Source organism: Phyllobates terribilis, unplaced genomic scaffold, assembly GCF_046119375.1.
Source record: "Phyllobates terribilis strain yellow unplaced genomic scaffold, ASM4611937v1 Scaffold_2__4_contigs__length_985480577, whole genome shotgun sequence".
Taxonomy (NCBI): domain Eukaryota; kingdom Metazoa; phylum Chordata; class Amphibia; order Anura; family Dendrobatidae; genus Phyllobates; species Phyllobates terribilis.
In genome coordinates this window covers 292,683,395-292,755,483 of record NW_027362762.1, presented here as the reverse complement: position 1 = coordinate 292,755,483, position 72,089 = coordinate 292,683,395, and the positions used below count along the sequence as shown (strand labels likewise).

General features: G+C 44.7%; 1 protein-coding gene across 1 annotated transcript; it reads right to left on the bottom strand.

Moving 5' to 3' along the window:
* Positions 1-33,717: 33,717 nt before the first annotated feature.
* Positions 33,718-54,550, bottom strand: RAP2A (RAP2A, member of RAS oncogene family). Its single transcript, XM_073664170.1, has 2 exons — positions 53,902-54,550; positions 33,718-35,681 (listed from the first exon to the last, which is right to left on the bottom strand). The coding sequence occupies exons 1-2, from the start codon at positions 54,213-54,215 to the stop codon at positions 35,444-35,446; spliced, it is 552 nt and encodes a 183-aa protein (XP_073520271.1). The 5' UTR covers positions 54,216-54,550; the 3' UTR covers positions 33,718-35,443.
* Between the last annotated feature and the right edge of the window lie 17,539 nt (positions 54,551-72,089).

Here is a 72,089-nt window from a genome sequence, read left to right as displayed (position 1 = left end):
CATTTGTCTTAAAAAATAAAAAGCAATAGGATCTTTCTTTAGTATAAGAAACAGCTTCACCAATTTAACCTCAATGTAATCACATTGTTCTGCTCCTGCACCTCCTCCTCCATCTCCGAAGTGACCACATCAGTCACAAGCTGACAGCACTGCAGCCAAGCGGCAACAGGCTATGCTGAAGATAACATGCTTAATGCTTAGCTGAAAAACCGCCCAGCGCTGCAGAGTTGTTGAAAGCTATAACACAGCAGCCTGATCTGTGGCTCTCACCGCTGAACATACAGCTAGGCATGGTCATGTGTGACAATGGGTGGAACCTGGTGACGGAGAAATGACAGCCGGAGTAGATACAGTTTCCCTCTATGTCAGTCCTTTCACCGAGCTAAAGAATATGGCTGTCGTGAAATACAACTCCCACTGAGAAGCTGTTTCAGATTGAAAAACATTGTGCCCACCAGAGGATTTGATTCTGAGGACTCACCTTTCTCCCCCGCTCAAGAGCCCCATAGCAGCTGCAAAGTTAGCGCTATCATGAACTCTCCTAAGGTAGAAGCCAGTGCACACCAGAGGATTCTCTGGTGGGACAGTCCAACCCTGCCAAGAAGCAGCCCTGGCTAAGAAAAGTGTGGGGGAACGTTCCCGGACTCCCTATGGCTGCTTTTTTAATGTGGATCGGACATGCTTATGCATGTTATTTCTCAAACCGCATTGCAGATCAGGCCATTGTCCAACTCTGTATTCATGAAATTAAATGCGCAAAGAAAGATGTTTGTGTGTCAAAGCACCACCAACAAGTGCGAGTTGATGTTGGACGGGCTGCCATTGCTTCTGCAACAAGCTGCATTAGAGGATTTCCTGGGAGAAATGACACCCAGGGTAGATACGGTTTCCTTCTATGCCAGTCATTTCAGCGAGCTAAATACAACTCTCAGCAAAAAAGGTTGTGGACTGGCTCCATATCGTCCCTGGCCACATTCACCTGTCCACGTGTTTGCTGTTAGGCGGCCCTTCCCAGTGAGTGCACTGGGGAGGGCATGGGTAATGTTGCGGGACCTGTGCTTGTGGAAGGCGGAGACGATACCGGGAGAAATAGTGGCGGCTGGGGCCCAAGTATGGACACCCGGCAGCCGCCGGCATGAGGTTGTGAAAAGCTTCTGCCTCCACGAGCCTAAAAGGCCATATTTCAAGTGCAATCAGCTGCCCAGAAATCTGGTAGTTTAGTATTGCGGCCAGTGGGTGGGTGGCTGGCTGGCTGCATACTTGCGCTTGCATTCCAAGTAACAGAAAGCTAAGCAGATGGTAGCCTCTATCATCATCATGGCCTCACCTCGGCACTTTGAACTCTCCTGAAGGAGAAGCCAAGGCCCACCGAAGGAGTCTCCGGTTCTCTGGTGGGCCCGTCCAACCCTGCCGAGAAGCAGCCCTGGCTAAGAAAAGTGTGGGGGAAGGTTCCCGGTCAGTCTATGGCTGCTTTTTTAATGTGGATCAGACATGCTTATGCATGTTATTTCTCAAACCGCATTGCAGATCAGGCCATTGTCCAACTCTGTATCCATGAAATTAAATACACAAAGAAAGATGTTTGTGTGTTAAAGCACCACCGACAAGTGCGAGTTGATGTTGGACGGGCTGCCATTGCTTCTGCAACAAGCTGCATTAGAGGACTTCCTGGGAGAAATGACACCCAGGGTAGATACGGTTTCCCTCTATGCCAGTCCTTTCACCGAGCTAAATACACCTCTCAGCAAAAAAAGCTGTGGACTGGCTCCGTACCTTCCCTGGCCACATTCACCTGTCAACGTGTTTGTGGTGAGGCGGTCCTTCCCAGTAAGTTCACTGGGGAGGGCACGGGTAATGTTGTAGGACCCGTGCTTGTGGAAGGCGGAGACGATACCGGGAGAAATAGTGGCGACTGGGGACAGAGTATGGATACCCGGTCGCCGCCGCCATAAGATTGTGGACAGCTTCTGTCTCCACGAGCCTAAAAGGCCACATTTCAAGTGCAAGCAGCTGTCAAAAATTTGGCAGTATAGTATTGCAGCCTGTGGGAGGGTGGGTGACTGGCAGCATACTTGCGCTTGCATGCCAAGAAATGGGGTAGGGACAACTGAACGCTGCACTGGGACAAGGATGTGGACGGTGATTGTTGCATGGCGGGAGGTGCATGGCGGGAGGCATCTTTGTATGCGCCAAGGATCACTTATGATGGGCACACTTTTAGGCAGTGATCTGGGAGTCAGAAATGCTTCCAGAGGTCTTCCCCATGCTGTTCCCATGTCTTTTCAGCACTGTATGCACGTGTCTGATGATGTGTCACACACCACATGGCCAGATAAGGTTGTAAAATGTTAAAATGACATTTCACAGTGAATGCATTTGTCTTTGTTGAAAGCAATGCAAAAGTGCGAAAACACATCAAAAACGCTACAAGTGAACATAGCCCAAGATGTGAAGGAGTATTTTTGTTTTTGGTTATTTATTTTGCCTTATATACAAGTCATTACCCTGGAAAGGATGTTCCTTGACATATTTCCCAGGAAAATCCATTTTGGTTTCATTTTTGTATGTTGTATTGTGAGTCCGTAAAAGTGGCGTAATACTCTGACAGCGTTGTTGACAGCAATGACCTGGGAGTCAGAAATGCTTCCAGGGGTCTTCCCCATGCTGTTCCCATGCCATTTGAGCACTGTTCCCATTGATTTGGGCAATTTTTAGGCCCTCTGCAGACCGCCGGGGGGAACCGCCTAAAAAATGCTTGAGTTTCCCATAGACTTACATTGGGCTCGTTACTCGAGTTGAGCACCCGAGTATTCCAATTTGCTCGACCCGAGCAACGAGTACCCAAGCATTTTAGTGCTCGCTCATCACTATTTGTAAACTTCTTGATTATGTTGCGCACCTTGGACAAATGAACATCAAGATCTCTGGAGATGGACTTGTAACCTTGAGATTTTCAACAATTTTGGTTCTTAAGACCTCAGACAGTTCTCTTCTCCTTTCTCTGTCCTTCATGCTTAGCATGGCACACACAGACACACACGCAAAGATTGAGCCAACTTCTCCCCTTTTTATCTGGTTTCAGATATGATTTTCATATTGCCCACACCTGTTACTTGCTACAATTGAGTTTGAATGAACAACATGTTTGAAACAAAGTTGTTTACCCACAATTTTGCCTGGTCCATTTTTGGGGTTTTGTCCAATTTGCCTTTTTTTCTGTTTTTCTTTGTGTTGTTCCAATACACACAAATGAAATAAACGTGTATAACAAACCATATGTAATTGCAATAATTTTCTGAAAGAAACACTTCATTTTCTGGAACAATTTCAAGGGTTCCAACACTTTCTGCCATGACTGTATATACTTGTGGCAATGGGTCAGAATGAAAAAACTAAATTCAATGATTATGAAGCTTGTCCCAACACTTTTGACCATATATTGTATATCAAATCTGTAAGTGGTATAGAATATTCTCAATCAAAGATCTCCAACATAGATTTGGATTGAAACTAGAGGCATAGCTAGGGGTTCAGCTCAGGGGGGGGCAAAACATCTGAGTGGGCCCCTAACCAGGTAACCGTGGGTTCAACTATGGTGGTGAACCATGATCGTGGGTATTGAGGATCCTCAGGAGATGAGCGCTCTGAAAATGAATCTCTACACAAAGACCAACACTGATATTACCGCCATATGGTGACCATATAGTTGTAGATACCAATGCTGTAGAACATACAAGTAATCACAGTAAAGTTATATATAGTAACTTACAGCTGATGTTCTTTCTGGTGGAGTCATTCATTTTCCCGTCTTTTCCATCTGGCCCAGACCAACATGACAACTTCTCCAGCCAGGACTCGCTGCAGAGATTACAACAAAAACACATTTGACTTCTCACATTTCCAACCCTGTCCCCATCTATTCCCAACATGCACAAACTCCTCATCATGATACCCCAAAACTGAGCCTTTGCTGTTGAATGTGTCACTATTACTGAAACTGCTGTGTGGTACAAAAACAGAGCTCATCTTAGTGCCCCACATAGTAATGCCACCACTGTGCCCATTGGAAAGTAATAATGCCTCCTTTGTGCCCTCTAGATGGTAAAATTGCTGCCTTGAAAAGATTAATGCACTGTGCAAATGCCCTAGAAAAATGTCCACATTTAGTCCCTTTGATGGTTACAATACTGAGTGCCCCTATAACAATAACTCTCCATACTGTCCCCCCACGCTCCCATCTCTGCTTACTGTTCCACTACTTCACCATACAATCCCCTCACACTCCCACTTCTGCATATGGACCCATACACTTCCAATTCTCCATTCTTTACCCCCATTTCTTCATATTGTCCACTACACTCCCATGTTTCTATACTGTCCCCCCACTTGTTCATATTGTACACCCACTTCTCCATACGGTCCACCCACGCTCCCATTTCTCCATACGGTCCCCCCACATCTCCATATGCCCCCCCCCACTCCTCCATACAATCCCACCACACTCCCTCTTCTCCATGGTGCTCTTAGATAGTATTGAGCCACCCCCGTAGTGTTCGAGTTCGGTTCGGTTCGTCGAACACCCGTATGTTCGCCGAACTGTTCGTCGAACACCGTTAAAACCAATGGCAGGCAAACAAAACCACATAGAAAACACCTTCAAAGGTGTCCAAAAGCTGACAAACTGCTCAGAAGACACAACTAACACATGGAAAAGTGACAAGTACATATAGTCATGCGAAAAGAAAAGAGGTGGAGGAGTAAAAGGAGGGGGAGACACAGATATAGGCATGTCATGCCCTTCTAAAACCAAAAAAGTGCGAAGCCGGTGCGACCGCCGTGTCGCCGGGTTTGTGGCAGAGCCGCGGTGGACCCTGACGGCCAGCCCCCCTCTCCCAATACTGGTGCCTGTCCGCTGGTGGGTTGAGCGAGCCCCCCTGCGGTGGAGGCAGGTCTAATCTTTTTAATTTAAATTGTCTCTCTAACTTGAATGAGTATACTTTAATTCCTTTTACAAGGATCTATTGAAGGGCAAGTCTCATGCCAGCAGCCGCGGTAATTCCAGCTCCAGTAGCGTCCACTAAAGCTGCTGCAGTTAAAAAGCTTTTATAAGGATCGAGCTTGGCGGTCCACCGCAAGGCGTCCTACCGCCAGTCCCAGCCCCTGTGCCTTGGGGTGCCTCCCCGATGCTCTTCACTGAGTGTCCCGGGGGCCCGAACCATTGCCTTTGAAAAAATTAAGTGTCCAAACTACAGGTGGTGTAGCTAGCTTAACAGCTGGGATAATCCGCTGACTAGCAGACACTGCTACTAGGCACAAAGTATTTCCTGGGCTAGATGCAGTTACAAATTTGTAATTAGATACTCTCATTGGATGCTGAGAAAGCATTCCATAGAGTCTCCTGGCACGCCATATATGATTCTCTTAAAAAGCTTGGGGTAGGGGTCTAGGGGACCCTTTTATAGGCAAAATCACGGCCCTGTATCGCAATACGTCACCTAGGCTGAAGATAAATGGAACATTTTCATCACCTTTCATAATCACCAATGGGACAAGGCAGGGATGTCCTCTGTCCCCTCTCTTATACATCCTAGTGACGGAGCACCTGCTCTCATCAATTCGCCATAACCCCAATATTAGGTGGATTGAGGTGAGAGGCACCGAGTACAAGTGCTCTGCATTTGCTGATGATGTCCTAGTATATATCACTCAATCACATATATCCATCCCTGCTGTTATGGCTGAAATAGATCACTTTGTTACATGGTCAAATTTTAAAATCAATGCAGCGAAGTCTGAGGCCCTCGATGTCTCCCTCCCCAAATCCATACAGGATTCCATCCAGTCCAACTTTCCCTTTGCCTAGCCCTCACAGGGTATCAAATACTTAGGAATTCATATTCATAGAGACCTCTCCCGTCTATGTTATCTTAATTTTGGGCCCTTTATTGAACAACTCCATACAGACCACGGTTGGCAAGTTAGAACTGTAAGATTCACTACGTGAACCACTGGTGTTTTGTGAAAAAGCACATGTACACTGTGTTCCAAATTATTATACAAAAAGTGTTTAGGAGTGATAAGGTAAGAATTTTTTTGTTTGTCAGTTAAACTCATTGATGCTGATGTGTGTCAGGGCTCTTTATATCACTGTAAGCAATTGCAGACACCTGTGCTAATTAGTTTGGCAGGTGTGTCCAATGAAAGGCAAGACTACTTAAGAAGACTGTCCCACATTATTAAGCAGCCTACATTTTCTGCAAAATGGGAAAGAAAAAGGATGTGTCGGCTGCTGAGAAGCAACAAATTGTGGAGTGTTTAGGTCAAGGCATGACTACAATCAACATTGCCAAGACACTTCATCCTGATCATCGCACAATCAAGAAGTATGTAGCTGAATCACAGTACACATGTGTGCGTGCTGATAAGGGAAAATTGAGGACTCTTTCCTACAGGCAATTACGTCAGGTTAAAAGAGCAGCGGCAAAAAAGTCTTGTCATAGCAGCAGACAAGTTTTTGCAGCTGCTGGTGCCTCCAACGTCCCCTGAACAACAAGATGCAGGGTCCTTCAGAGGTTTGCAGCTGTGCGTAAGCCATCCTGTCGACCTCCTCTATCCACTGTACACAAGCAGAAACGGCTCCAGTGGGCTAAACAATACATGAAGACTGACTTCAAAACTGTTTTGTTCACCGATGAGTGCCGTGCAACGCTCGATGGTCCAGATGGATGGAGTGGAGGAAGGCTGGTTGATGGACACCCCATGCAAACACGGCTACGGCGCCAACAAGGAGGAGGTGGAGTAATGTTTTGGGCTGGAATCATGGGGAGAGAGATTGTCGGCCCCTTTAGGATCCCTGAAGGGGTAAAGATGAACTCCATAATGTATGTGGAGTTTCTCAAACAGCACTTCCTGCCATGGTTCAAGAAGAAGAACCGTGTATTCCGCAGCAAGATCATTTTCATGATGATAATGCACCGTCTCATGCTGCACATAACACATCTGCATCTCTGGCTGATATGGGCATAAAAGGGGACAAACTTATGGTGTGACCCCCATGTTCCCCTGACCTCAACCCCATTGAGAACCTCTGGAGCATCATCAAAAGGAGTGTCTATGATGGCAGGAGGCAGTTCACATCTAAGCAACAGCTCTGGGAGGGTATTCTGTCCTCATGCAAAACAATTGAAGCAGAAACCATCCAAAACCTGACAAATTCAATGGACGAGAGAGTTCAGAAGCTCATTTCGAACAAGGGGTCCTATGTGCAAATGTAACATCACCTAGAATAAAGTTTTGAGTTGAAAACTGTTTGATTTCAGTTTCTAATAGCCTGCTAATGCTTATAATTTCAAAAATGACCATTTTTTGGTTCTTTATTAAAATGAAAAGGTTGATCGAAGAGTGTGGGGGATCTAAGAGTGTGGCAACCCAGTAGTCAGGATTATTTTGAATTCTGACAATTTGAGGGTCATGTTGCAGGTAGTGCAGCAAGAAGGCACTCATGTGTCTTGCGCATCTAGGAGCCCCAAAATTATTTTCCGGGCTAGATGCAGCTAAAAATTATTATTAATTTGAAAGCTGGTGGAGCTTAGTATAGATGGCCTAATAGAATCAGTACTGCAAACTGCTACAAGGCCCAAATTATTTTCCAGCCAAGATACAGATAAACATGATTAGTAATTTTAAATCTGGTGGAGTTTAGTATAGATGGCCTAATAGAATCAGTACTGCACACTGCTACAAGGCCCAAATTATTTTCCAGCCAAGATACAGATAAACATGATTAGTAATTTGAAAGCTTAAAATGGTTGGTGAGGTGATTTTAACAAATCATCAAGCTTTTACTCTCCCCAGGATGACACAGGGGTAGAAAAGTCGTTTTGGATCCATGATTTCTTCATCTTTATGAATGTGAGTCTGTCTACATTATCAGTGGAGAGCCACGTGCGCTTATCTGTCAGCACACCACCAGCAGTGCTGAACACATGTTCAGACAGAACACTGGCTGAGGGGCATGACAAGATCTCCAAGGCGTAAGTGGCGAGCCCCGGCCATTTATCCAGATTGGAAGCCCAAAAAGAGCAAGGATCCAGTGACACAGTCATGGCTTCAATGTTTACTTGGAGATACTCCTGTACCATCGTCTCTAGGCGTTGACTATGTGTCAGACTTCTTGTCTCCTGTGGCATTGCAAAGGATGGGCTAACAAAACTGGTGAAATGATTCCGCAAAATTGATGTTACCAGCAGATACTGTGTTTCTGTTACGTTTTGAGTGCTGAACACTTGACGGTCCCACGGTTGGCAAGTTGGAACTGTGAGATTCACTACGTGCACCACTAGTGTTTTGTGGAAAAGCACATGTAAGATTCTGCAACAGTCTCTGCTGATACGCCTGCATGCGTGCATCTCTTTCTATGGCAGGAATAATTTCTGCAAATTTTCTTTTGTACCGGGGAGCTAACAGTGTGGCAACCCAGTAGTCAGGATTATTTCTAATTCTCACAATTCGAGGGTCATGTTGCAGGTAGTGCAGCAAGAAGGCACTCATGTGTCTTGCGCATCCAGGAGCACCAAGTCCCTGTTGTGTTGGTGGCGAGGTAACAATCATGCTTCCTTCCTCTGCCCTCTCCCCCCAACCTCGCACAACAGAAATGTGATCAAGGTCTCCCTCATCTGATGAGTCTTCCATCAGTTCGTCCTCTACTTCTTCCTGGGCTCCTGCACCTTCCTCACTAGTTTGGCTGCTACCATGCGCCCTGATAAAACCATCTCCCCCACCCTCACATGCCTGCCGCCTTGGTGCTGCCGACTGTCTGGACCTTGCAAATGTTAGCCCTTCCGCATACAACTCCTCCTCCTCTACTTCCTCCACCTTCTATTGTGCCACCACCTGACTCCGAATTCTGTTTAACATGTGCTCTAGCATGTAAATCACCGGAATAGTCATGCTGATAATGGCATCGACAGCACTAAACATCTTCGTCGCCATTTCAAAACTGTGCAGAAGGGTGCATAGGTCCCTGATCTGAGACCACTCCTCCAGCGTGATTTGCCACACCTCTGGATCTCGTTGGCCCAGGCTATACGTCAGAACGTATTGTACCAGGGCTTGTCAGTGCTGCCAAAGTCGCTGCAACATGTGCAGAGTTGAATTCCACCGGGTAGGCACATCGCATTTTAGCCGGTGAAGTGGCAGGCCCAACGACTTCTGTAGAGATGTAAGTCGCTGAGCTGCGGGATGCGAATGGCGGAAGTGAGCACACAGCGACCGTGCCCTCTGCAGAAGGCCATCTAGTCCGGGATAGTGGGCTAAAAATTGCTGGACAACCAGGTTCAACACGTGAGCCATACAATGCATGTGTGTGACATTGCCCTGGCGAAGGGCCGCACCCAGGTTTGCAGCATTGTCGCACACGGCCTTCCCTGGTTTCAGGTCCAGTGGAGACAACCATTCATGAAACTGGTTCTCCAGAGCTGACCACAACTCCTCAGCTGTGTGACTCACATTTCCCAGACATTTCAAAGTAATAACTGCCTGATGACGTTGAACCCTGCTGCCAGCATAGTAAGGAGGTGTGCAGGATCCCTTCTGCGCAGTTAGAAAGCTTGTGGCATGACCAGACAGGCTTTGGGTGCAGGTGGAGGACCGAGAGGAGGTTGAGGAGGCAGAAGCAGTGGAGGAACTTCGAGATAAAGAGGATTGACGCACAACTCGTGGGGACGGCAAGACTTGGACAGCAGTCCCTTGTGCTGCTGTCACCATAGTTACCCAGTGCCCAGTCAGCGACATGTAACGCCCCTGTCCATGCCTACTTGTCCAAGTGTCTGTGGTGAAATGCACCCTGTCACACACAGAGTTTCTCAAAGAAGCGGTGATGTTGTGTGCGACATGCTGGTGGAGCGCAGGCACACCTTTCTTTGAGAAGTAGTGCCGACTGGGCATCTGGTACTGGGGCACTGCGACGGACATAAGGTCTCGAAAATCCTCTGTGTCCACCAGGCGGAAAGGCAGCATTTCTGTAGCCAAGAGCTTGCAGATGGTGAAATTCAACCTTTTAGCTTTCTCATGGCTAGGAGGAAATGGTCTTTTACTTGTCCACATCTGAGGGATCGAGGGCTGGCTGTTGTGCTTAGACTGGGTTGAGAAGGGTGTCCCCGGCAAACTGCCGGTCTGTGAGGAAGATTCAGGCGGACATGTTAGGTTGCCTTGATCCAAAGGTGGTGCTATCGATGTTGGACAGCGCTGAACACCAGCTGGTGTTTCCACCTCCAAAGAAAATGATGACCTGCCAATCACGCTAGCTGTTGCGGGTAAAGAGGTGGCAGGTCTGCGTCCCAAAACACGTGTGACTGCTGTCCCCCCAGTCACAGAGGATGAAGAGGCCGCGGATGCACAAGATGTGGCAGACGGTGGTTGGCCTGGCCGGCTAGGCCGCATTGTAGCACAGTGAGCTTCCCACTGCACCTTATGCTTCATATCCATGTGCCGGTTGATGCATGAAGTACTCAAACTATGTATTTTTTGGCCTCTACTTAGCTTTTGCTGACAAATGTTACAGATAACACGAGTTGGGTCATCTTTATCGATCTGAAAAAATGCCCAGGCTATGCAAGGCTTAGCACCCATGTGACCTGAAGAGCCACCACGACTTGTGGTCAGAGGCAGAGTTGTGTTTGAGGATGCAGTTGTTGACGTGCTTCCAGTACTACGTCTCTGTCCAGGAAGGCGCAACCTGACCTCGTCATCACTAGCATCCTCCTCCACCTCCTCTGCTGACCTCATCGACTGGCTGACTGTGGGTTGACAGTAAGTGGGATCTCCAACCTCGTCATCATCACCCTGTGTGTTATCACACCCGTCGTCCTCAGAGCCAACCTCTTCCTGCCCAGACAAAAAACTAAAGTTGTCACTCCAATCAGGTATTTGAGTCTCATCATCGTCTTCCTCATTGTCTCCACCAACAGGAGTTACAGTTTGGGAACGAGGGTCTACATTATGGTCAGAACCTTCTGCGTCTGGTCCTGGATCTGACTCATAAAGATTCTGGGCATCAGTGTAGATCATTTCCTCGTCTGGATTCACAGAAGCTCTGGAGCCGACCTCTGATTCCCAGGCTATAGTATGAGTAAACAGCTCTGCAGACTCAACCATCTGTTCTACCCCATACTCAGACGGGCAGCTGGAGACTTAGGAGCTGTGAGGAAGCAAGTGCGATTGGGGTGACACCTCTGAGGACTGGAGTATTTGTGATGTTGAAGTTGAGGTGGAGGAGAGCCCACTTAAAGGAGCACTTGATATCCATTGAAGCACCTGCTGTTTTTGTGCCTCATCTGGAATTTGTAGCGATTGGCGTGGCCGTAAGAAAGGGATCTTATCACATTGTCCGCTAAAAGAAGTAGACATCTTAGTTTGGCTGGAAGATGGTCTTTCTTCTGCAGATGTTACTGGTGCTTTAACACCTACCCCACGGACACAACCTTTTTTTCCCTTCCCAACATGCCTATCCCCCTTTCCACCAGCAGCAGGCCTTTTTCCACTCATTTTGGTGGTTAACTAATTCACAACTCTGGAGTTGTTTGCACAAAAAACAATGGATGGGAACCGAGCAGAGCTGAGTGGCCAAACTGTGGTATTAGCCCAAAAGTATTGGCTGGGTTAGATGCAGATAAAAATTATTTTGAATTTGCAACCTGGTGGAGGTTAGTATAGATGGACTAATAGAACAAGTCCCACACACTGCTACAAGCCAAAATATTTTTTCAGGGCTAGATGCAGAAAAAAATTATATTGAATTTGCAACCTGGTGGAGGTTAGTATAGGTGGGCTAATAGAACAAGTCCCACACACTGCTACAAGCCAAAATATTTTTTCAGAGCTAGATGTAGATAAAAATTATTTTGAATTTGCAACCTGGTGGAGGTTAGTATAGATGGACTAATAGAACAAGTCCCACACACTGCTACAAACCGAAATATTTTTTCAGAGCTAGATGCAGAAAAAAATTATATTGAATTTGCAACCTGGTGGAGGTTAGTATAGATGGACTAATAGAACAAGTCCCACACACTGCTACAAGCCAAAATATTTTTTCAGAGCTAGATGCAGAAAAAAATTATATTGAATTTGCAACCTGGTGGAGGTTAGTATAGATGGACTAATAGAACAAGTCCCACACACTGCTACAAGCCGAAATATTTTTTCAGAGCTAGATGCAGATAAAAATTATTTTGAATTTGCAACCTTGTGGAGGTCAGTATAGATGGACTAATAGAACAAGTCCCACACACTGCTACAAGACCAAATATTTTTTCAGAGCTAGATGCAGAAAAAAATTATATTGAATTTGCAACCTGGTGGAGGTTAGTATAGATGGACTAATAGGACAAGTCCCACACACTGCTACAAGCCGAAGCCCAAATATTTTTTCAGAGCTAGATGCAGATAAAAATTATTTTGAATTTGCAACCTAGTGGAGGTTAGTATAGATGGACTAATAGAACAAGTCCCACACACCGCTACAAGCCCAAGCCCAAATATTTTTTCAGAGCTAGATGCAGATAAAAATTATTTTGAATTTGCAACCTGGTGGAGGTTAGTATAGATGGACTAATAGAACAAGTCCCACACACTGCTACAAGCCCAAGCCCAAATATTTTTTCAGAGCTAGGTGCAGATAAAAATTATTTTGAATTTGCAACCTGGTGGAGGCTAGTATAGATGGACTAATAGAACAAGTCCCACACACTGCTACAAGCCCAAGCCCAAATATTTTTTCAGAGCTATATGCAGATAAAAATTATTTTGAATTTGCAACCTGGTGGAGGTTAGTATAGATGGACTAATAGAATGATGCTATGCCCAAAAGGTTTTACTTCACTAGTTGCAGTAAAAAAAATTGTATTCTATACACAGGTGATGTAGCTTGCAACACAGATAGGCTACTCCACTGACTAACACACACTGCAAGAGGCCAAAAAGGATTTGCTTTGCTAGATTTAGCCAAATGCTGTGAAAAAAACTTGCACAGCACTGGCACAGACCTGCCTGGCAAAAAGTGATAGGAACTGATGTAACCTAGCCCTCAAAAGGACTGCAATTACAATTAGTCTTTACTCCCAACCTATCTATTTAAGAGCACAGACCTGCCTAATAAAAGTCGTAGGAAATGATGTAACCTAGTCCTTAAAAGGACTGCAATCACAACTATTCCCTACTCCCAAGCTATCTGTAGATTTGTGCGAAAATTGGCTTGAAATTAACACTGAAAGTATAGCGCACACAGCAACAGAGGTGCCGTCTAACACGCAGCTGCAGCAGTGAGAAAATGGTGGCGACGGAGAAAATGGCTGGGTCTTATAGGGCAAGGACATGTGACATACACTGCCAATGACACATGCCCTTGCTTGTGTGAAAAAAAGCACTTCGCTCCGTGTGTGCGCTACTGATAGGCTGACAGATTGCACCTCCCCACTGTAAATGCGGGAAAGAGAAAAAAAAATGGAGATCTTCATTATTTCTGCAGAGATCCATCCCGTGCCCCTCCCCCCGCCCCACTGTACACTCAATCTGCGTATTAACATTAATTTTCAGCATTACTGAGAAAAAATCCAGTTATGATTTTGGTGCACGAACAGTTATCGAACATAACCTTGAACAGCCGAATTTTTTTCAAATTGTTCGTGTTCACCTACCAAAACAGCTCGAATTTGAGATTGGCGAACAGTTCGAGTCGAACACCGCTCATCTCTTCTCTTAGACGCTCCCAATTCTCCATCCTATTCCCCCATACCCATATTGTCACCTACGCTCTCACCTCTCCATACTGTCCCCCCCATTTCTTCATATTGAACACCCATTTCTCCATACGGCCCCCCACCTCTCCATAATATCCCCCACTTCTCCAAATGGTCCCCCCCCCACTCCTCCATATTGTTCCCATGCTTCTTCCTCTCCTTACTTTCCCAACACTTTTCTATATGGTCCACCCCCCTTGCTGCTCCGTCTCACAATTTTCCCCACTGCCCCATAACAATCAAGCACAATGCGTCCTTTGCCGCTCTGCGGCTCAGTGATCGCAGCACATTGGGGCGGGGAGATGATGAGAGCTCCCCTACGTCCTCTCACTGCAGTGTTGCTCAGATGAATACAGATGAGCACAGGGAGAAGGTAGCCGGCGGTGAGTCGCTTGCTGTGCAGCCATGGCTTAAATATATCGGAGCGCTGTACACTCCGATATAGTTACGAATAGCGCAGCTCCGGGTGGGCACCCCATGGTGGGCCTCCCTGAGCATGAGGCCCGGGGTCGACCGCACCCTCTGCCTCCCAGGTAGCTACGCTACTGATTGAAACAGAAAACATGATCAATATATACAACTTATTGAGTTAGTGATGAACCATGTAAGGACAGTACATTTAGAGAATAGATAAATAGTCCCATAGAAAAGCTAAAGTAATGATCTGGGACTTTGTTATTTTTTCCTGCATGCTGCAGTAAGGCAGCAGGGAGCTGGCTGTTAATGAGCATGACTTCAGCAAAGATGCCCTGTCAACAGAGCACAGCAGAAAAGGCGTTGCTCTGTAGACTTAACATCACTTGAAACAGGACTGGCAGGAGCAGTCTGTGACCGCAGTCTGTGACCGCAGGTAGTTAGCAACTAACTGCCTGTAGGTTCTTATCTTCAAAGGAAAAAATAACCAAAGTCCTGGATAACCTCTTTAATAAACCATAAGAAAAGAAAAAAAACGACATGGTGTCATGGTATGTAGCACTGCTTGAGAAAATACACATAAAATGCAAAAATAAATTAACTCACGAGTTAGGGAAGATTAGAGAATTGGCAAGGGAAAATTTCACAAAATAGCTCTCACTATGACCCAATTTTATATTCTTCATCTGTTAGTAATCTGTTTTTTCTATATAGCATTGATAAAAACCAGAGTGATTGCTGTGAGAAATACGAAAGTATAAGTGCAAAGATGATCTATTTATTCTGGAGATTACCTAAAATACACATGAACTTGGTTTATATTTGTGAAATTGTTGAAAAAGTTTGCAAAATTGGACCCATGTTGGTATTTGGGGAATACTCAGAAGTGTAAGGAGAATTTAAAAAATGAAACGCTGACATCCTTTGTTTCTTTCAAATGATCAAGAATAACTGGGTCATAAAGGAACCCCATGACAGAATTCTTAGCTTCATTTGGTGTGATGAGATAAGATATGGAAGCAAACAAGAAATATTAATAATTTGTTTTGTTTGCTTTATTTTTTGTGCTTTAATGTTTTATGTCTTTTGTAAATGGTGATTTCTCTATTTTAATTGTATGACAAAAAAAGAGAGCTGTCTGCGCAAACTAGACATGATTTAACCAGCTTCAAGACTATTTCCAAAGACCCTGGCATTCCAGCTTCCACAGTTCAAGATGTTATCAAGTGTTTTGCCCAACAAAAGTTTGTCTAAAAAGAACCCAAAGAAACTACAAAGAAACCTTAGGCTGAGTTGGAGACATCTGGAGTGATGGTTCAAACCTGTAACATATGCCACACAATGAACTAAACATAGCTATTTGAGCACAAGATAAGGAAGACCCAGCTGCTTAGAGAAAAGCATAAAAATGAAGAAAGACATTAGAAAAACAACTGAACTTTGGCAAGTTTTACAGACAAACCACAATCCAATGAAACCATACTAAAGCTCTTTGGCAATGTTCACCAATATTACGGCTATAAACAACAAAATAAAATAAATATGCAAACTACCTATAGTGAAACATGATGGAGGATCCATAATGTTGTACGACTTCTTTGCTTCTTCTGGAACCAATGGCCTTAAATGTGGTGCAGGAACAATGAAATCATTTTAGAGTGAAATGTTCTCCCCAGTGTAAGAACACCAGATATAGGTCGAACACAATTAGTTCTATAGAAGGATAATGACCCAAAGCTCATGAAAGTGATAAAGAACTGATCTCAACCCAACTGAAAATCTTTTGGGAGAGCTGAAATCTGCTATTTGAAAAGGAACCCCAGAAACATTCCAGAGTTTCAGAAAGTAGAGAGGAAGAAACTACACCAGATAGGTACAAGAAGCTCACAGATGGTTACAAACCCATTTGAAGACTCGTTGCCAAAGGTTGTACAATCAAGTATTAGGAAAGGGTGCATTTTATTCTGTCCATTTTATATACTATTTTCATCTTATTTCTTTTTTTTTTAATGATTTCAAGTACAACCCCATTTCTAAAAATGTTGGGACACTGTGTAAAATGTAAAGAAAACAAGCATGCAATAGTTTGGAAATGTCTTATTTTATTCACAACAGAACATAGAACACAGAACAGCAGTTGAACATTAGACATATTTCTATTTCATCTGAATTTTTTCTTACTCATTTAGAAATTGATGGCAACATCACATCTCCAAAAAGTTGGGACAGGGCCATGTCTACCATTGTAAGGTATCTCTTCCCCACAGCATCTGTGGTTTCAATAAAGAATTTCAAATTTTTATTCATTTGACCACAGAGTTCCATTTTACCCCAGTCCATTTTAAAGGAGCTTTGGCCAAGAGAAGACGGCAGCATTTCTTGATTGTGTTGATATATGGCTTCTTTGCATGATAGAGTTTTAACTTGCATGACAGAGTTTTAACTTGCATTTGTGGATTTCAAGGTAAACTGTGTTCACAGACAATGATTTCTGGAGGTATTCCTGAGCCCATGCAGTGATTTCCGCAACTGAATCATGACTGTTTTTAATGCAGTGCCTGAGGGCCCATAGATCACAAGAAAACAATATTGACCATCAGCCTTGTCCCTTGTGCACATGGATTTCTCCAAAATCTTGAAATCTTTTGATATTATGTACTGTAGATGGTGGGATATCTTTGCAATTTCACGTTGAGGAACATTTTTCTGAACTTGTTCCACAATTTTTAGATTCAGTCATTCAGATTGCTGAACCTCTGATCATCTTTGCTTCTGACAGACTCTGCCTTTCTAACATGCTCTTTTTATACAGTCATGTGACTTGAAACTTAACTCTTCAGCTGTTTTTCATTAGTACCACATTTACAGCCTTTTAACACTGTCCCAACTTTTTCAGATGTGTTGCTGCCAATTTCTAAATAAGTTATTTTTCCAAAGAAAATAAGGTCAAACTTTCAACTTTGAATGTGTGTTCTATGTTCAGCTGTAAATAAAATATGGCTTTACTAGATTTCCAAAGGGTAGCAGGAGAAAATAGACCTCAGAATTTGTTATGGAATTTTACCTGAGCACACCGATAACCAATATGTGAGGGAAAACTACTGTTTGACCGCATGGCAGGGCTCAGAAGGGAAGGAACACAGTTTGACTTTTTGAACACAAAATTGCCTGGAATTGAGAGTAGGCACCATGTAGCGTTTGAAGAGCCCCCGATGTGTCTAAATAGTAGAAGCCCCCCACAAGTGACCCTATTTTGAAAACTACTGTACACCTCTCAAGGAATTTATTTAGAGGTGTGGTGAACATCTTGAACTCACAGTTGCTTTGCGGAATTTTAAAACATTGGACCGTGAAAATTAAAAAATACATTTTCTCCCCAGAAATGTAGTTTTAGCCTCAAATCTTTCATTTTCAGTAAGGTAACAGGCGAAAATGGATCCCAAAAATTGTTACGCCATGTCTCCTGTGTACAGCTGTGGTCAAAAACTATTTTTAGGCACCGTGGAAAGCTCAGAAGAGAGGGAGCGCCATATGAGTGTAGATTTGCCTGGAATGATTTGTGGGTGCGATGTCACATTGGCAGAGCCTCTGAGGTGTCAGGACAGCAGGACCCCAATAAGTGATCCCATTTTACAAACTACATGTCTTAATGAAATCATCTAGGGGTGCAGTGATCATATTGACGCCACATGTGTCTCAAAAATTTTTATACCATTGAACAGTGAAAAAATAAATTTAATTTTTACCACTATAATGTTGTTTTAGCCCTAGATTTTACATTTTCACATGGAGAAATAGGTAAAAATTACCTCATAATTTGTTATACAATGTCTGCTGAATGAGGCACACACAGCGAGGCTTGGGGAGGAAGGAGCGCTATTTGACTCTTGGAGAACAAATTTTCATTGAATAGTTTGCGAACTCCATATACAGAGCCCCTAAATGCCAGAAGAGCAGAATCCCACCTCAAGTGCCCTCAATCTGGAAATTAAACCCTTCTTGGAATTTATCTACACTAGTAATGAGCAAGCACTAAAATGCTCGGGTACTCGTTGTTTGAGTCAAGCAAATTGAAATGCTTGAGTGCTCGGACCGAAAAACAAGCCCAAATGTAAGGCTATGGGAAACTCGAGCATTTTTCCGGCGGCTCCCCCCCGGTAGTCTGCAGAGGAACTAAAAATTGCTCAAATCGATGGGAACCGTGCTCAAATGACATGGGAACAGCATGGGGAGCCCCTGGAAGCATTTCGGACTCCCAGGTCACTGCTGTCAACAACGTAGGTATTAGGCCACTTTTACGGACTCATAATAAACATACAAAAACTAAACCAAAATTGATTTTCCAGGGAAATATGTTAAGGAACATCCTTTCCAGGGTAATGACTTGTATATAAGTCAAAATAAATAACCAAAAACAAAAATGCTCCTCAACATCTTGGGCTATGTTCACACGTAGCGTTTTTGCACTTTTGTATTGCTTTCAACGGTGAAAAAACATTTACCAGTAAATGTCATTTTAACATTTTACAACCTTATCTGGCCATGTGGTGTGTGACACATCATCAGACACATCCTGTTTCATTTATGATGAAAGTCACAAAGATTATTTTTATAGGGCCATCAGGCGGCCCTTACTATTCTTAAAGGGCCAGCAGTCGGCTATGCTTTGTTGTTCCAATTATTAATGAGTGGGTCTCCTATACTGTTATTGCATATGCAGTGACTGCAATGGCTGCCAAAAATTTGGAGGAACTCCAATGCCCCTTGCAAGAGACGTAGACGTCGGAGGGCCTCCTGCAAAAAATGCTCCCATTATTAGGAAGTGTGTCTCCCATACTGTTTGCCTATGCAGTGAAGAAACGGCTGCCAAAAATTTGTAAGAACTCCAATGCCCCTTATAAGAGACGTAGAGGTCAGAGGGCCTCCTGAAAACAATGTTCCTATTATTAGGAAGTGTGTATCCCATACTGTTTGCCTATGCAGTGAAACATCGACTGCCAAAAATTTGGAGGAACTCCAATGCCCCTTGCAAGAGACGTAGAGGTCAGAGGGCCTCCTGCAAAAAATGCTCCCATTATTAGGAAGTGTGTCTCCCATACTGTTTTGCCTATGGTGGTGGAGGATGAGGATCCGGAGAAGGAGGAGGACAAGAGCAAATAGACAAAATCAAGAAGTGTATACCAATGTCTGGGTGTGAAGACAGAGGTTCATGGGAATAGAGTTAGACCTCCCAAAATAAAGACACTGTATTTGAGTTTATGTTACTCTGCTATCATTCCGTGGTATTGAGAAGTCTGGCCCAATCCAGCCCTTGTTCATTTTGATAAGAGTCAGCCTGTCAACATTTTCAGCGGTCTCAGCCACAGATCTGCCTGCTCTTTCAGAGCTGTCCACAACTCTTCAGCATTGTGCGGTTTATCACCTAAGCATATTAGCTTCCGCACAGTGTGTTGCCGCTTGGCTGAGGCAGTGCTGCAGTGCTTCCAGCTTGTGACTGATGTGGTCATTTCGGAGATGAAGGCTGAAGAGGAGGAGGTGCAGGAGCTGTAGAATGTGGGGGCAACCCAAATTGATCCAGGGCCCACAATCGTCGGTGTCAGGAGGACGTGTTCCATCCCAAGGTCCAACTGGGTCCCGGCTTCCACAATATTAACCCAGTGTAACATCAGCGAGTTGTACCCTTCCTGCCCACAAGCACTTGTCCACGTGTCCGTGGTTAGGTGGACTTTCCCAGTAACTGCGTTGTTGAGGGCATGGCTAATGTTGTGGGACACATGCTCATGTAATGCAGGGACGGCACACCGGGAGAGATAGTAACAGCTGGGGACAGAGTACCAAGGGATGGCCATCAGGTTGCGGAAAGCTTCCATCTCCACGAGCCTAAAAGGCAACATTTTGAGTGCAAGCATTCGCGAAATGTGTGAATTTAGTAGTGTGGCCTGTGAGGTGTTGGCTGCGTATTTGCGCATGCGTTCCAAGTACTGGGGTAGGGACAACTGAACGCTGCACTGGGACAAGGATGTGAACGTGCTTGCTGATGGTGCTAGTTGAGAGTGTGCAACGACAGGTGCAGGGAGGGAGGCATCTTGGCATGCGCCATGAACAGGGGATTGGCGTGCACGCACAACAGCGAAACCAGCAGTGGTGTCACCCGCAGACACTGTTGCTGGACAACAGAGGTTCGGCCCACTTAGTCGAGTGCTTTGCTGCCATGTGCCTGATCATGCTGGTGGTGGTTAGGCTGCTAGTTTTGCTACCCCTGCTGATGCTTGCCTGGCAGGTGGTGCAAATGGCCTTTTTGGGGTTATCTGCAGAGTCTTTAAAAAATAACCAGAGTCGGGAAGACCTAACAGTTGTACTGGCAACTTCCGTAGTGTTGGCGTTACAAGGAACACTTTCACGCATTGTGTCTGCGGCCACCACACTGCTTCTTCCTGCCTGTTGTGGTGCTACACCTCCCTCCTCCTGTGTGCTGCTGTCCTCGCTCTGTATGTCCCCCTGTCCGGTTGGGTCAGTTACTATATCATCCACCTCCTCGTATTCCACTACCACACCCTGGTCCTCCTCTTGTGTGGGATCAGTTGTCTCCGGGCATGGCGGGAGGAAGGAGGATCAGGGTGAGGAATATGTGGTCCAGACCCATGGCTACTGAGACTTGACTGTGTGGAAGACAGAGTGGTGGTGGCTAAGTGACTGGAAGCATTATCTGCTATCCAACCAATAACCTTTTGATACTGCTCTGTGTTCAATAGTGGTGGTCTTCGGTCCCCTAGTAATTGGGACAGGAAGGTCGAGCGACAAGATGTGTGTGTTTGTTGTGGCAACTGAATGAAAATGGAAGAAATATCTGATTTTGGAACACTCTTATAGGTGTTATGTCTGACAGAGAACCACGGTTTTAAAAAGCAGGCCTGTTATTTGCTAATACTATCCTTCACAGACACCTGGTGTGAATAGCTGCAACAGAATGGAAAGGCCAATATTTTCCACGTTCAGTTTAAATTTCTGGATTTTTATCGCTGAAATATGGAACAGCTCTGGCTTTATTCTGCAGTGAGAACAAGCAAATGGAGCACAAAATGGTATACTCTGGATTGCTTTTTAAGCAAATAACCAGGATTAAGATACAAAAAAAATTGCCCTGGCCCTTGATATCTGGGGCTATGTCTACAAATATCAGTAAGAACAGCAGCAGCAGGAACATTCAATGGACCCTCTTGTACTATATGCACTGCAGTCTGCCACATACACTGCCTGCCTGATTCCTGCTATCACCACTGAATATATGCAGCTGGATTAGTCCTCAGAAGGACTGTTAGTTCAGATGGATATATATACACTGCTCAAAATAATAAAGGGAACACTTAAACAACAGAATATAACTCCAAGTAGATCATACTTCTGTGAAATCAAATTGTCCACTTAGGAAGCAACACTGATTGATAATCAATTTCACATGCTGTTGTGCAAATGGAATAGACAATAGATGGAAATTATTGGCAATTATCAAGACACGCTCAATAAACGAGTGGTTCTGCAGGTGGGGACCACAGACCACATCTCAGTACCAATGCTTTCTGGCTGATGTTTTGGTCACTTTTGAATGTTGGTTTTGCTTTCACACTCATGGTAGCATGAGAGAGACTCTACAACCCACAGAAGTTGCTCAGGTAATGCAGCTCATCCAGGATGGTACATCAATGCGAGCTGTGGCAAGAAGGTTTGCTGTGTCTGTCAGCGTAGTGTCCAGAGGCTGGAGGCGCTACCAGGAGACAGGCCAGTACACCAGGAGACGTGGACCGGGTCGTAGGAGGGCAACAACCCAGCAGCAGGACCGCTACCTCCGCCTTTGTGCAAGGATGAACAGGAGGAGCACTGCCAGAGCCCTGCAAAATGACCTCCAGCAGGCCACAAATGTGCATGTGTCTGCACAAACGGTTAGAAACTGACTCCATGAGGATGGTATGAGGGCCCGACGTCCATAGATGGGGGTTGTGCTCACAGCCCAACACCGTGCAGGACGCTTGGCATTTGCCACAGAACACCAGGATTGGCAAAGTCGCCACTGGCTCCCTGTGCTCTTCACAGATGAAAGCAGGTTCACACTGAGCACATGTGACAGGCATGACAGAGTCTGGAGACGCCGTGGAGAGTGATCTGCTGCCTGTAACATCCTTCAGCATGACCGGTTTGGCAGTGGGTCCGTAATGGTGAGGGGTGGCATTTCTTTGGAGGGCCGCACAGCCCTCCATGTGCTCGCCAGAAGTAGCCTGACTGCCATTAGGTACCGATGATATCCTCAGACCCCTTGTGAGACCATATGCTGGTGCGGTTGGCCCTGGGTTCCTCCTAACGCAGGACAATGCCAGACCTCATGTGGCTGGAGTGTGTCAGCAGTTCCTGCAAGATGAAGGCATTGAAGCTATGGACTGGCCCGCCCGTTCCCCAGACCTGAATCCGATTGAGCACATCTGGGACATCATGTATCGCTCCATCCACCAACGTCACGTTGCACAGACTGTCCAGGAGTTGGCGGATTCTTTAGTCCAGGTCTGGGAGGAGATCCCACAGGAGACCATCCACAACCTCATCAGGAGCATGCCCAGGCATTGTAGGGAGGTCATACAGGCACGTGGAGGCCACACACAATACTGAGCCTCATTTTTACTTGTTTTAAGGACATTACATCAAAGTTGGATCAGCCTGTAGTGTATTTTTCCACTTTAATTTTGGGGGTGACTCCAAATCCAGGCCTCCATTGGTTAATAAAGTTGATTTCCATTGATGATTTTTGTGTGATTTTGTTGTCAGCACATTTAACTTTGTACAGAACAAAGTATTCAATGAGAATATTTCATTCATTCAGATCTAGGATGTGTTATTTGAGTGTTCCCTTTATTGCTTTGAGCAGTGTATATATATATATATATATATATATATATGTATGTTATGGAATACCTATACTAACAGGACGTTCAATGGACCCTCTTGTGCTGTATCATGCATTGCAGTCTGCCACATACACTGCCTGCCTGCCTGATTCCTGCTATCATCACTGAATATATGCAGCTGGATTAGTCCTCAGAAGGACTGTTAGTTCAGTTGGATATATATATATATATATATATATATATATATATATATATAATATGTTGTGGAATACCTGTACTAACTATGAAGAAGCAATCCTTTCCCTGACGCAGCAGTAGCTCTCCCTACTTCGCCTGGTTCCGGAGTAGACTATGATGAGCATGGCGGTGCCCGGTCTTATATACACCTGATGATGCTGTGCGGCCAGCCAAACACTGTAATGCCCACAATGAACATGGCTATGGCATTACAGTGCATGGCAGGCAATCCCTGTATGTTCATTGGCTCTCTAAAGAGCGCCAAACATGCAGGGAGGGGACACGAGTTCCCGCCCGAGCAACTCGGAAATACTTGCGAGTACCGAGCAGTGGCGAGCACGTTTGCTCATCACTAATCTACAGGTGTAGTGATGTTTTTGACGCCATGGGTGTTTTCCAGAAACGAGCAGCAATGGATGTTGCTAATTGAAAATGCAAATATGCAATTATAGTGCCCAGTACACTGTAGTACCCTGTACATTGTAGTGCCCATTGTACCCAGCTCAAGCTTCTGGAGACACGCACTCTGTAAATTAAGAGGGCCCTCATCGCTACAGTAATGCCAAAGATGTGGATGCTAACTGCGGTTTAGGCACATTGTGGGGCTCAGGAGGAGGGGGGCATTTGGATTTAGGAGAGCAGATTTTGCTGGATTTCTTTTGGTGGGAGCCACGTCACTTTTCCAGAGCCTTTGTGCTACCAGTAATGTGGAAGCCCCCTATAATTCTATTAACAGTTGACACCTGAGTGGTGACTTTTTGTGAGTTGAGTAGAAGATTTTATTCGTGGCATTTTGGGGTTCAGAACATTTTGGAACAGTTCACATTTATCCTGTGCTCTACGCCGAGCACTTACATCATAGTTTCCACCTAAATCTACAAAATATGTGAATCGGATGAAACCCCCGAGAGATATAATCACTATAATGAGACGGCAGAGTTACTCTGGACTCCGTCTGTCTTCTGTTTCGCGGTATCTGGCTTTTCAGAGGTGCACAAAACTGTGCCCGACCACGCTTTTATGCGCGCCTAAAAAGACAGACACCGTTGGATCATAGGCTAGATGGCGTCCACAGTGTCTCCATCTGCTTCATTTTAGGGAATCTTCCTTCGGGGGTTCCGTCTGAATCATGTATTTCAGAGATGTATATGGAAACTCCGGTGTAAGCTTTCAACATAGATCACAGAATAAATGTGCGCCGAGCCTTACTGCCAGAGGCGTATCTAGAGGGGGGAAAGTTGGGGCATGTGCCCTGGGTGCAGCTAGCAGGGGGGGTGCAGTTGGGCTGCCTAATGCAGCTGTCTGAGGTGTCTCCCCGGCGGCTGCATTGTGAAAAGGAGGCCCAGTATGGAGGGCATGTACCATAAGAGAGACAGTGTGGGGGTCATATTTTGTGCAGGGAATATAGTGAGGGGCAATTATTTATTCAGGAGCTCACCGTAGGGCAGATATTTTTATTCAGAAGCATTAGAATGACACTGCTATCTTTAAGGGCATCGTGTGGGTATGTGCTGCAGAAGACCGAAGAAAGTCGAAGTCTACAGAGATGAGCTGTGGATGAGAAAATGCATCATCATGGCATCTGGCTAAAATAAAGTAGAAAAGAAAGAGAACGACTTCAGAGACGTCGCGATCTATAAGGTACCTGGATGTAAATGTTTTTGTGATACAAATTCTCATATTTTTATCTATGTTAGGATCATTAAAGGGGTTTCCAAGTTTGTGATGAATCTGCAGTGAGTCTATGTGACTGCAGGCTTATGAATTCTCACAGTGCGCACTGCATGCTATCAGGATTCTCTTCTCTTGTGCTGGCAAATTGCATACATGTGGTCACGTGTCTGACATGCGCGGCCTCATTCAATGAAAATGAATTGAACGAACAAGTTTAGTTGGAATGTGGCCATGATAATTATAATCTTTTTATTTATACAGCGCCAACATATTCCGCAGCGCTTTACAATTCAGACAATTTACAGGCATTAATGGCACTGTCCCCATTGGGGCTCACAATCTAGATTCGCTATCTGTATGTCGTTGGAGTGGGAGGAAACCGGAGAACCCAGGGGAAACCCACTCAAACACGGGGAGAACATGCAAACTCCTTGCAGATGCTGTCCTTGGTGGGATTAAAACCCAAGATCCCAGCGCTGCAAGACTGCAGTGCTAACAACTGAGCCACCGTGCTGCCCAAATTATACAAATCGCATACTTGTGCAAGGGAGAATCCTAAAAGTGTGCAGTGCATGCGCTGTGAGAATTCAGAAGCCTGCAATCACCTAAAGTGACTGCAGACTTTTATCACAAACCTGGACAAGCCCTTTAATTATAACAATCCTAACAGCATATAATATACTCACTGTCAGGATTCAGCTCTGCTCGTTGGTTCCAGCAGTCATCACATGGCCACTTCAATCTTACAGTCACAAATCGCATATGTGCTTGTGGGGGGGGCGCCAAACTGAATTCTTACCTCGGGTGCCAGAAAACCTAGATACACCTCTGCTTACTGCGATCAACAAACAAGCAGATGAAGAATTGGTTTTATTTATTTTTTTTACACCGGTTCTCGTGCGTTATAAGTGATTAGACGACTTTATTCTTCGTATCGGTGCTATACCAGATTTATATAGTTTTTTATGTTTGGCTACTATCACACACTAAACGACGTGCTTTTTTGCAAAATAAAGTTTTTGTATCATCATATTTTGAGAGCTATAATTTTTCTATATTTCAGCAAACAGAGTCATGTGAGGGTTTGTTTTTGTTTTTTTGCAGGATTTTTGAGAGGGGGAATGAACAAAAAACAGCAATTAAGGAAATTCTTTTTTTCTTTATGCTGTTCACCATGTGCTAAAATTGATACGGCAGCTTTATTTTTCGGGTCAGTACAATTACAGCGATACCCCATTTATATTATTTTTTTAATGCTTTGTTGCTTCTACACAAAAACTTTTTATAAAAAAAATATTGTTTGTGCATCTTTTTATTCTAAGAGCTATAACTGTTTTATTTTTACACTGATGGAGCTGTTTGGCGGCTTGTTTTTTGCATTTTTATTTACAATGGTCGGTTTGATTGCGTTTTATTCCACTTGTTTTTTCCAGCGGTATGCTGAAAAACTATTTTTTTTGCCACGTTTTTACATTTTTTACGGTGTTCACTGAAGGGGTTAACTAGTGGGATATTTTTATAGGTCAGGCTGTTCCGTACAGGGCGATACTAAATGTGTGTATTGCTTATTTTTGTTTTTACATCATGCTTTGCAATGCGCCAGCCCTATGATATTACACAGGAAGTTCTACTGTTACACCCAGCCTGTGGCTGGAAGGAACAGGCCACCGTACATGGCATACCAGGTGGTCATTGTTTGACCTCTGAGTTCCATGACAACCATTGGCTCCCCATGATTTCGTCACGAGGTTCCGATGGGGGCACCTCCAGCACGATCACTGTCCTCTGCCATGCCATCGGTCTCTGCACTTCCTGTGCCACTCAGCTGTCAGCACGGAACTGTCACTGCGTGTTTAAACGTAGTGGCAGTTTTAATGCATGGCAGACATAGCACGTTATGCTGCCGGAACTGACACCCGCTCGTAGAGGGGTTAAGCAAATGGGATAAGACTGCTGAGCCAAGTACTTAGTTTCTCCAGGTCAAAAAAGACTAGAATTCATCAGTAATATAGAAGGTGCCCCAAGCATAAAGGGATTATCCACTACTAGACAACCCCTGCTTAAATACTACAGTGCCCCATGTAAAATCCACTGTGATGTCAGCACTGCTATTCTCAGTAGGTCACGTGACATTATGTGCAGTGACCAATGAAGCAAAAGGGCGGTCGCTGCCTTTACTATTCTATCAGAGCATCCTTTCGCAGCATACTGAACAGAATACTAAATGGCTGCAGACAATGAGCAGCTACTGATTGGGTACAGTGGTCACTTGACACAAGATTGTCACGTGATGCACCCAGAATAGCAGTGCCAACATCATCAGGATGCTGTCGCTGCAGGAGGAGAGTATTAATTGTTTTTGTTGTATATGGGCGACTGAAGTAATAAAGCAGGGGAGGCCTGTAATAGACAACCCGTTTATCCAAAGTTTGTATTTTAAACCTTTATTAGCAAGGCTGACCAAATACAATACAGGGAAGGAAAGAGCTTTATGCTACTGCTGGGACTAAAGAAATTAGAATTACATTCTAAATATAATATTTTACAGTATTCTCCAGGAAATAGAAAATAAAAATAAAGGAAATGTTGTTATATAGAAATTCCTAAATACCCTTAAATAGCAAATCACACTTGTTTTATCTAGGACAGTGTTCCCCAACTCCGGGCCTCAAGGCTCACCAACAGGTCATGTTTTCAGGATTTCCTTAGTATTGCACAGGTAATAATTGCATTACCTGCACAGGAAATCCTGAAAACATGATCTGTTGGTGAGCCTTGAGGCCCGGAGTTGGGGAGCACTGATCTAGGGAGGTGATCAATATAGAATTAGTGATAGTCTGCCATCTTGACAGACTGAGAGAAACCTGTCTTAGAATGTTAATAGCACCGCTGTTGTGATATTTATACCATATACTGTCAAGCTATCTACACCTCACCGCAGCCGCTAAGCATTCAAAATGAAAGGGATGTACAGCTTCTTCTTACTTCAGTACTCCTGCCATCTCCAGTGCTAAATCAGACAGGCATGGTGGACAGCAGTGTGATCAGCTTTTTCTTACCTCAGCTCCCCTGGTATCTCAATTGTTAAATCAGATAGACTGTGTGGACAGCAGTGTGAGTAGCCGCTTACTTCAGCACTCCTGGTATCCCCAGTATTAGATTAGAAAGGCAGGGTGGACAGGAGTTTGAGCAGCATTATTTACCTTAGCACCCCTGATATCCCCAGGAATAAGATTAGAAAGACAGGATGGACAGGCCTGTGAGCAGCCTCTTCGTAGGTCAGCACCCTTGCTATCTCTAGTATTAGATCAGATAGACTGTGTAAGCAGCCTCCTCTTACCTCAGCACTCCTGGTAACTTCAGTATTAGATGAGAAAGAAAGGGTGGAAAGGAGTGTGATCAGCTTCTTAGGCTATGTTTACACATCATGTTTTTTTCAGCTTTTTTTATGCAAATTTTCAGCTGCGTTTTACAGTACCAGCAAAGTCTATGAGATTCCAAAATTCTTAGTTCACACATCGTGGGTCTTTTTGTTCAGGATTTTGTGCCTTGCATGTTTTTTTTTTTCTGCAAAATAGAGCATGTCACTTCTTTTAGCGTTTTTTCACCCATTGGAAATAATTGGTAGTGAAAAAACACCTAGTATGAACATAGCTATCAGGTTTTTCTGCGTTTTTACTGAAAATAAGCAAGTACAGCAGTATGTGAAACTCATTTATTTTTGTGATTTTATCATCTTGTCTTGGTCACTGAGATGGTAGTTTGTATTAGTACAGAGTAATTAAATTAGTGATGTGTAAACATTGGCTGAGCTAGGTGTGAGATTGAACAATACCTGTGGCCCAGGCAGGTGTGAAATTGAACAATGCCTGTGCAACTGAATGACAGATCATATTGTGAAAGTAAATTTGTGTCATACAAACTCAATGCACTGCCAGTGTCTTAGGTAAACTATTCCAGAACAATTCACCTCCCCCACTGTACATTTGAAATTCTGGTTAATATGGTTTCACATATGTCTTGCATTGGTGACCTGTATTCATGCTTCTGTGGAGGAAACAAAGCTGAACTTTGGCTATGTTCACACATGGTTTTTTTCAGCGCTTTTTGTACCTAAACCAGAATGAGTTTTTTTTCACTGTACTTTATGTACATGCATAACAGAGACAAAAGGACACTGAGAAAAACACACCGCAAGAAAACAGCAACAAAAATCCTGAACAACCTCCTGACAAGAGATCAGGTTTAGTGTTGAGTGAGTATGTTCTGTCCGAGTATGCTCGGGCCGAGCTCCGAGTATTTATAGCTGCTCGGTGATGCGTTTGAATCGCTCCGGTGTGCATGATTTACAACTGTTTGACAGCTTTATTACATATGAGGAATGTGTAAGAAATAGACATTCCTCACATGTAATGAAACTGTCAAACAGTCACAAATCATGCACACGGGAGCGATTCAAACGCATCACCGAGCAGCTGTAAATACTCGGAGCTCGGCCCGAGTGTACTCGGGGAAAGGGTTAACAGAACATACTCGCTCAACACTAATCAGGTTTTGATGCAGAAAATGAATGCCGAAAAAACCATGATGTGTGAACATAACAGGAGTGCAGAGGTAAGGCTATCTCCAGTATTAGATTAGATAGACAGCAGTGTGAGGGTCTCTTTGTATCTCAATACTCCTGGTATCTCCAGTAATAGATCAGATAGATGGTGGACAGCAGTGTAAGCAGTCTGTTACCTCCAGTATTAGATCAGAATATGCACTATGAGCATATTCCTACACATGCAACTGAGGAGGTGGGAAGAAGGCAGGTGTACCTACTACACATACACAAAGACATCTGTAACTTTAACATTCGATGACAGGTTTAGGGTAAGTATAACAAGGGAGCAGCCATTTTAGTTCTATAGTGATAACCTCCCTAGACTAAATAAGTGTAATTTGCTAATTAGTAGATATTTAGGAATGTATTATTAACTTTCCTATAGTTATTTTTTATATGGCTAGAGAACCCCTTTACAACAGTAGAAAATATAAGAATGTAGTAAGCAAATCCCTTAGTGGGGGGGGGGGGGGTCCTACTTCCGAGATCTCACATTTGACATACTAATGCAGTCTCTGCTGAAAATCTTTCAGGCTAAGGCTGCATGCCCACTATGCGTTTTTCAAGCATTTTTAATGCGGAATTTCGGCAGCAGAAAGGCTTTAAAAACGCTTGGTAATCCGTGCCCCATGATCCCCAATGAAAATCTGCATGTTCTGTGCCCATGCTGCGGATTTTTCCGCAGCGGATTTTCCTTGTGGAAAAATCCACAGCATGTCCATTATTTGTGCGTTTCTGCATGCGGATTTGAGGTCCCAATGGACTTGAAAAATGCAAGTCAAATCCGCATGTAAAACCGCTGCAAAAACGCGTGTAAAATCCGCATGCGTTTTTGACTGCCAAGACCATGCAGAAACGCTGCAGAAATTTTCTGCTTCATTTCTGCATTGTGGGCACATAGCCTTACACCAAGTAAAAAAAAAGTATTGAGTGGCCAAGAAACCACATTACATAAATTGCTTTTTGTTCCGTGTCAGTGGAGCATATTTGAAAAAGTAACAACAGGCCTGAACAAGTAAAGGAACTGTGGAAAAGTAAGTCCACGTGCACATGTTCAGTATTTTACATCAGTATTTGTCAGCAAAAACCAGGAGTGGGTAAAAAATGCAGAAGTGGTGACGTATTTCTATTATACTTTTCCTCTGACTGTTTTTGGCTTATAAATACGGATTATGGCCTTAAACTAGTGCGCAAAGAATATTTTAAAGGGTTTTCTCATAATTTGTGTAAAAATACTTTTTTTTTTCCAAAAGCTGTGGTCCTAGAAAGGGTGGTGCAGAGGTATAGCACCAAATCAAGAAAACACCACTGAGAAGGATCTTCAGTAGATCTGTCAAACTGGAAACTAGATCACAGCTGATTAATATTGACAAAAAAGTAACTCTTTGGGCTGAATAATGGTAAAGACCTCAGCATGACCTATTCTAGGTTAAATATAAGGTATGGAATAGTTCAGGGTATGAAGCTCATTTGCCTTGTTACCAGAGGTTTAGCTAAAGTAATTTCCTTTACTTGCTTGGGTAAATGTGGGTTTCTCTCAAGTTGCCATGTCAACCATTCTGCAAATTCTATCTAAAAGGTCTGAGAAGGCATTCCACAGCCGAACTGAATTTTGTAAGGGTGTCATTTATGAGAAAACAAAAGTCACAACTACCCAAAATTGCAGAGACAGACTACTAGTGCCAAGATGCAGGCTCTTGCTGAACGAGGTAAGAGCCGCTATTGCTGATTTTTTGAGTCATCCAGTTTTTGGTTTATTGGTAACAAAATATGGTTCTCAGATTTTGGCAAGATTAGCAACTACACTGTGGGCAAGGAGGGGCTTTTTAGGTTGGCATTAGTTGTAATCGTCTGCAATGAGACATATCACTTAATTTGTACAGCAGAATCAAGGACGATCTTAAGACGTTCCGGTTGGCACGTTGCCTTTCACATCGCTTGTGAACATTAGTAAAGTTAATGTTTTAACATCAGAACAAATACCGTAGTTACTGTAACCTGACTACTGTTTGTACTGATGAACTTCTTTAGTAGATTGTGCCACACACACACACATCTACCTTTCCCATATGAAAAACTGAATCTGAACCCAAGATGACTGCAACATTGGTGATATGGATTAACAAGCTTCCCCTGTACACCTCTGCTTATGTCTGTAAGTGGATCAACGACTGGCAATCTGTTCTCATTGTCTATTGGCGTTTCAGCGCATCTACTCAGTGAAGTATGTCGCCAGAAACACTACTCCAGTTAGGGACTGGAGTATTATTTCTGGTGCAAGTTACATCACTAAAGTGGCATACCTTATATAGAATTTGGCCAAAAAAAGTAACAATTTTGTGTAACTTCACATTGCGACTTAACATTAAAAAAAAAAAAGAAAAAAAAAAAGCGCGTAAACACTTTGATTAATTGGCCTCTATATCTGCAGGTAAGTAACATTTTTGTAGGTGATCGTGACCACTAATATTGTAAGGTGAAGCATATAATAGACAAAAATGCTGTTGCCAGTATATTACGCAAGGTTCCAAAATTGTCAGTAGGTGCATGCAACACATGCTGGATTTTCTTTTGCCAAAGACAATTAAAATGGTCAATTTCTTTATGTAGATGGTTTTGGTTAAAAATAAAATAGAGATTGTACTGTGTACGATGGCTAATTGATTGGGAACCCATTAACTCGGAATCTCATTGACCTCAAAATGAAGAGACCATTTTACTTTGGCATTTTCTCTGCATGTTGGGAAGTAAGGGCGCGTTTGCACTAGCCGATAGCGGCCGTTTAACAGCCTGTTTAGACAAGCTAACGGTCTTCCATTTCAAGATGATCAGCAATAGACCGGTTTGTGCACATAGACTAATTATTTTCAGCAGCACATGTCCCACAGTGATTTTTAACAAAGCTAAAAAATCTTTTCATCCAACGAATAAGTTGTTTGTTTATCTGGCGATTGGCAGCCTGTTTACACTGGCCAATTATTGGGAACACTCATTACCAATAATGGTCTAGTGTAAATGCACCCCAATAAAGTACCATGTAGAGTATTGTGCGTACTCTCAGTAAATGGGCTTGTGGTGCTAGAATAGAACACAGCTCCTACAGAGCAGAAAGTAAAAGGGTCCTCACAATAAAATTCCCCAGTTACAATCTAAGAGTATGGGCACACTAACTGAAAAAGCACCATAAAACTGCTGCAAAAACTCAACGTAATGCACAGCAAATGTAAAAATGACAATGCTGTGCACATGTTGGGTCTTTTGTTACTTCTAAAACTCAGAAACTGTAAAATAGCTAAAATCAGTAACATGTTCATTCTTTGGGCAAACAAACTCTTTATAGCTGAAAAGTATAGGAAAAAAAGATGCTGGTGATGATGCTGCCGCTAAACATTACGGCAAAACTGCCAGTGTAGCAGCTTCAGGGAAAAGCTTGCTGGCTTCTGAAGCAGCTAAGCATAGGAAAACCTTATGGGCTCCACTGGTGTGAAAAGAGGTGTGCACATAGGGTTAAACCTTAAAAGGGTTTTGCACTTTTTTTATACAAAGAAAAAAAGTCAAGTGAACCATAAAAGTTGCCCATCATCTAAAATAAGAAAAGCAGTTAGGACTTGCCCTTCCGGGGTCCAGCGCCGGATCCGGTCTAAGTGTTTTGGTTGCAGCTGTGATGTGAATTGATGCTGTGACGTCACTTCTGCAGCCAAACCATTAAGTGTGAAGCGCCAGTGAAGATCTGGCACTGGACCTGGAGGGAGAGTCCTATCTATTTTACATAAGCAGCATTTGGAGGTCCACATTTCTAAAAGTGGAAAACGCTTTAAGGTATATTAAAGCAATAAAGATTTTGGTTGAAGAGTTAGGAAATCTTCAATCTGTAGGTTGATTTGACAGTTTTATACCAAAGCCAGAAGTGGGTAGAAACTGAACTAAATACATACTTACTGTTGGATCCACTTTTGGCTTTGGCTCAAAAATTAATCAAACTTCATTGGTGATTAAAAATGAATAAATAAAAATAATTCTTTTTTCCTTCTTTTGCCATGTCATACATATTTGGTAATCCTGAGAGTAGCTCCTGGTGGTAAAATATACACTCCAAAGCTTTTATTACTTTGCAATAACATATTAGTATTTATTTTTATGTTTGTCAAACTTTCAAAATAAAAAATATTCTTAAATGGAACCAAAAACAAAACTAAGTTAAATATAGTTTATTTCTTGCCAGTTGTTGAAAAATGTGTGCTGCAAAAACCAGTAACATCTGCCCTTTCAATGGTTTTTTATGGAAAGCATTTCAATCACTTGCAAAGAGATTTCCCAAATAAAAGGACAGGCAAACTATGATATTTATAAATGCATAACTGCATTTCAAGGTGCGTGGCAATCTGAAAGACTGTTTTCAAGACCAGAAAAAAAAAAAAACCTGCAGGGAGTCAAGTTCTTTCACCCACAAAGTATGTAGTGATTTAAAATGGCTATTTATGGGAGGATGGGGGATCAATCACATGTGCAAAATACAATATTTGACTGTAATTTTTTTTTTTTTACTTGAAACAAAAATACAATAACTCTGGATTGATAACAGCATTCCATTCATTTTACTCCGCAAAAGTAAAAGGGTTAAATTATGGATTTAATTGGAAGCTGTTTAGGCAGGGCAGGAATATGAAATATGGAAGAAAACAAATCTTAAACATGAAGTAATAACATAGTGCTAAAATTTAATACTCCCCAAAGTCCTTATTAAAAAGCAGCTAATGAGAAAAGAAAAAAGAAAAAAGGAAAAAGAAAAAAAAAAAAAAAAGACAATTTTCTGGGTAAGTGACATAACACATTCTATTCTGAGCCACAAGAAAGCACTTCTCTGGGATAGTTTTACACTGTGGAGCAAATACAATGAACCTCAGCTCAAATACAATAATTGTAAACCAGCATACAAGTGTACGGCACATTCACACAGCTTCTCACTCTCACAAAAGAAATGAAAACTATTCTACTGAATATCAGGTTTTTTTTTCCATAACCGTATGCAGTTTTGATTTTCTGCTCTCAAATTGTAACTCCATTGAAATTTCGTTTCAAACAAGGTTAAGCAGGTAATTTGCATTTGTGTGCAGCTGCCCATGCAAATAATAAATACTTAAGTCCAATCCAAATGAAACGACGTAACTTGTGCACCTCGTCACAGCAACATTCACTTCACAAATAGCCTGTCAGCATCAAGTTAAAAAAAATTCCTTATCTTCACCTTCAGTCAAATTGATACGCTAAATAGAAACAAGCCCATAACATAGTGAGACCCATGTCCGAAGTACTGAGGTCCATAATCATTGGGAAGCGTACGGAAAGTAAAACCTTGCTCCCTCAACTGGATGCAACATGGCTTAATTTCCCAAAACAAGACTCTCCCACGTCCAAAGTCTTCATCTTCTGTCTCCACTTGTTAGATGGGGTAATTCAGAGTGGTTAGGATTCGTTTCAGACACACTATGGGACGACAGTCAGTGCTGTAAATATAAATGCCCCTTGCTGTCCAGTTCAGGAAGAATACCTGCAGTGGTTGAGGTTGCCGCTTCTTGTATGATCTAGCCTTGATCTTGTAAGAACAGTCTCTGTAATCTAGGGTTTGTTTGTTTTTTAATGTGGCGGATCATGATTGCTGTGTCAGCTGTAGAAATGAATGCCACAAATTATTTTAGAAAGTAAAATTCTACCAAATGCAAGCCTCTCGCAATGCTTTTCTTTGGGTAAACACATGGAAAATAAGTAAAACTTTTTTAAACCTTTGCAGCTAAAATAGTCATGTCTACCTAAATTACATAAAACTGCTATTGTATATTGCACGCAGAACAGCAAGGGTCATCCTTATCAGGCTGGGCTGCATAGTTCATTTGCCTCACGATTTCTGCAAAGAGCTCATCCACCATAGTTTTACTTTTCGCTGACGTTTCCATGAAAGGACATCCCCAGTCTTCAGCCAAAGCACGGCCTTCGTTGGAGGATACCTCACGCTCACTTTCTAGGTCAACTTTATTGCCAACCAAGATTACTGGCACCTTCTCATATCTGTAGGGAAAGAAAAAAAAAAAATGACATCTCTGTCCAACACATAATACGATTATATAGCACATATGCTACAAAGCAGGTATAACACTTCACTAGCAGCCTGAACACTATGTAATGAGCATATCCCCAAGATCGAAACAATAATGACGCCAGAAGCAGCTTGATAAAGGCTAAAGCTATTCTTGCAAAAAAAAAAACACTTTTGTCCCCACTAGGTTATTTTACGATCTTTTCTCACTTGTTCCACGTTCACGGCCCTATCGTGGCTCAGATCCACTAACGGATTTTTCACACTTCGGGCAGTCAGAAAGATGTTTTACATGGCCGACGATCGTATCGCAGTGCAAGGACTGGCCGACACATCTCCTGACCCGAGTGTGACAGCGTGCAGTATTTCTATGCAGCTCTCACTGTCTGGTCAGGAGAGGTACCGGCCAGTCCATTTACTAAGATGCGATCGTCGGCTGTGTTATATGTCCATCTGACAGAGCCCTTATTAATATTAAATGCATATAGTTTTTTTTTTTTTTATATATAAACCCCTTTTTTTAATAAAATGGTACAACAATATAAGTATCAGTGTACTGGCACAGAGAGTAAAGGTAATGCGTTCCTTTACTAAACTGTGAATGGCATTATGTATAAATAATGTTATATAAAAAAATAAAACATGAGAAAAAATAAATAAATAAAAGTTAATTAAAAATCATTGTACCCTACTGTAATGCAGCAATGGAAAAATGGGGCTTTACACAAAAGCCCCAATATAGGTGTCTTATAGGAGGGTTGAACGAGCAAGGCCGCCGTGAATTTCTCCCCATTGTTTGGCTATGTGCAGATGCTGGGCTGCATAATAACGCTATTAACCTGCAAATTTACGTCATATCTGCAGGTTAATAGCGTTTTTTTCTGGTGACAGGTTCCCTTTAATACAAGGCAGGATCTTATTCTGCAGTATACTTAGTTTCCTTCATTTTTCATGTCTCACCTGGCTTTAATTCACCTGTTATAGTTGTATAGATGGAAATTATTGAGCCACTGTGATTGGATATTGCATTTACATGTGATCAGATCATATATCCATTTAACAACAGCGAACCAGCACTATATTATACCTTGAATAAGGCTTCTCGCTGAAACACGTTGGTTTTTGAGTTACATGTGATTTGCCAGTATCATCTATTTTTTTTTAAAGGAACCGATAAATGTGAAGTTTCCTCCATCTTTTTCATCGCTGGAGGAATGCAGCCCTGACCTGGGCGTCTCCATGCACTGACTCCCTATTGCCACTCCAAGTACTGCCAGATCTGGTGATCTGACTCTCCCTTCCCATTTCCCCCCTCTCTATAAATGTTATTTTATGGGGCCATGTACAAGAGCATGTCCGAGAAAAAAAAAATCAAAGCAAGCACGATTTGCATCCGATATTCAAGGAGTCAGTGGAAAACATCAGACCACACTCCGATGACATCTGAGTGTGGTGCAATTTTCACGGAGTGACAGAATGGAGAAGATGGAGAGATGTTTTGCTCCATCTTCTCCACATCTGAGAAAATCAGATCACACTACGATGATACTCTAACTAGAGTTTGATCAGAGTGTGATTAGCAATCAGCCTGATTTATTCGGATGAGAGAAAATACGGTGGTGTGACCATAACCTATTACACATGGGTAAAGCCTAGATTCTTAAAGAGGATCCATCAACTGTCTATACAGGGCTGTGGAGTCGGAGTCGTGGAGTTGGTGTCCATTTTGGTGGAGTCGGTATAAAATGGACAGACTCCAACTCCTAAAATATATAATAAATTGGGTACAGTAGTTAAATGTAGTTTGTGGGGAATATTTTTTTCATAAGAATTTGGGAAAGTTATGAAATGTCCTATAAATGTCTTTTGTTCCTGATCTAAGGATCTCGGCTTTTAGTTGAGATGAATCTATGCTGCACTTTATGTACACGCTCAGTAGTGAGGCCGGGCTGTGAAGTGAATTAGAAAACCTGTCTGCCAGAGAGATGGAAGCTGAGAGGAACCTCCACGTGTGTCAGGTATAATCACACAGATCTGCAGTGAGATCAGGAAAGCAGAGACCATCACACTGGCAACTCTCCCTTTTATAAATAATAAGTTGTGATGAGCGAGCGTGCTCAGTACTCAACAGAGCATCTTACTGCTCGAGATGTTCGGCACGTATTTCCGGGATGCTCGGGTCCCCTCCCCGCATGTTTGTCACTCTTTAGATAGCCAATTAACATGCAGGGATTGCCTGCCACGCACTGTAATACCACAGCAATGTTGGTTGTGGCATTACAGTGCTTGACTGGCCGCACAGCGTCATCAGGTCTATATCAGACCTGGCGCCGCTGTGCTAGTCACAGTCACTCCGGAATCAGACAGTGTAGGGAGAAATTTGCTTGTTTTAGTCAGGTATTCACAACAATATATACATCTAAACTAACAGTCCTTCTGAGGACTAATCCAGCTGCATATATTACTGGTGAGGCTGATAGCAGGAGTTAGGTAGGCAGAGTTTGTGGACAGTGTATACAGCACAATAGGGTCCACTGCAGTTCTGTCTGCTGCTGTTACAGATATCCATAGCCCTACATATCAGGGCTATTTTTTTTTTTTTTTTTTATCTAAATCCTGATTATTTGCTTAAAAAGCAATACAGTACTCCATTTTACTGCTCCATTTGCTTGTTAGCAGAATACAGACAGATTTTTTTGATTTTATTCACATTGCTGTATTGTGGAAGCAGAGAAACTTTTCCATCATCACACGTGATCCCATATTACTGTGGTAATAATCGTGACATTTTTTTGGAGTGTGCCAAATATTCCACTCCATTTAAACTCAGCCATCTGTGTATAGTTGAACCTATTCACACTTGGTCGAGACCAATACCATTTCTATAAAACCACTTCCTAAAACCGTGGTCACCAGACGTGATCCCATATAACTGCGGCAATACAGACATTTTGTGGAGCGGGTCAAATATTCTACTCCATTAAAAATGGTAAAGGTGTGTGGCAAGGGACGGGGAAGTGGACGTGATGGTGATGGTACATGCAGAGGCAGAGGCTGAGGCCATGGGCAAGATGAAATTGTGCCTGCTGAGGGAGGACAACAAACACTCACATCATGCCGCTCGACCTTCCTGTCCCAATTACTAGGGGGCCGCGGAACACCACTCTTGAAGCCAGAGCAGTGTGAAAAGGTTGTTGGTTGGATTGCAGATAATGCTTCCAGTCACTTTGCCACCACCACCAACCTGTCTTCCACATGGTCAAGTCTCAGTAGCCGTGAGTCTGGACCACATATTCCTCACCCTGATCCTCCTTTCTCCCAACATGCAGAGTGCCTGGAAACAACTGATCCCACACTTGGACACTCCGAAGAGCTGTTCATTTTTCCATTTATAGATTCAGGCCTCTGTGGCTGTCACCGCTGAACCTAGGCATGGTCATGTGTAACAATGGCCGGAACCTGATGGCGGCTCTGAAGCTAGGCAACCTCACACACGTACCATGCCTGGCCCATGTGCTCAACCTAGTGGTTCAGTGGGTTCTCAAAACCTATCCGGATCTGCCTGAGCTGCTGTTCAAAGTACGCTGCATGTGTGCCCATTTCAGAAAGTCACCTACAGCTTCCACCGCCCTCGCCGTATTTCAGCAGCATTTGCAGCTTCCAGCTCACCGACTGGTGTGCGACGTCACCATGCGTTGGAACTCAACGTTGCAGATGTTGGGAAGGATTTGTGAGCAGCAGAGAGCAGTTGTTGAGTCCCAGCTTCAACACGCCCGTCGGCATTCAGGTCAGCCTCCGCACATAAGAACTGAGGAGTGGGCATGGATGTCAGACATCTGTGTCATCCTCCAAAACTGAGAACTCGCCAAGATGGTGAGTGGCGATGACGCCATCCGTGGCACTACAAGTACCAGTTGTCCCAATGCGTTTCTCCCCCTCCTGTTGTAGGGTTCATCAGAGGGCCAGTGTCTGGAATGGACACTTGAGAAACACTGTTGTCTCACTCCTACCCTCAGACCTATTGAGGTTATCTCCTAAACATGGTCCCATGATGAACAGGAGGGGGAAAAACGCATTCGGACAGCTGGTAGTTGTAGTGCCACAGATGTATACTTCTGGACATGCTGGTTACAGGCTGTACTATTTCACATCCGAAGATTATTTAATCTGGATACCACTAAGTCCATGAGCAACAGATAAGTCCTTCTGTTGTTGTAATTTGGAAAAAATTTTATACTATCAGTGTCTATTCATTTACTAGGCTGACATAGCCCTTCCCTTGGCCTGTTAGAGTATAGAATTTGTTAGGTATATTCTGATATCTCTGTCAATACTACAACTTTTGACCTGTTGTGTCTTTGGGACTAATGTAATATAATTGTTGGCATTATTGCATTTTATTTCTGTGCGCTGTTTGCATGAACCCATGTATCTTTTGAGGCCTCTTTGATGTACACTTTGTGATTGATACAAACAATAGCACTATTGCACTTTTTCTTTTGTGTGCCTACTATCTATGTCCTAATTGCATATAGTGCTTAATATTGAGAGATAGCAATCTGAATATATTTTGGATATTTACTGGTTTATGACACTGACTTTCTCTATTACTCTGTACTTTACTTTACCACTTCCCTTTCTTCATTTGGGAGAGAATGTATACTCATTGCTTTTTCTATAAATGACTCAGTGTGAATTAAACTGTACCACAAGATGGATGTTACATCCATTATACAATACTTTTTATACATTTGTATGGGTATATAGAGGAATATAGGGCTAATAAGGGATAGCAGACGTGGAGCGGGGGCACCAACACGCATCGCTAGGGTGTTAACCACCCGCTGTTAGGTAAGGCACAGCTTTCCCAGGGAAACCGAGGGAAAGTCTGCATGTGTGTCTTTACACCTACCTGATTACCCCACCCCAATAGAGATACCTATTTTAAAGGATGTTTTTTTGTACTATTGAGTAAATAGTTTTTAAGGGGTTGTTTAGTTCTTTATGGTCTGAAATATATGCATTTAGCCCACTTTGTATACCCTGCCTTGGGTAATATGTCGTTATAATGGAGGGTGTCAAATTTTTTGGCAGCCCTTGCAGTCACTGCATGGGCATCACCAGTATAGGAGACCAGCTCCTTAATAACAGGATTTTTTTTTTAATCAGGCCCTATATGTCTCTTCAAAGGGGTATTGGGGTTTTTCAAAATTTTGGGGAGGCCTTGAAGTCACAACATACGCTATAAAAATAAAGGAGACCTGCTCCTTAATAATGGGAACAACAACACATAGACAGCTGATGGCCCTCTAACAATAGTAAGGGCCGACTGCTGGCCCTTTAATTATAGTAAGTGCCGCCTGATGGCCCTATAAAAATAGTCTTTGTGACTTTCAGAGTCCCTCCTTCATAAATGAAACAGGATCTGTCTGATCATGTCTCACATACCACATGGGCAGATAAGGTAGTAAAATGTTAAAATGACATTTACCGGTGAATGTATTTTTCACCGTTGAAAGCAATGTAAAAGTTCAAAAACGCATCAAAAACACTATGTGTGAACATAGCCCAAGGTGTGGAGGAGGAGTTATTTATTTTGTGTTATATGCAAGTCATTACCCTGGAAAGAATGTTTCTTAACGTTTTTTCCAGGAAAATTAATTTTAGTTTAGTTTTTGTATGTTTTATTGTGAGTCGGTAAAAGTGGCGTGATACCTCTGACAACGTTGTTGACAGCAGAGACCTGGGAGTCAGAGATGCTTCCAGGGGTTTTCCCCATGCTGTTTCCATGTCATTTGAGCGCTGTTCCCATCGATTAGGGCAATTTTTAGGCCTCCTGCAGACCTATGGGAGGGCGCCGGAAAAATGCTCGACTTACATTGGGCTCGTTGCTCGGGTCGAGCACCTGAGCTTTACGATTTGCTCGACCCGAGCAACGAGCACCCGAGCATTTTAGTGCTCGCTCATCACTAATAATAAGCTCTGGAGGTAGAGTTATCTTCAAGGCAGCATACTCTCCATAGCCTGGAAGAGGTCATTTACATAAAGTGATAAAAGATGATTTATCCATGACAAGGCATCTGATATGAGGCATACAGGTATCACTGTCCTTAGAAGTCTATAAACTGTATGCCCATATTAATAGTTTAGATAGGTCAAATATAGTGACAGATTCCCTTTAAGTTCATTAAGACGCTTGGCATTTGGGTAGCCAAAAAATAGGTTAAGGGAGTTATCAAGTATTTTCACTATTTGCCCACTAACTTAATGTTTATAAACAGAAAAAAAATTCTGACCAAATTTGCTTATCTTGCCCCATTCCGGATGTATAGCTAGATGTCCATGGGATTCTGCATACCATTGTTGCCCTGGCTTACTGGGACATTTCATACAATGGTTTCCTTTTCCAGTCTGCAACCAGTGACAGGCCGCCTCCACAGGAACAGGCTTCACCAGAACCATTGCGAGCCTGTCAGCTGACATCAGTGACATCTTCCAAGCTCTCAATCTGCGCAGTGCAAATATCTTAGGAGAGCCTAGGGCCCACAGCCTTGCAGCTCCAGGACACCCCCTTTTCCCAGCCCGGGGCCCACAGCATCGCCCCACTCCTGCTGCCGCCGGCCTCCTGAAGCAGCGACCTTGCCTCCTGGGCCCCCACTCTCCACAGCCAAAGACACCCCCCCCCCCAGTAAGCTACTGTAAAATGGGACTATAAGACACGCCTCCATCTTAGTTAAAACATTTTTTCCTATTTTCCTTCACAAAATTTGGGGTGCATCTTCTAGTCCGCAAAATACGGTACATTAACAAAACTGCTAGATCCACTATAAAAAATAAAAAAATTCAACTTGGCTTTGGAAAACCCACATTGTTTGCCCCTCTTAGTGAAATGATTTAATGTCCCATATGAGTAGTCAGACCAGTTTACACAAACGATTAGAACAATGAAGATTTGATCCAACTCCTGTGACTCAAAAGGCGAGAAAAAATGGTCATGAGGTACTTGATGTACAAATGCATAAAAGACACATCCTGTACAATCTTCCCTGTGATTAACCATTACCACGGTCATAGCCTGCAAGTTAAGAAATATTTATGTCTTTAGAATAGAGCAATTTACATTGGCCAATAATTGCAAAATGACCATCTTCCAATTGGCATTTTGTTTTGAAAACACCGATAATCACATGACAAACTTGCGAAATGCTCATTGGTCAGATGAAATTTTAAACACGAGTAAAAAAAATCATTGATTTTGGCTATACAGCTCCCTGTATAAATAGGACATGTGCTGCCAATAGAATTGCAGTTGGCTTATCAGAACAGGCCATTAAGGACAGCTTCTGCGTAGTCAATAAGCTGTCGTTTAATGACCGCAATTGGGATGTATAACTGCAGGCTTAGCCACTGTGATGAACTGTTATGGTGGCCATACACGATATGCTCTGTTCACATGCGTTTTTGTTCCTTAACCACTTGTGGACTACCTAATAACTTAAAACATCGGTACGATCCACATGTGACTCAACAGTGACTATCAAAAACATCCTTGCAGAGTCAACAGCTGCGCAGAGATCGCTTAGCGGCCGGAGCAGGAAGCCTGAATTACAGAGAGGACTTGACTCCCTGTAGAGAAAGCAGAAATTGTTTACCATCACTGCGTTCCTGATCACTGTATACACAGCACTGAACAAGTGCTGTGTATACAGTTTAGGAAGCACTAATGAGGTTTCCTCCACCCGTCCTAGCAATCATGTGATTGCACGAGTGATGAGAGGAAGCAGGAACTAATGGGTCTTGTAGACCCAGATCAGCTCTGCTGTGCAGACAGGAGGCTGCATATGCCTTGTAACTGGGGCTAATATGGCATCCCCTATTGCAAGGGAAATGCACCTGGCCATGAACAGGAGAAAATGGCCCAGTCCTGAACTGTTCTATAGAGACGCAAAGGATACAGAGAAATAAAATCCATGTGGTGGATGAATCTGTTGCATATTGAATGCAAATAGCAACCCAATCATCCCAATGACTACAACGGAATCATTCTGGTGTCCGTTATTTTACAGAGAGAAGTCCAGCCTGCTTCATTAAAGGCGATATCCGGGACCTTAAAAAAAAAAGTGCCGAAGCACCAACAAGCATGTAGTTGCTAACAGCGGCAGTCATTGATCGCTCCTGCCGGAGATTCAGCTGCTCAGTGTCATTAGAACAGTAGTTGATTTTCCTGTTGACAGGAATGGACTACTGGCGTCATGTTGATTGACAGCCGGCTTCCCCCAATTAGGCATCAAGGGGCGAGCTGTCAATCAGCATGACACCAGTAGTCCCACGCTGTCGACAGGAAAAGAAACCGCCGCTCTGCTGACGTGACGACAGCGGAAGTCTGTGACTGCTGTATGCTGGTGGAGAACAGAGTCAGGGATAACAGGCAGGCAGCAAATAAATGCCCGTTAGTGCTGAGGCATATTTTTTTTTCCTTTTTAAAGTCCCAGATATACCTTTTAAGGACGAACAAAACTTGGCAATATGCCTTCAGTGTCAGGAAACAATTGCTCTCAACATGACTTTTTTTCTTGCTTAATTTAGCATGAACAGTACAAAAAATAAAAAAGCGCTCTAGAAACCCTCAGTGTGACTCCATATGAAATCAGAGGTACAATATAGCTCCCATACACTACAATAGGATCCATATAAATGCTTCTTTCAAAACGTAGTTGTAACGTAGTCAGAAGAGTAAGGCCCACATATAGGACTTAGTGAGTCTTTAACTTGAGGGCAAAGGAGGTACAGGCAACGTTCACACGTTGAGGATTTTGGGCAGTATATCACATCAGTATTTGTAAGCCAAAAATGCAGACGTGGTGCACATGTTTCTATTATTCTTTTCCTCTGATTGGTCCTCTCCTGGTTTTGGTTTACAAATATTTTGTGAAATACTGACAAAAATACTGAATGTGGCCATACAAGAAGAAGAAAATTCACCCAGGGCCATCAAGAGTCCCGTGAGCTTTACTAGTCAATTATCTTCTATTTACAAATGTAGTTTATGTAAAATGAAAGTCTCTTTCCACTCATTTTCATAAATGGATCAATGGCCACGAGTATATCATGCATTAATAATGTAAAACTAACAATATTTTCTCACGAGTACAGTACATGTTTACACAAAGCATTCATTCTCATGTTCTGCTCTGTCTGTACATGTATATACATAAAATTTATACACATGGAAGGGAGCTTTAGATGGAATTTATTCTCAGCAACTTCTGTATGTTTCTATGGGCTTCACTGGGTACTTCAGTTGCCTTCCAATACTGATTGGTCCTGCAGAGTGTGGATATGGAGCAGGGAAAGTATATTGCGAGTCCTCTGGGGATATTGACAGATGTGAGTGCATTCACTCTAGCCTTCTCTGGAATATGTTACCACCATACAAATGATTGGCAATAAATACATCTGTAGTGTACATTACTGAAAACATAAGGCTAATACAAATTTGTTCACAGCAGTACACATTTAACTCCTTGTCAATCTGCAGTGTAGTAGCAGGCAGGGGTCCTTGAAGGACCAGCAGCCTGTTATTAGGGTACTCTGATCCTGTGGGCACCATCATTGACTCCACGCTGTCAGCAACAGGATGAGCTGTAATGCACAGGGCGGGTTCCTTCTACAACTAACTCCAGAAAGCACTGACTACAGAATGGTGGTTAATGACAGCCGTAGCATCTAAGGCAGGAGTCCCCATCCTGTAGCTCATTAGCCCCATGTGGCTCGCGGTCCCATGAATTGTGGCTTGCAGCTGTCTGCCAGATTGGTGCATTAGCTCCAGGTCTAGCTAACAGGTGTGAAGGGCACATTTTTTGGAGTAGCCCTGCACAGAAAAGCAGATCTGGATGCACATATACTGGTCTTAGGTTTAGAGATAATTTAAACATGATACGCTGGGGCAGTATGATACTACCTGTCAGAGGAGGTGCTTGAAGCTGGATGTGACAAGTGTGTTGGGAGTGCTACTGGGAGAATACTGAATGGGGGTATTGTGGGAACCCCTGGATCTTGGTATTCTGCTTTGGGGTGATTTCTGTGGAAAACCTTTGGTTATCATTATACCTGTAATGGGGGCTTTGGTGGCCACCACTGTGAGGGGGATGGAAGCTGGATGTTTCTCCCGACCCTCTCTCGGCGCTGAATGTGGCTCTCAAGGTGAGAAAGGTTGGGGACCACTGATCTAAGGCATTTGATGTCCAAGAAAACATGCTTAATTGATACAGTAAGCCTTCTACTCTTGTCAAGAGATGCCAATGTGTTACCATGCCACTCAGGGACCAAAGGCTCCACAAGCCTGCCATTAGTATCTATATAGGACATGTCAGTAGTCAATCAATAAGTTAAACATACCCCGAAAAAAATGTAAATAAAAACCAATATAAAGTCATATCTCTTGTAATGACAATGAATTAGTAATGTCCTCAAGGTCTAAAATAGACAGGTCTTCAAGGGGCTGAAGAAGAACAGATTACCTCCTTTCAACTAGCAAAAAGTTCAGACACAGGATGGCTTCTCCAGCCTCTGTATATCACTGTATGAAGTAGCCTGCAGAATGAGTTAATAGGTATTTAGGCAACCTATTCCGAAACTCTGAAAAAGACACTTGGGCATATTGGCAGCCTTACCATTAACTTGTATTATAAAGTATAAAGCACCATCAGAACACATCTTTAACCTGTGTGGCATATTTGGAAACCTGAAGTGGTTAAAAGGTGCTCAAGAGGCCGAACATATTAACAGGTCGTTTTACATAGAAATGTACAGTACAGACCAAAAGTTTGGACACACCTTCTCATTTAAAGATTTTTCTGTATTTTCATTACTTTGAAAATTGTACATTCACACTGAAGGCATCAAAACTATGAATTAACACATGTGGAATTATATACTTAACAAAAAAGTGTGAAACAACTGAAAATATGTCTTATATTCTAGGTTCTTCAAAGTAGCCACCTTTTGCTTTGATGACTGCTTTGCACACTCTAGGCATTCTCTTGATAAGCTTCAAGAGGTAGTCACCGGAAATGGTCTTCCAACAATCTTGAAGGAGTTCCCAGAGATGCTTAGCACTTGTTGGACCTTTTGCTTCACTCTGCAGTCCATCTCACCCCAAACCATCTCGATTGGGTTCAGGTCTAGTGACTGTGGAGGCCAGGTCATCTGGCGAAGCATCCCATCACTCTCCTTCTTGGTCAAATAGCTCTTACACAGCCTGGAGGTGTGTTTGGGGTCATTGTCCTGTTGAAAAATAAATGATTGTCCAGCTAAACGCAAACTAGATGGAATAGCATGCCGCTGCAAGATGCTGTGGTAGCCATGCTGGTTCAGTATGCCTTCAATTTTGAATAAATCCCCAACAGTGTCACCAGCAAAGCACCCCCACACCATCACACCTCCTCCTCCATGCTTCACGGTGGGAACCAGGCATGTAGAGTCCATCCGTTCACCTTTTCTGCGTCGCACAAAGACACGGTGGTTGGAACCAAAGATTTCAAATTTGGACTCATCAGACCAAAGCACAGATTTCCACTGGTCTAATGTCCATTCCTTGTGTTCTTTAGCCCAAACAAGTCTCTTCTGCTTGTTGCCTGTCCTTAGCAGTGGTTTCCTAGCAGCTATTTTACCATGAAGGCCTGCTGCACAAAGTCTCCTCTTAACAGTTGTTGAAGAGATGTGTCTGCTGCTAGAACTCTGTGTGGCATTGACCTGGTCTCTAATCTGAGCTGCTGTTAACCTGAGATTTCTGAGGCTGCTGACTTATCCTCGGAAGCAGAGGTGACTCTTGGTCTTCCTTTCCTGGGGGGTCCTCATGTGAGCCAGTTTCTTTGTAGCGCTTGATGGTTTTTGCAACTCCACTTGGGGACACTTTCAAAGTTTTCCCAATTTTTCGTACTGACTGACCTTCATTTCTTAAAGTAATGATGGCCACTCGTTTTTCTTTACTTAGCTGCTTTTTTCTTGCCATAATACAAATTCTAATAGTCTATTCAGTAGGACTATCAGCTGTGTATCCACCTGACTTCTGCACAACACAACTGATGGTCCAAACCCCATTTATAAGGCAAGAAATCCCACTTATTAAACCTGACAGGGCACACCTGTGAATTGAAAACCATTTCCGGTGACTACCTCTTGAAGCTCATCAAGAGAATGCCAATAGTGTGGAAAGCAGTCATCAAAGCAAAAGGTGGCTACTTTGAAGAACCTAGAATATAAGACATAATTTCAGTAGTTTCACACTTTTTTGTTAAGTATATAATTCCACATGTGTTAATTCATAGTTTTGATGCCTTCAGTGTGAATGTACAATTTTCATAGTCATGAAAATACAGAAAAATCTTTAAATGAGAAGGTGTGTCCAAACTTTTGGTCTGTACTGTATATATTCAATCTTTTGGAGTGTTTTATGAGCGCTTTTTGGAAGTGGCTTTTGAAGCGAGCCCGCTCCTGAAAACATATGAAGGTATGAACATATCCTAAGTGGATTTATGACCAAATGTTGCCTTTAGATAATAAAGCAGACTAACCTGACTTTAGGACTCTGATCCAAATGCTCTGGGGTAGTGATGTGGATGCCGCATCGCGGGGGCCTATAAGGAGAGGCATGCAAGTTGACAGCGAGAAGGTTTGCTTTACCCTGGTCCGGCTGACACGGGGTACAGGTGTGGACAACGGACTAGGGTCCTACAAATATTTTTGCTCTACTCTACCTGTAATACATCATTCAGTACAACTATACATATGAAATTATTTAAAATTAAAAAAACATAAGAAAAAACTGAGTAGAATTCAATCTGTAGGTTACATGGTGCAATATAGGCAGAACTCAAGCCTCCATAGCACATTCCAATATATCGGACAAGAAGAAAGCTAATTCTTCCCATCAAAATAGTGGACACAGACAGAACCCATAAGAAGTCAATGGGCCTTGTTGGTGTCTCATGTCACTGATCTCAAACTCATTCTCATTTTTCTCCTATCTTGGAACAGCATTCCTTCAGGTGGTTACTCCTGAAAACAGTATTGGGCTATATGCACAAGGTGCGTTTTTGATGCTGTAAATTAACGTATAAATTACCCTGAAAAACGCCTTGCAAAACTTATTACAGCGATTTATATGAGATTTTGCAAGATTTGTGCACATGATCAGGATTTTTCTTACAGAATTTCATGTGTGTTAAAAGAAGCAGCATGTCCATTCTTTGGCTGCGTGCCCACTATGCATTTTTCAAGCATTTTTTGCTGCGGAATTTCCGCTGCGGATTATCATTGCAAAAAAATCAGCAGCATGTCCATTAATTTTATGGAAACGCGGAGTAATCTCCGTAATTGACTTGCATTGAATCACAGAATATCCGCATGTACACATGCGGATATTAAGCGATTCAATGCGCGGATGGTACCCGGGTCTGGAGAAGAGGAGACTCTCCTCCAGACCCGGGTACCATAGTACCTGTAGTTAAAAAAAGAATTAAAATAAAAAATAACCTTATACTCACCTTCGGATGGCTCCCCGGCGGCTCGCGGTGGTGTAAAAGGACCTTCCATGACGTCATTTAATTTTGCGGAAGCGCAGCGGAACTCCCCCATTGACTTGCATAGAAACCGCGACTGTACATTTGTACAAGCGGCTTCTATGCGTCTCTATGTGCGGATGGTACCCAGTTCTGGAGGAGAGGAGACTCTCATCCAGACCTGGGTACCATTGTACCTGTAAAAAAATAATAAAATAACAAATAAAGTTATATTCACCTGTCCGGCGGCTTCTCTCTGAATGCCGGCATCGCTTGAGGACCTGCGGTGACGTCACAGTCATGTGACCGCAGGCCCTTCACCGCTCTGTCTCGCGATATGCCGGCAGCCGGGAACCAGACAGGAACAAGCGCTGCTGCACACGCCGGGGCCTCGGGGGTGAGTATAGCTTTATTTGTTTTAATTTTTACGGTCACACTGTATAAATCCATGCCGTTTGCATGGATTCATACAGTGTGACCTAGTTGTCAAGCACTTTCCAAGTGATGCTATCGCCTGGAAAGCGCTTGTCAATCTGCATGCGGAAACGCATGTGAATCCGCATGTATTCTGCAGGAAAAATGCATGCACAATCTGCATGCGTTTTTTCTGCCAGGGAGATGCAGAAATTTTCTGCTTCATTTCTGCATCGTGGGCACATAGCCAAATAGTCAAAAGTATCATCTTTGAATTGCGTTTCCCTCATTTAAGTGAACGAATATGCCAATGGGCATGTCTGAATACTTAGACGTAACCCCCTTATGAAGTGCTCAGTTTGGAGACTAGAGATCGTCTCACAACCTTCAGAACGCAGACATGGGGAACCCACAACACTATTCCTAACTCCTACAGAGATGAATGAAGAGAGCCCGCACATCCACGGCCTCCTCTCCTGTCATCTATTGGTAATTTTTGGCCTATACTGTGGATAGTGCCTAAATTTCTCATGAGAAAGCCCCTTTAACACAATGTAAATAGCCCATATACATTTTATGTGTTAAGGGGGCATACACACTGTTCTAAAGGGGTTCTCCAGTGAAAAAAGCTCTGCACTTATATTGGTGTTACAATGGAGCAGCAGCGCACTTGCCCAACAGCCGCGCCCTTCTAATAGGGATAAGTGCCCTGTGCTGCTGATCCAGCAGTCGGGTACCCGTGGATAGGTGATAAAGGCGTTCTCCGGTAAAATCAAATTAAAGTTCTACACGTAAACATCTAACTTAGGGAAAAAAAATAGGCACAATTGTGTATGAAATTAAATTCAGGAATATGCCTTATTGATCATATCTACACATGCGTCCTGGTTTATAGTCACCCTCTCCTGGTGTTGGACTCTGCACTTCAGCTAATGTCCCGACAATAGCTTCCACCCTTTCTTTGGTGGCAAGTAACTAGTGACAGGATGAAGGCTGACTTAGTCCATTAGACAAGCAAGTCATCCCTCTTCTGCGTCATGGCTGATGCAGAGACAGAAAGATAGTGGCATAACTAACGAACGGAGCAAGAGTCAGCCCCCTTCAAACAACTCAATAACACGAAAGTAGCAGCCGGGATCAGTAATGGGGTTCTGAAACAAGGACACGAATGCAGATTTGAACAATAAATTAGATAAAATGTATCTATTTTTCATTTCATACACAACAGTTACATGGAGCCTTGTATTTTCAAAGATGCTAGTCTTGTGTCAAATGAATTGTTCATGGACCAATCCAACAGCCAGCTGAATTGTGAATGCAGCTCTAAACTATTAACAAATTCCCTCAACTTTTTATGTAGTTTCTCTACAAACTGAGGTGGACAGAATCCAGTCAGACAAATGCTCACAACTGGATATATTCCAGGTGCCAAGTAACAAATGGGTCTAGAAATGTAATAATATTTTCCATGTGCTTGGGATCAGACATATGATAGATTTTCAAGTAGGATAATAAAGATACAAGTCTTTAATGTACGATTTTCCAAGCTGGACTGTGGATCCCTTTTTCTTTTCCTTAGAAATTTCCCTCCTTCAATACTAGAGCCTAGATGAAAGTCTTAAATGCCATATGCTCTGGTGAATGAGACATATCTGATTACCGGAAAGCAGACACTATTAAGGATTTATAAAACCTAAACACCACTTTCTTAGCCACATATCTTGTAACTAGAAAAGTGCTTGAAAGTATGACTTATCTGACCTAGTAGATGTAGAGAACAATACATAAATAAAAGGATACGGCCCTGATTCTCAATGGTGTTTACGCCAGTGATTTAAAAAAAAAAAAAAAATCTTCAAATGTCGCAGAATTTTTGAGCAACATGAAAAATTTTGCAACTTTAGACAGCTTCTCAAAAATGGGTGGAGGCGGGGCAGCACAAGGCAATGCCCGCCAAATTCATTAAAAGTGGCAATGTTCCTTTAGCCAGAAATGTTACTCCAGTCCCTGACCAGAGTAAAATTTCTGGCGAGATGCACCCGACTCATTGAGTAGCGTGCGCCACTTAATGATGGGTGCCCTGTGGCTAAATCTGGTGCCATGCAAAACAGTGTGCCAGTATTAAGAAATCTCCCCCAATTTATAAGTATGTGCAACTCCAGTACATGTACAAGAACAAATAGAATAATAAACCTTGTATCTAATGTGATTATTCCATGGACATAGATTAGTCTCCCAGTGCGAGACCCCCATTTATATAACAATACAACAAAATCCACATCTAGGAAGCAGCCAGTTGACCAAAATGGACCAGAGCAGTTCAACCCAATTGTACTCATTACAAAAGTGGCAGTATAATGATAAATGGCTCTGTCCATACAGCTATGAGACCACAGACTGGAGTATGGTATGTGGCACAAATAACATTAGAAAAACACCAGAAATCTGGCAAGTGGCATTGATACACCTTCATTAGAGTCTCTAGCTCTTACTAAAAGTATTGCACTGTTTAATAAGTCACATTTCCCTTACTGATCAATGGAAAACCAGTTCCTCTTGTGGCAAAGTATCATGAATGGCATCAGTTATCTGCTCTAAAAAGAACATACATAGTGGATCTTCTATTTGACCTTCAGTAAATCGTCCCCCCCCCCCAATACTTTTTTTAATCCCATTCTATGCGCACTAAAGACACACTGGTAATATTCTTGTGATTAGTTATGGTCAATTTTAATGTTCCTGCCAGGGGTCACGTTGTTGACTCACATAGGAAGATCACACTATGGAAGAGGAAGATCACGCTATGTGGCGTCTGCATGGGTCCAGCACCTGGATCATGCACAGATGGCATTTAGCTTCTATAAAAGCAGGAGGGAAGAAAAGAGCATGACATTAGGAGCTTTTCTTGCAGGAAGTTCCAGACATGTTGCATGCTGGGAATTGCAGATATTAGTATCACGCTGAAATTACAGACATGCCCGACACCAGGAGGGGGAAGGATGTAAACATGAGTGGCCACTGGAAATTGGAATGAAAAAAATGGAGAATTGTAAAAATTTTTATACAAACCGCTTCTACTGACCGAGGCCTGGCAAAAAGGGCCTCTACCTTATGTAACTATAGCACAAACATCTATAATGCAAGGATGACAAACTGAACCTTAAGATGTTAGAAAATTATCGTTGTAAAGATCAGAGTACACAGTTTACCATCTATGGATGCAAATAAGAATGTTTCCATTCACGGGATGCCAGCCAGGTAAATGCACATCGTGTACATTTGATTTTTCATTCATATTTGCCAGCAGAAAATCCACAGCATATTACAGAATCAGCTGGTGGGTGAGATTTTAAAACTCATCCATACACTGCAGGTTCTTGAGTGTAGATTGACCTGCGGGATGGATTTAGGAATTCACAGAGAACGTCAATGCTTTGAGGATTTTACTCTTTGCAATGCAATGGATGAAATCCACATATAACATCTGCAAATAACCTTAAATTACCTGATGAACACAGCCGCAGTCCATACACTTCTTTAGGGCATATTTATGGCTCAGCTGGGGTGGGATTCCTCCATGCGAGTCCGCTCTATGAGCCAGAATGCATACCGCCTCTGCACTAGTGCCTCCCACTCTGGCGGGCTTTACCATTCTTGTAACAGGAGGGTCCCCCCTTTACATTCTTAGGAACTGAAACAAATCAAATGTCCATCTTTGCTATATGCTTGGACTAAAACACTGGACAGTATACTTACCTTCTGAAGACCTCCGTGTCCGCCACTAGCAGTAGACAGTGGTGACAAGCGGCTACCTGGGATGGGGACACGGCAAGGTGACGCAGCGCCCAAACAGGTGGCAGAGGATCAATGTGAGATCTCTTTAGTAACATGCAAAGTCTGCCTCAACATTGGTAAATAACCTGACCCCTCCCCCCCTTTAAGCATTAGTTACAGAAACCCCTTTAAATGTTGACATTTCCTTCAAGATTATGTGACAAATTCCATTAATGTGAAGAAGGCAAATAGCAACAAAGTGCAGGCGATGAGCTGTGCAGACAGGCTGGACGAGGAAGACAAAGGCTGATCCAGAGGCCGATCGTGTGCGGCAGTGCCAGTCTGTGTGCAGGCCCAGACCATACAATGGAGGACTGCAGAGCCCCCCGTACTCCCAGCGATCACCACGCCCTAACACGGCGCCCCGGACCCCTGCGCCCACCTTTTCACGCGGATGATCTGGTCCCTCATGGGCTTGATGTCCTGGAAGCTCTGCTGGTTCACCAGGCTGTACACCAGGATGAAGCCCTGCCCGTTCTTGATGTACAGATCCCGCATAGACGCGAACTGCTCGGTGCCGGCCGTGTCCAGGATCTCCAGCACGGAGGGGGACGAGTCCACCTCGATCTCCTTACGATAGAAGTCCTCAATGGTCGGGTCGTACTTCTCAATGAATGTTCCGGTCACGAACTGCACGGTCAGAGCCGACTTGCCGACCCCGCCGCTCCCCAGGACCACCACCTTATACTCGCGCATCGTCCCCCTCCGCTCCCCGGCGGCATGCACCGCTCCTCACACCTCGCCGCTTCTCCGCCTCCTCCTCCGTCGTCGCCGCCGCCCCTCTGCAGCGGCTTCCCGAGGCATGGGAAAGAGGCCGGGCTGCTTGGCCCGGTACCCGGAGAGCTGCCCCCACCGCCTCCTGTGCCCACTGAGCGGTGCTTATCCGCTAGCCGCCCCCGGCGTATCGCGCCGGCCTCAGCACCCCTCCTCACTGGGCTCCCAAGCCTTGCCCCCGGCGCGTCACCTCGCACTAGCCGCGACTATTGGCTCCTACGTCTATTTCCATAGGAACTGTCTATCCTCCAGAACACGGGGAGGAGCCAGCTGACAGCACCAATCACCGCCTCCTCCTCACGGGATGATGCGACGAGAACAAGCGGCATCAGCAGCCACAACCAATCACTGCGTCATATCATCATCAAATCATATCTAGCCATGCCCCCTGACGTCACAGCGCCGCACAGACAGAGGAAGATGCTGTTGCTGAGGGGTCAAGTTGTGTGCAACAATCATAGTAATAATCAGCGCAGACAGAGGCCAGGTACAGTGTGAGGAAGAGAACCAAGGGGAAGAGCTCTGTACTGTGCCCCTATACATTACACAGGTACAGTGTGAGGAGGAGAACCAAGGGGAAGAGCTCTGTACTGTGCCCCTATACATTACACAGGTACAGTGTGAGGAGGAGAACCAAGGGGAAGAGCTCTGTACTGTGCCCCTATACATTACACAGGTACAGTGTGAGGAGGAGAACCAAGGGGAAGAGCTCTGTACTGTGCCCCTATACATTACACAGGTACAGTGTGAGGAGGAGAACCAAGGGGAAGAGCTCTGTACTGTGCTTCTATACATTACACAGGTACAGTGTGAGGAGGAGAACCAAGGGGAAGAGCTCTGTACTGTGCCCCTATACATTACACAGGTACAGTGTGAGGAAGAGAACCAAGGGGAAGAGCTCTGTACTGTGCCCCTATACATTACACAGGTACAGTGTGAGGAGGAGAACCAAGGGGAAGAGCTCTGTACTGTGCACCTATACATTACACAGGTACAGTGTGAGGAGGAGAACCAAGGGGAAGAGCTCTGTACTGTGCTTCTATACATTACACAGGTACAGTGTGAGGAGGAGAACCAAGGGGAAGAGCTCTGTACTGTGCCCCTATACATTACACAGGTACAGTGTGAGGAGGAGAACCAAGGGGAAGAGCTCTGTACTGTGCCCCTATACATTACACAGGTACAGTGTGAGGAGGAGAACCAAGGGGAAGAGCTCTGTACTGTGCCCCTATACATTACACAGGTACAGTGTGAGGAGGAGAACCAAGGGGAAGAGCTCTGTACTGTGCCCCTATACATTACACAGGTACAGTGTGAGGAGGAGAACCAAGGGGAAGAGCTCTGTACTGTGCCCCTATACATTACACAGGTACAGTGTGAGGAAGAGAACCAAGGGGAAGAGCTCTGTACTGTGCCCCTATACATTACACAGGTACAGTGTGAGGAGGAGAACCAAGGGGAAGAGCTCTGTACTGTGCACCTATACATTACACAGGTACAGTGTGAGGAGGAGAACCAAGGGGAAGAGCTCTGTACTGTGCTTCTATACATTACACAGGTACAGTGTGAGGAGGAGAACCAAGGGGAAGAGCTCTGTACTGTGCCCCTATACATTACACAGGTACAGTGTGAGGAGGAGAACCAAGGGGAAGAGCTCTGTACTGTGCCCCTATACATTACACAGGTACAGTGTGAGGAGGAGAACCAAGGGGAAGAGCTCTGTACTGTGCCCCTATACATTACACAGGTACAGTGTGAGGAGGAGAACCAAGGGGAAGAGCTCTGTACTGTGCCCCTATACATTACACAGGTACAGTGTGAGGAGGAGAACCAAGGGGAAGAGCTCTGTACTGTGCACCTATACATTACACAGGTACAGTGTGAGGAGGAGAACCAAGGGGAAGAGCTCTGTACTGTGCTTCTATACATTACACAGGTACAGTGTGAGGAGGAGAGCCAAGGGGAAGAGCTCTGTACTGTGCACCTATACATTACACAGGTACAGTGTGAGGAGGAGAACCAAGGGGAAGAGCTCTGTACTGTGCCCCTATACATTACACAGGTACAGTGTGAGGAGGAGAACCAAGGGGAAGAGCTCGGTACTGTGCACCTATACATTACACAGGTACAGTGTGAGGAGGAGAACCAAGGGGAAGAGCTCTGTACTGTGCTTCTATACATTACACAGGTACAGTGTGAGGAGGAGAACCAAGGGGAAGAGCTCTGTACTGTGCTTCTATACATTACACAGGTACAGTGTGAGGAGGAGAACCAAGGGGAAGAGCTCTGTACTGTGCCCCTATACATTACACAGGTACAGTGTGAGGAAGAGAACCAAGGGGAAGAGCTCTGTACTGTGCCCCTATACATTACACAGGTACAGTGTGAGGAGGAGAACCAAGGGGAAGAGCTCTGTACTGTGCACCTATACATTACACAGGTACAGTGTGAGGAGGAGAACCAAGGGGAAGAGCTCTGTACTGTGCTTCTATACATTACACAGGTACAGTGTGAGGAGGAGAACCAAGGGGAAGAGCTCTGTACTGTGCCCCTATACATTACACAGGTACAGTGTGAGGAGGAGAACCAAGGGGAAGAGCTCTGTACTGTGCCCCTATACATTACACAGGTACAGTGTGAGGAGGAGAACCAAGGGGAAGAGCTCTGTACTGTGCCCCTATACATTACACAGGTACAGTGTGAGGAGGAGAACCAAGGGGAAGAGCTCTGTACTGTGCACCTATACATTACACAGGTACAGTGTGAGGAGGAGAACCAAGGGGAAGAGCTCTGTACTGTGCTTCTATACATTACACAGGTACAGTGTGAGGAGGAGAGCCAAGGGGAAGAGCTCTGTACTGTGCACCTATACATTACACAGGTACAGTGTGAGGAGGAGAACCAAGGGGAAGAGCTCTGTACTGTGCCCCTATACATTACACAGGTACAGTGTGAGGAGGAGAACCAAGGGGAAGAGCTCGGTACTGTGCACCTATACATTACACAGGTACAGTGTGAGGAGGAGAACCAAGGGGAAGAGCTCTGTACTGTGCTTCTATACATTACACAGGTACAGTGTGAGGAGGAGAACCAAGGGGAAGAGCTCTGTACTGTGCTTCTATACATTACACAGGTACAGTGTGAGGAGGAGAACCAAGGGGAAGAGCTCTGTACTGTGCCCCTATACATTACACAGGTACAGTGTGAGGAAGAGAACCAAGGGGAAGAGCTCTGTACTGTGCCCCTATACATTACACAGGTACAGTGTGAGGAGGAGAACCAAGGGGAAGAGCTCTGTACTGTGCACCTATACATTACACAGGTACAGTGTGAGGAGGAGAACCAAGGGGAAGAGCTCTGTACTGTGCTTCTATACATTACACAGGTACAGTGTGAGGAGGAGAACCAAGGGGAAGAGCTCTGTACTGTGCCCCTATACATTACACAGGTACAGTGTGAGGAGGAGAACCAAGGGGAAGAGCTCTGTACTGTGCCCCTATACATTACACAGGTACAGTGTGAGGAGGAGAACCAAGGGGAAGAGCTCTGTACTGTGCCCCTATACATTACACAGGTACAGTGTGAGGAGGAGAACCAAGGGGAAGAGCTCTGTACTGTGCCCCTATACATTACACAGGTACAGTGTGAGGAGGAGAACCAAGGGGAAGAGCTCTGTACTGTGCACCTATACATTACACAGGTACAGTGTGAGGAGGAGAACCAAGGGGAAGAGCTCTGTACTGTGCTTCTATACATTACACAGGTACAGTGTGAGGAGGAGAGCCAAGGGGAAGAGCTCTGTACTGTGCACCTATACATTACACAGGTACAGTGTGAGGAGGAGAACCAAGGGGAAGAGCTCTGTACTGTGCCCCTATACATTACACAGGTACAGTGTGAGGAGGAGAACCAAGGGGAAGAGCTCTGTACTGTGCCCCTATACATTACACAGGTACAGTGTGAGGAAGAGAACCAAGGGGAAGAGCTCTGTACTGTGCCCCTATACATTACACAGGTACAGTGTGAGGAGGAGAACCAAGGGGAAGAGCTCTGTACTGTGCCCCTATACATTACACAGGTACAGTGTGAGGAGGAGAACCAAGGGGAAGAGCTGTGCATTGTGCCCCTATACATTACACAGGTACAGTGTGAGGAGGAGAGCCAAGGGGAAGAGCTCTGTACTGTGCACCTATACATTACACAGGTACAGTGTGAGGAGGAGAACCAAGGGAAAGAGCTCTGTACTGTGCCCTTATACATTACACAGGTACAGTGTGAGGAGGAGAGCCAAGGGGAAGAGCTCTGTACTGTGCACCTATACATTACACAGGTACAGTGTGAGGAGGAGAACCAAGGGAAAGAGCTCTGTACTGTGCCCCTATACATTACACAGGTACAGTGTGAGGAGGAGAACCAAGGGGAAGAGCTCTGTACTGTGCCCCTATACATTACACAGGTACAGTGTGAGGAGGAGAACCAAGGGGAAGAGCTCTGTACTGTGCCCCTATACATTACACAGGTACAGTGTGAGGAGGAGAACCAAGGGGAAGAGCTCGGTACTGTGCACCTATACATTACACAGGTACAGTGTGAGGAGGAGAACCAAGGGGAAGAGCTCTGTACTGTGCTTCTATACATTACACAGGTACAGTGTGAGGAGGAGAACCAAGGGGAAGAGCTCTGTACTGTGCCCCTATACATTACACAGGTACAGTGTGAGGAAGAGAACCAAGGGGAAGAGCTCTGTACTGTGCCCCTATACATTACACAGGTACAGTGTGAGGAGGAGAACCAAGGGGAAGAGCTCTGTACTGTGCACCTATACATTACACAGGTACAGTGTGAGGAGGAGAACCAAGGGGAAGAGCTCTGTACTGTGCTTCTATACATTACACAGGTACAGTGTGAGGAGGAGAACCAAGGGGAAGAGCTCTGTACTGTGCCCCTATACATTACACAGGTACAGTGTGAGGAGGAGAACCAAGGGGAAGAGCTCTGTACTGTGCCCCTATACATTACACAGGTACAGTGTGAGGAGGAGAACCAAGGGGAAGAGCTCTGTACTGTGCCCCTATACATTACACAGGTACAGTGTGAGGAGGAGAACCAAGGGGAAGAGCTCTGTACTGTGCCCCTATACATTACACAGGTACAGTGTGAGGAGGAGAACCAAGGGGAAGAGCTCTGTACTGTGCACCTATACATTACACAGGTACAGTGTGAGGAGGAGAACCAAGGGGAAGAGCTCTGTACTGTGCTTCTATACATTACACAGGTACAGTGTGAGGAGGAGAGCCAAGGGGAAGAGCTCTGTACTGTGCTTCTATACATTACACAGGTACAGTGTGAGGAGGAGAACCAAGGGGAAGAGCTCTGTACTGTGCCCCTATACATTACACAGGTACAGTGTGAGGAAGAGAACCAAGGGGAAGAGCTCTGTACTGTGCCCCTATACATTACACAGGTACAGTGTGAGGAGGAGAACCAAGGGGAAGAGCTCTGTACTGTGCCCCTATACATTACACAGGTACAGTGTGAGGAGGAGAACCAAGGGGAAGAGCTCTGTACTGTGCCCCTATACATTACACAGGTACAGTGTGAGGAGGAGAACCAAGGGGAAGAGCTCTGTACTGTGCACCTATACATTACACAGGTACAGTGTGAGGAGGAGAACCAAGGGGAAGAGCTCTGTACTGTGCTTTTATACATTACACAGGTACAGTGTGAGGAGGAGAGCCAAGGGGAAGAGCTCTGTACTGTGCACCTATACATTACACAGGTACAGTGTGAGGAGGAGAACCAAGGGGAAGAGCTCTGTACTGTGCCCCTATACATTACACAGGTACAGTGTGAGGAGGAGAACCAAGGGGAAGAGCTCTGTACTGTGCCCCTATACATTACACAGGTACAGTGTGAGGAAGAGAACCAAGGGGAAGAGCTCTGTACTGTGCCCCTATACATTACACAGGTACAGTGTGAGGAGGAGAACCAAGGGGAAGAGCTCTGTACTGTGCCCCTATACATTACACAGGTACAGTGTGAGGAGGAGAACCAAGGGGAAGAGCTGTGCATTGTGCCCCTATACATTACACAGGTACAGTGTGAGGAGGAGAGCCAAGGGGAAGAGCTCTGTACTGTGCACCTATACATTACACAGGTACAGTGTGAGGAGGAGAACCAAGGGAAAGAGCTCTGTACTGTGCCCTTATACATTACACAGGTACAGTGTGAGGAGGAGAGCCAAGGGGAAGAGCTCTGTACTGTGCACCTATACATTACACAGGTACAGTGTGAGGAGGAGAACCAAGGGAAAGAGCTCTGTACTGTGCCCCTATACATTACACAGGTACAGTGTGAGGAGGAGAACCAAGGGGAAGAGCTCTGTACTGTGCCCCTATACATTACACAGGTACAGTGTGAGGAGGAGAACCAAGGGGAAGAGCTCTGTACTGTGCCCCTATACATTACACAGGTACAGTGTGAGGAGGAGAACCAAGGGGAAGAGCTCGGTACTGTGCACCTATACATTACACAGGTACAGTGTGAGGAGGAGAACCAAGGGGAAGAGCTCTGTACTGTGCTTCTATACATTACACAGGTACAGTGTGAGGAGGAGAACCAAGGGGAAGAGCTCTGTACTGTGCCCCTATACATTACACAGGTACAGTGTGAGGAAGAGAACCAAGGGGAAGAGCTCTGTACTGTGCCCCTATACATTACACAGGTACAGTGTGAGGAGGAGAACCAAGGGGAAGAGCTCTGTACTGTGCACCTATACATTACACAGGTACAGTGTGAGGAGGAGAACCAAGGGGAAGAGCTCTGTACTGTGCTTCTATACATTACACAGGTACAGTGTGAGGAGGAGAACCAAGGGGAAGAGCTCTGTACTGTGCCCCTATACATTACACAGGTACAGTGTGAGGAGGAGAACCAAGGGGAAGAGCTCTGTACTGTGCCCCTATACATTACACAGGTACAGTGTGAGGAGGAGAACCAAGGGGAAGAGCTCTGTACTGTGCCCCTATACATTACACAGGTACAGTGTGAGGAGGAGAACCAAGGGGAAGAGCTCTGTACTGTGCCCCTATACATTACACAGGTACAGTGTGAGGAGGAGAACCAAGGGGAAGAGCTCTGTACTGTGCACCTATACATTACACAGGTACAGTGTGAGGAGGAGAACCAAGGGGAAGAGCTCTGTACTGTGCTTCTATACATTACACAGGTACAGTGTGAGGAGGAGAGCCAAGGGGAAGAGCTCTGTACTGTGCTTCTATACATTACACAGGTACAGTGTGAGGAGGAGAACCAAGGGGAAGAGCTCTGTACTGTGCCCCTATACATTACACAGGTACAGTGTGAGGAAGAGAACCAAGGGGAAGAGCTCTGTACTGTGCCCCTATACATTACACAGGTACAGTGTGAGGAGGAGAACCAAGGGGAAGAGCTCTGTACTGTGCACCTATACATTACACAGGTACAGTGTGAGGAGGAGAACCAAGGGGAAGAGCTCTGTACTGTGCTTCTATACATTACACAGGTACAGTGTGAGGAGGAGAACCAAGGGGAAGAGCTCTGTACTGTGCCCCTATACATTACACAGGTACAGTGTGAGGAGGAGAACCAAGGGGAAGAGCTCTGTACTGTGCCCCTATACATTACACAGGTACAGTGTGAGGAGGAGAACCAAGGGGAAGAGCTCTGTACTGTGCCCCTATACATTACACAGGTACAGTGTGAGGAGGAGAACCAAGGGGAAGAGCTCTGTACTGTGCCCCTATACATTACACAGGTACAGTGTGAGGAGGAGAACCAAGGGGAAGAGCTCTGTACTGTGCACCTATACATTACACAGGTACAGTGTGAGGAGGAGAACCAAGGGGAAGAGCTCTGTACTGTGCTTCTATACATTACACAGGTACAGTGTGAGGAGGAGAGCCAAGGGGAAGAGCTCTGTACTGTGCACCTATACATTACACAGGTACAGTGTGAGGAGGAGAACCAAGGGGAAGAGCTCTGTACTGTGCCCCTATACATTACACAGGTACAGTGTGAGGAGGAGAACCAAGGGGAAGAGCTCGGTACTGTGCACCTATACATTACACAGGTACAGTGTGAGGAGGAGAACCAAGGGGAAGAGCTCTGTACTGTGCTTCTATACATTACACAGGTACAGTGTGAGGAGGAGAACCAAGGGGAAGAGCTCTGTACTGTGCTTCTATACATTACACAGGTACAGTGTGAGGAGGAGAACCAAGGGGAAGAGCTCTGTACTGTGCCCCTATACATTACACAGGTACAGTGTGAGGAGGAGAACCAAGGGGAAGAGCTCTGTACTGTGCCCCTATACATTACACAGGTACAGTGTGAGGAGGAGAACCAAGGGGAAGAGCTCTGTACTGTGCCCCTATACATTACACAGGTACAGTGTGAGGAGGAGAACCAAGGGGAAGAGCTCTGTACTGTGCCCCTATACATTACACAGGTACAGTGTGAGGAGGAGAACCAAGGGGAAGAGCTCTGTACTGTGCACCTATACATTACACAGGTACAGTGTGAGGAGGAGAACCAAGGGGAAGAGCTCTGTACTGTGCTTCTATACATTACACAGGTACAGTGTGAGGAGGAGAGCCAAGGGGAAGAGCTCTGTACTGTGCACCTATACATTACACAGGTACAGTGTGAGGAGGAGAACCAAGGGGAAGAGCTCTGTACTGTGCCCCTATACATTACACAGGTACAGTGTGAGGAGGAGAACCAAGGGGAAGAGCTCGGTACTGTGCACCTATACATTACACAGGTACAGTGTGAGGAGGAGAACCAAGGGGAAGAGCTCTGTACTGTGCTTCTATACATTACACAGGTACAGTGTGAGGAGGAGAACCAAGGGGAAGAGCTCTGTACTGTGCTTCTATACATTACACAGGTACAGTGTGAGGAGGAGAACCAAGGGGAAGAGCTCTGTACTGTGCCCCTATACATTACACAGGTACAGTGTGAGGAAGAGAACCAAGGGGAAGAGCTCTGTACTGTGCCCCTATACATTACACAGGTACAGTGTGAGGAGGAGAACCAAGGGGAAGAGCTCTGTACTGTGCACCTATACATTACACAGGTACAGTGTGAGGAGGAGAACCAAGGGGAAGAGCTCTGTACTGTGCTTCTATACATTACACAGGTACAGTGTGAGGAGGAGAACCAAGGGGAAGAGCTCTGTACTGTGCCCCTATACATTACACAGGTACAGTGTGAGGAGGAGAACCAAGGGGAAGAGCTCTGTACTGTGCCCCTATACATTACACAGGTACAGTGTGAGGAGGAGAACCAAGGGGAAGAGCTCTGTACTGTGCCCCTATACATTACACAGGTACAGTGTGAGGAGGAGAACCAAGGGGAAGAGCTCTGTACTGTGCCCCTATACATTACACAGGTACAGTGTGAGGAGGAGAACCAAGGGGAAGAGCTCTGTACTGTGCACCTATACATTACACAGGTACAGTGTGAGGAGGAGAACCAAGGGGAAGAGCTCTGTACTGTGCTTCTATACATTACACAGGTACAGTGTGAGGAGGAGAGCCAAGGGGAAGAGCTCTGTACTGTGCACCTATACATTACACAGGTACAGTGTGAGGAGGAGAACCAAGGGGAAGAGCTCTGTACTGTGCCCCTATACATTACACAGGTACAGTGTGAGGAGGAGAACCAAGGGGAAGAGCTCTGTACTGTGCCCCTATACATTATACAGGTACAGTGTGAGGAAGAGAACCAAGGGGAAGAGCTCTGTACTGTGCCCCTATACATTACACAGGTACAGTGTGAGGAGGAGAACCAAGGGGAAGAGCTCTGTACTGTGCCCCTATACATTACACAGGTACAGTGTGAGGAGGAGAACCAAGGGGAAGAGCTGTGCATTGTGCCCCTATACATTACACAGGTACAGTGTGAGGAGGAGAGCCAAGGGGAAGAGCTCTGTACTGTGCACCTATACATTACACAGGTACAGTGTGAGGAGGAGAACCAAGGGAAAGAGCTCTGTACTGTGCCCCTATACATTACACAGGTACAGTGTGAGGAGGAGAGCCAAGGGGAAGAGCTCTGTACTGTGCACCTATACATTACACAGGTACAGTGTGAGGAGGAGAACCAAGGGAAAGAGCTCTGTACTGTGCCCCTATACATTACACAGGTACAGTGTGAGGAGGAGAACCAAGGGGAAGAGCTCTGTACTGTGCCCCTATACATTACACAGGTACAGTGTGAGGAGGAGAGCCAAGGGGAAGAGCTCTGTACTGTGCCCCTATACATTACACAGGTACAGTGTGAGGAGGAGAACCAAGGGGAAGAGCTCTGTACTGTGCCCCTATACATTACACAGGTACAGTGTGAGGAGGAGAACCAAGGGGAAGAGCTCTGTACTGTGCACCTATACATTACACAGGTACAGTGTGAGGAGGAGAACCAAGGGGAAGAGCTCTGTACTGTGCTTCTATACATTACACAGGTACAGTGTGAGGAGGAGAACCAAGGGGACGAGCTCTGTACTGTGCCCCTATACATTACACAGGTACAGTGTGAGGAGGAGAACCAAGGGGAAGAGCTCTGTACTGTGCCCCTATACATTACACAGGTACAGTGTGAGGAGGAGAACCAAGGGGAAGAGCTCTGTACTGTGCCCCTATACATTACACAGGTACAGTGTGAGGAGGAGAGCCAAGGGGAAGAGCTCTGTACTGTGCCCCTATACATTACACAGGTACAGTGTGAGGAGGAGAACCAAGGGGAAGAGCTCTGTACTGTGCCCCTATACATTACACAGGTACAGTGTGAGGAGGAGAACCAAGGGGAAGAGCTCTGTACTGTGCACCTATACATTACACAGGTACAGTGTGAGGAGGAGAACCAAGGGGAAGAGCTCTGTACTGTGCTTCTATACATTACACAGGTACAGTGTGAGGAGGAGAGCCAAGGGGAAGAGCTCTGTACTGTGCACCTATACATTACACAGGTACAGTGTGAGGAGGAGAACCAAGGGGAAGAGCTCTGTACTGTGCCCCTATACATTACACAGGTACAGTGTGAGGAGGAGAACCAAGGGGAAGAGCTCTGTACTGTGCCCCTATACATTACACAGGTACAGTGTGAGGAAGAGAACCAAGGGGAAGAGCTCTGTACTGTGCCCCTATACATTACACAGGTACAGTGTGAGGAGGAGAACCAAGGGGAAGAGCTCTGTACTGTGCCCCTATACATTACACAGGTACAGTGTGAGGAGGAGAACCAAGGGGAAGAGCTGTGCATTGTGCCCCTATACATTACACAGGTACAGTGTGAGGAGGAGAGCCAAGGGGAAGAGCTCTGTACTGTGCACCTATACATTACACAGGTACAGTGTGAGGAGGAGAACCAAGGGAAAGAGCTCTGTACTGTGCCCCTATACATTACACAGGTACAGTGTGAGGAGGAGAGCCAAGGGGAAGAGCTCTGTACTGTGCACCTATACATTACACAGGTACAGTGTGAGGAGGAGAGCCAAGGGAAAGAGCTCTGTACTGTGCCCCTATACATTACACAGGTACAGTGTGAGGAGGAGAACCAAGGGGAAGAGCTCTGTACTGTGCCCCTATACATTACACAGGTACAGTGTGAGGAGGAGAGCCAAGGGGAAGAGCTCTGTACTGTGCACCTATACATTACACAGGTACAGTGTGAGGAGGAGAGCCAAGGGGAAGAGCTCGGTACTGTGCCCCTATACATTACACAGGTACAGTGTGAGGAGGAGAACCAAGGGGACGAGCTCTGTACTGTGCCCCTATACATTACACAGGTACAGTGTGAGGAGGAGAACCAAGGGGAAGAGCTCTGTACTGTGCCCCTATACATTACACAGGTACAGTGTGAGGAGGAGAGCCAAGGGGAAGAGCTCTGTACTGTGCACCTATACATTACACAGGTACAGTGTGAGGAGGAGAACCAAGGGGAAGAGCTCTGTACTGTGCCCCTATACATTACACAGGTACAGTGTGAGGAGGAGAACCAAGGGGAAGAGCTCGGTACTGTGCTCCTATACATTACACAGGTACAGTGTGAGGAGGAGAGCCAAGGGGAAGAGCTCGGTACTGTGCTCCTATACATTACACAGGTACAGTGTGAGGAGGAGAGCCAAGGGAAGAGCTCGGTACTGTGCTCCTATACATTACACAGGTACAGTGTGAGGAGAACCAAGGGGAAGAGCTCGGTACTGTGCCCCTATACATTACACAGGTAGAGTGTGAGGAGGAGAGCCAAGGGGAAGAGCACTGTACTGTGCTCCTATACATTACACAGGTACAGTGTGAGGAGGAGAACCAAGGGGAAGAGCTCTGTACTGTGCCCCTATACATTACACAGGTACAGTGTGAGGAGGAGAACCAAGGGGAAGAGCTCTGTACTGTGCCCCTATACATTACACAGGTACAGTGTGAGGAGGAGAGCCAAGGGGAAGAGCTCGGTACTGTGCCCCTATACATTACACAGGTACAGTGTGAGGAGGAGAACCAAGGGGAAGAGCTCTGTACTGTGCCCCTATACATTACACAGGTACAGTGTGAGGAGGAGAGCCAAGGGGAAGAGCTCTGTACTGTGCACCTATACATTACGCAGGTACAGTGTGAGGAGGAGAACCAAGGGGAAGAGCTCTGTACTGTGCCCCTATACATTACACAGGTACAGTGTGAGGAGGAGAGCCAAGGGGAAGAGCTCTGTACTGTGCCCCTATACATTACACAGGTACAGTGTGAGGAGGAGAACCAAGGGGAAGAGCTCTGTACTGTGCCCCTATACATTACACAGGTACAGTGTGAGGAGGAGAACCAAGGGGAAGAGCTGTGCATTGTGCCCCTATACATTACACAGGTACAATGTGAGGAGGAGAACCAAGGGGAAGAGCTCTGTACTGTGCTCCTATACATTACACAGGTACAGTGTGAGGAGGAGAGCCAAGGGGAAGAGCTCTGTACTGTGCCCCTATACATTACACAGGTACAGTGTGAGGAGGAGAACCAAGGGGAAGAGCTTGGTACTGTGCCCCTATACATTACACAGGTACAGTGTAAGGAGGAGAACCAAGGGGAAGAGCTCTGTACTGTGCCCCTATACATTACACAGGTACAGTGTAAGGAGGAGAACCAAGGGGAAGAGCTCTGTACTGTGGCCCTATACATTACGCAGGTACAGTGTGAGGAGGAGAACCAAGGGGAAGAGCTCTGTACTGTGCTCCTATACATTACACAGGTACAGTGTGAGGAGGAGAGCCAAGGGGAAGAGCTCTGTACTGTGCCCCTGTACATTACACAGGTACAGTGTGACGAGGAGAACCAAGGGGAAGAGCTCGGTACTGTGCCCCTATACATTACACAGGTACAGTGTGAGGAGGAGAGCCAAGGGGAAGAGCTCTGTACTTTGCCCCTTTACATTACACAGGTACAGTGTGAGGAGGAGAACCAAGGGGAAGAGCTCGGTACTGTGCCCCTATACATTACACAGGTACAGTGTGAGGAGGAGAGCCAAGGGGAAGAGCTCTGTACTGTGCCCCTATACATTACACAGGTACAGTGTGAGGAGGAGAACCAAGGGAAGAGCTGTGCATTGTGCCCCTATACATTACACAGGTACAATGTGAGGAGGAGAACCAAGGGGAAGAGCTCTGTACTGTGCCCCTATACATTACACAGGTACAATGTGAGGAGGAGAACCAAGGGGAAGAGCTGTGCACTGTGCCTCTATACATTACACAGGTACAGTGTGAGGAGGAGAACCAAGGGGAAGAGCTGTGCACTGTGCCTCTATACATACAGTTATATGAAAAAGTTTGGGCACCCCTATTAATCTTAAGCTTAATGTTTTCTTAAAATTGGTGTTTTTGCAGCAGCTATTTCAGTTTGATCTATGTAATAACTGTTGGACACAATAATGTTTCTGCCTTGAAATGAGGTTTATTGTACTAACAGAAAATGTGCAATCTGCATTCAAACAAAATTTGACAGGTGCATAAGTATGGGCACCCTTATCATTTTCTTGTTTTAAATACTCCTACCTACTTTTTACTGACTTACTAAAGCCCTTTTTTGGTTTTGTAACCTCATTGAGCTTTGAACTTCATAGCCAGGTGTATACAATCATGAGAAAAGCTACTTAAAGTGGCCACTTGCAAGTTGTTCTCCTGTTTGAATCTCCTCTGAAGAGTGGCATCATGGGCTCCTCAAAACAACTGTCAAATGATCTGAAAACAAAGATTATTCAACATAGTTGTTCAGGGGAAGGATACAAAAAAGCTGTCTCAGAGATTTAACCTGTCAGTTTCCACTGTGAGGAACATAGTAAGGAAATGGAAGAACACAGGGACAGTTCTTGTTAAGGCCAGAAGTGGCAGGCCAAGAAAAACATCAGAAAGGCAGAGAAGAAGAATGGTGAGATCAGTCAAGGACAATCCTCAGACCACCTCCAGAGAGCTGCAGCATCAACTTGCTGCAGATGGTGTCACTGTGCATCGGTCAACTATACAACGCACTTTGCACAAGGAGAAGCTGTATGGGAGAGTGATGCGAAAGAAGCCGTTTCTGCAAGCACGCCACAAACAGAGTCGGCTGAGGTATGCAAAAGCACATTTGGAGAAGCCAATTTCTTTTTGGAAGAAGGTCCTGTGGACTGATGAAACCAAGATTGAGTTGTTTGGTCATACAAAAAGGCGTTATGCATGGCGGCAAAAAAACACAGCATTCCAAGAAAAACACTTGCTACCCACAGTAAAATTTGGTGGAGGTTCGATCATGCTTTGGGGCTGTGTGGCCAATGCCGGCACCGGGAATCTTGTTAAAGTTGAGGGACGCATAGATTCCACTCAGTATCAGCAGATTCTTGACAATAATGTTCAAGAATCAGTGATAAAGTTGAAGTTACACAGGGGATGGATCTTTCAGCAAGACAATGATCCAAAACACCGCTCCAAATCTACTCAGGCATTCATGCAGAAGAACAATTACAATGTTCTGGAATGGCCATCCCAGTCCCCAGACCTGAATATCATTGACCATCTGTGGGATCATTTGAAGAGGGCTGTCCATGCTCGGGGGCGACCATCAAACTTAACTGAACTGGAATTGTTTTGTAAAGAGGAATGGTCAAAAATACCTTCATCCAGGATCCAGGAACTCATTAAAAGCTACAGGAAGCGACTAGAGGCAAAAGGAGGATCTACTAAATATTAATGTCACTTTTCTGGTGGGGTGCCCATACTTATGCACCTGTCATATTTTGTTTGAATGCAGATTGCACATTTTCTGTTAGTACAATAAACCTCATTTCAAGGCAGAAACATTACTGTGTCCAACAGTTATTACATATATCAAACTGAAATAGCTGCTGCAAAAACACCAATTTTTATAAAACATTAAGCTTAAGATTAATAGGGGTGCCCAAACTTTTTCATATAACTGTAGGTACAATGTGAGGAGGAGAACCAAGGGGAAGAGCTGTGCACTGTGCCGCTATACATTACACAGGTACAGTGTGAGGAGGAGAACCAAGGGGAAGAGCTGTGCACGGTGCCTCTATACATTGCACAGGTACAATGTGAGGAGGATGAGGGAGAACCAAGGGGAAGAGCTCTGCACTGTGCCCCTATACATTACACAGGTACAGTGAGGAGGAGAACCAAGGGGAAGAGCTGTGCACTGTGCCTCTATACATTACACAGGTACAGTGTGAGGAGGATGAGGTAGAACCAAGGGGAAGAGCTCTGCACAGTGCCCCTATACATTACACAGGTACAGTGTGAGGAGGAGAACCAAGGGGAAGAGCTCTGTACTGTGCCCCTATACATTACACAGGTACATTAGAGAGGGATGAGGGAAAACTAAGGGGAAGAGCTCTGCACTGTGCCCCTATCCATTACACAGGTACAGTGTGAGGAGGAGGGAAAATCAAGGGGAAGAGCTCTTCACTGTTCCACTATACATTACACAGGTACAGTGTGAAGAGAGAACCAAGGGGAAGAGCTCTGCACTGTGCCCCTATACATTACACAGGTACAGTAGAGGAGGGTGAGGGAAAACCAAGGGGAAGAGCTCTGCACTGTGCCCCTATCCATTACACAGGTACAGTGTGAGGAGGAGGGAAAATCAAGGGGAAGAGCTCTGCACTGTTCCACTATACATTACACAGGTACAGTGTGAGGAGGAGAACCAAGGGGAAGAGCTCTGCACTGTGCCACTATACATTACACATTGTCTGCAGAGGCCAGGTCCGGTTTTGCTCTGGCACTTTACAGACAAACGGTGTCCCAGTGTGCTGTAGGGCACGGGATGCATCACACTAACTTGTAAGCCGCAGGCAAACATTTACTAGTCAGTTCAAGTTCATCAGGTGGTGACAAGTGTGTTAGAGCACAACATTTCACGTTTCTTCCTTCCTTAGTACAGTACCTCTTCAGCCCTGCCACCCTTTCGTCCTGGACCACCCTCAAGCCCACTGACTCTGTCACCCTCAGGGATTTCCTGTCCACTTCAGCAGTGCTTGCGGGACTGACCATCACCTTCCGTCTATGCGGGTCCCTGTCCATCTTCCAGTGTGCCAGAGGACATGATGTGCCCGGCAGCCCATACTCCAGACCTTGGGCTCCGGACATGACAGGAGCGACCTCTCGGGATCCCAGTAAGGCCTCCCACTGCCTGGAACAAGTGGCACATGCTGCCCCTAGCAGCCCACTTCACCTGATCTTGACACTGCACTTCTCTAACCACACACTATCAGGAAGTGCCCCCTTTTTATCAACACTAGTTCCCACCCACTGGACTAGTTCTATCATTAACTATTTCCTATCTTATGTCCTATACTGTTGCTAAACCACTTACTATATAAACCATACTTATGCTATCCTAAGCTAATCCTATGCTTATCCTGCACTATACACTACTCACATTATACATTAACATTTCACATGACTCATATACTGTACATTACCATAATACATTACATAAGATGCACATCATTATTACATATAAAACTGCATGACACAATACACATGGCGCGATTGTTGTCTTCAATGGTAAGACAGTCCACATCCCTGCATATACACACCTTTTCTGAAAGGCTATAGAGGCCGCAACACCATTAAGCAAGAGGCACCACTAGCTAAATAACACCATGAAGAATAAGGAGATCTCCAAACAAGTCAGGGACAAAGTTTTTTGAGAAGTACAAATCAGGGTTGGGTTATGAAAAAATATCTCAATCTCTGATGATCCCCCAGAGCACCATCAAATCCATTATCATCAAATGGGAAGAAAATGTTACCACAACATATCTGCCAAGAGAGGGACAGCCACCAAAACTCTCAGCCCGGGAAAGGAGGGCATTAAACTAAACAGAGAGGCAGCACAGATACCAAAGGTTACCCTGAAGGAGCTGCAGAGTTCTCAATCAGAGACTGGAGTATCTGTCTGGCCTTTATGGAAAAGTGGGCAGAAAAAAGCCTTTAGTTACACACAAAAATTGTAAGGCTCGTTTTGAAATTGCAAAAAGACGTGGGAGACTCGCCAAATGTATGGAGGAAAGTGCTGTGGTCAGATGAGACCAAAATGTAACTTTTTGACCACGAAGGTAAATGCTATGTCTGGCGCTAAATGAACTCAGCTCATCACCCCAAGAACACCATACCCACAGTGAAACATCGTGGTGGCAGCATCATGCTGTAGGTTTGTTTTTCAGCACCAAGGACGGGGAAAATGTATGGTGCGATATAGATGGATTTTCTTGAAC

Coding starts and splice junctions, on each gene's coding strand:
- RAP2A (XM_073664170.1), bottom strand. CDS start 54,215: ATGCGCGAGTATAAGGTGGTGGTCCTGGGGAGCGGCGGGGTCGGCAAG. Junction 35,682..53,901: donor CAGATCATCCGCGTGAAAAG/GTGGGCGCAGGG, acceptor CTTTCCCTACAG/ATATGAGAAGGTGCCAGTAA.